The 72089-nt window shown below is 45.8% G+C and overlaps 1 protein-coding gene across 1 annotated transcript; it reads left to right on the top strand.

Moving 5' to 3' along the window:
* Positions 1–13614: 13614 nt before the first annotated feature.
* LOC142292120 (keratin, type II cytoskeletal cochleal-like) lies at positions 13615–19545 on the top strand. Its single transcript, XM_075337246.1, has 9 exons — positions 13615–14254; positions 14341–14549; positions 14677–14737; positions 15974–16069; positions 16473–16637; positions 16783–16908; positions 17073–17293; positions 18272–18303; positions 18381–19545. The coding sequence occupies exons 1-9, from the start codon at positions 13709–13711 to the stop codon at positions 18680–18682; spliced, it is 1758 nt and encodes a 585-aa protein (XP_075193361.1). The 5' UTR covers positions 13615–13708; the 3' UTR covers positions 18683–19545.
* The last annotated feature ends 52544 nt before the right edge of the window (positions 19546–72089 follow it).

Consider the following 72089-nt stretch of genomic DNA (forward strand, 5'->3'; position numbering starts at 1 on the left):
CAGTAATCCCCGTGTGGCCTCGATCTTATTCTACAATTACTTACAGGACCATTTACAGTGTTCTATGCTACAAAATGGTAATGTATGCGTAAAAACAGATGGCATATTGATGATCCATTTTATTCTTATTTCACCCATAGACTTGAATTGGCGAGTCTAGGCCATTTCACATGACCATATACAGTATGCTGCAATTTTTAACTTAGTCTTAGGCCAAAAACAACTGAGGAAAAAATTGCAGATCAGCACTGCCTCATTAATTAACCATTGCTGCAGGTGCAGTACGATATTGGATTGCACTTAGCATATTTATACGCAGATGTGAGTGAACCCTTAAAAGAGTTGTCCGGTCTAAAATGACAAGTTTGCCGTTATTCTACGTGACTGCAGGTTTGTGAATCTTCACATCACGTGCACTGTGCGCCGTGATGATTCTCAGTGCTGGGAAGGCGGTCATGTGGCAATGACTATGTGATATCTAGTTAGATGGGCAAGGCCTCACTCAATGCCAGTCAGATTCTGACTGAGAGTATACTATCGCATACGTGAGGCCATTTTGCTGCCGTTTCTCACCACAGGTTCCTAATGGTACATTCCCACAATCAGGACAATCTGCTTTCTAGACAGTGTCATCACTCCTGTGAAGACACATATGCTCTCAACAGTAGAGAGCAGCGTCTATGCCCACGATCAGGGTTCTGGGCACTGCAGACTTTCCCTGTGTTGACCCGCTGAGAACACTCGCTTCTCTGCAAGCGTAACTAAACATACTGCAGACATGCGGTGGTATGGAAAGCCACAACACAGGTGAGTTTAAGCTGCATAAAAAAGAAGCACAATGGGCATGGGCTTTCTATAAATCCCATCCACTGAGCTTCTACTGTACAAAGCATTATTTTGGACACAGTATAACTTCACTGCTAATTCTGACCATGGGAACCTGGCCTAACAGAGCCCAATGCATGCAGAGTGAGGATTCACAAGTTTGCAGTCACATAAATTGACTCAAGACTTCTCATTTTACATACCATTCTAAAAATGTCACCCCTAAAACAACTCAAAACCACATCCAAAAAGTTTATTAATCCTTCAGGGGCTTCACAGGAACTAAAGCATGTGGGAGGAAAAAATTGAAAATGTTACTTTTTCCCACAAAAATGTTACTTTAGCTCCAAATTTTGCATTTTCCTAAGGATATGAAGAGAATATGCACCACACAATTTTTTGAGCAATTTCACAAGAGTACGCCGATACCCCATGTGTGACGGAAATCTACTGTTTGCATGCATGGCAGGGCTTGGAAGGGAAGGAACACAAAAGTGCTTGGAATAGATAAGAGCCCCTGATGTGCCTAAACATTAGAAACCCATAAAAAGTGACACTATTTTGGAAACGAGACACATTAAGAAATTTATCTAGATGTTTGGTGAGCACCTTGAACCTACAGGTAATCAACAGAATTTTATAATGTTGAGCTGTGAAAATGAAAAATTACATTTTTTCCACAAACATGTTGCTTTCTCAAATCTTTCATTATCACAAAGTTAACAGGAGAAAATGCTCCATACAATTTTATGTGCAATTTTTCCTTACTACGACAATACCCAATATGTGGTGGAAAACTACTATTTCGGCGCAACGCAAGGGCTCCGAAGGGAAGGAGCGCAATTTCACTTTTTAAACACAAATTTGGCTGGACATCATGTCACGTTTGCAGAACTCCTGATGTGCCTAAACTGTGGAAACCCCCACAAGTGATCCCCATTATGGAATCTAGACCACTCAAAGAATGTATCTAGATGTTTGGTGAGCACCTGCTAGCCCAAGGTTCTTCACAAAGTTTTAGAAAGTTGAGCTGTGAAAATGAAAAAATAATTTTTTTACCACAAAAATGTTGTTTAAACCAAAATTTTTCATTTTCACAAGGGTAAAAGGAGAAACTGGACCATACAATTTGTTGTGCAATTTCTCACATATATGGTTGAAAACTACTTTTGAGGCACAGTACAAAGTGAAGAAGGGAAGGAGCGCCATATTGGTGGTTCAGATTTGGTTGGAATGGTTTGCGCGTGCCATGTTCTGGCGTCCCTGAGGCTCTGGTCGGCACAGGGTACTGCACCTCAATTAAGGTGCGGTATTCATCTCAGGTAAGGGGGGTTTATCACCAGTGTTCCACATTCACACACTACTTACAGCTTAGGAGCCTTCACACAGGGTGGGATGGCTCAGGGTAGGCAGGGGGGTGGCCATCACGATCATGGGACTTCCCTGGTCACTGAAGCCAGCCACCTGGGGGGCGGTTTCCACCTGGGGGTAGATATAGACGAAAAATACTCACATTCAAGACATATCCGTAAGGACCATAGTTCTTGCAAGACATCTCTGGAAAATTTGGACTTTACTAGGCCCAGGGCTTGGAGCGGGAGCTAAGCCAGGGTACCTAACAGCTGAGGGGGACACCCTAGAAATAGGACTCTCACTCCTTCTCCCTCAAAACACTGGTGGTGGCCCCTTACCAGATCTGGGATTGACCAGATCCCATCACGGCAGCGACCAGTGTGACCGGGCTGGCAGTGGAGGTTATGAGTAAACTACACCCTGAACCCACAGAGACTCTGTTGGCTCGTCCTTACCAGTGCCGCCGCCCAGCGCTTAGGCACCGGAGCCCATCACGGCAGTGACCAGTATTACTGGGCTGGCGACTGAAGCTGTGAGTAAACTACTGGGGGTAGATATAGGCGCAACACACACACACATTAAAAAGAGACCCGTCAGGACCATAGTTCTCGCAAGACATCTCTGGAAAACTTGGACTTTACTGGGCCCAGGGCTTGGAGTGTAAGCTCAGCCTGGGTACCTAACTGTGGAGTGGGACATCCTAGAAATAGGACTCTCACTCCTTCTCCCTCAAAACACCGGTTGTGGCCCCTTACTGGATCTGGGATTGACCGTAGCCCATCACGGCAGTGACCAGTGTGACCGGGCTGGCAGCTGCAGTAGTGAGTAAACTACACCCTGATCCGGCAGAGACGGTGTTGGCTTGTCCTTACCGGCGCCGGCGCCCAGCGCGTAGGCACCAATGGCCACTAAAACCCTGATTTTCTACCCGGGTCCCGCTCCGCCTGTGGGGAGCGACACCATCTGAGCTGCCATAGTACCTGCCCTGGCGAAGAACCCGGCAGTGGCGGCTAATCATTGGCCGCATAGCACAAGTGGCGTCATAACAAACTTTTCTCAATACTCCGCTTCCCCCACCATTTACTGCACGCCTCGGGGCAATGGAAGCGGGCAAGGCAACCCCGTGACAACGCCTTAAGCAACACAAAACGGCCCAATGACGGATAGGTTAACCACCTGCCCTACGGGGCGCTACAATGTCACATTGGCAGAACTCTTGAGGTGCCACAACAGCAGAAATCCCTAACAAGTAACCCCATTTTACAAACTGCACCCCTCAATGAACTTATATAAGGGACCAGTGATTAAATTGATGTTACAGGCATGTAACAAAATGTTAAACTATTGAGTGGTGAAGAATGTTGTTTTAACCTTATATTTTTAATTTTAACTAGGGGAATAGGTAAAAAAAAGCCTCATAATGTGTAACACAATTTCTTCTCATAATCGCAATACCCCACATTTCACAATACTGTACTTTTTGGTAACACAGCAGATTTTCCTAGAACAGCATAATACCCTCAGGTGACCATATTTTGGAAATTACAGTCCTCTGGGAATTCATCTAAGGGTCTAGTGAGTGACAATTTTGTACCTGGAAAACATCCATGAAGTCAAATGCAGTGACTGTTGCAGAATTAAAAATTGCAAATAAGCTCTTGTAATGCCCAACATTATATTGTAGTGCCTGTGCATTGTGCCCAGCTCATGCTTCTACAGACCCACACCCTGTAAATTAAGCGAATGTTGTAAATGTGGATGTTAACTGTGGTTTATACACATTGTGGTACTTAGAAGGATTTGGGAGTGCAGATTTTACTGGATTTCCTCTTTGGGGGACCCATAGCACTTTTCCAGAACCTTTGTGCTACTAGTGACGTGGAAGTCCATTATATTTCTGTTAACAGATGACAGATCTAAACAGGAACTCGTTTTTTTGTGGATTGAGTGGAATATTTGGTGGTAAATTGGGGCACAGAACATTTTGGATCAGGTCACATTTATCCTGTGCTCTATGCTCAGCACTTATGTCAGGGTTTCCATCTTCAGCTCCAAAATATGTGATTCAGGTGATACCCTCAATGGATTTATTCATTATAATGAGGCAGGAGAGTTACTCCAGACTCCATTCAGCCTCTGTTAAGTGGTGTTTTCAAAGGTGCACAAAAAGGCCTAAAATGATGGATAAAAATATGGACACCGCCAGGCCACAGGCCAGATGAGAGTTCAAACTGACTCTCTCTGTCTCACTACAGTGCATTTTTCATTGAGAAATTTGTTTAAATCATGTTTTTCAGAGATTTACATGTAGTACCAGATGTAAGCACTCAGCATAGAGCGCAGGATAAAGGCCCCTTTACACACTGAGACTTTCAGCGATCCCACCAGTGATCCCAACCTGATAGGGATCACTGGTAAGTTGCTAGGAGGTTGCTGGTGAGAGGTCACACAGTCAGACGCTCCAGTGATCCCACCAGCAACCTGACCTGGCAGGGATCGCTGGAGCATCGCTACACGGGTTGCTGGTGAGCTGTCACCAGCAACCAGTGACCAGCCCCCAGCCAGCAGCGACGCATTGAAGCGATGCTGCGCTTGGTAACTAAGGTAAATATCGGGTAACCAACCCGATATTTACCTTGGTTACCAGCGCACGCAGCTACACGTGCAGAGAGCAGGGAGCAGCGCACACTGCTTAGCGCTGGCTCACTGCTCTCCTAGCTACAGTACACATCGGGTTAATTACCCGATGTGTGCTGCAGCTACATGTGCACAGAGCAGTAGCTGCGCACACTGCTTAGCGCTGGTTCCCTGCTCTCCTAGCTACAGTACACATCGCGTTAATTACCCGATGTGTGCTGTAGCTACACGTGCAAGGAGCAGGAGCCGGCACTGACAGTGAGAGCGGCGGAGGCTGGTAACGAAGGTAAATATCGGGTAACCAAGGACAGGGCTTCTTGGTTACCCGATGTTTACCGTGGTTACCAGTGTCCGCAGAAGCCGGCTCCTGCTGCCCGCAAATTTAAGTCCCCTTTACACACTGAGACTTTCTAGCGATCATGCTGCACAGCGGGAAACAAAGGACCAAAGAATGGTCCTGAACGATTTGTAGCGATCACAACTTCACAGCAGGGGCCAGGTCGCTGATGTGTTTCACACACTGCAATGTCGCTGGGGAGGTCGCTATAACGTCACAAAACCGGTGACGTTACAGCGATGTCGTTTGCGATGTTGCAGTGTGTAAAGCCACCTTAAATGTGAGCCGAGCATGACTGCAATCTTTGGGAAACAGAATAAACAAATCAACAGCAGTTGAATAATTGGCTTTATTAATGTTTTTTATGTGGTTCACCTTGTGGGATAAGTGATAGTGCGGCTTTATTCCTCAGGTTAGTACAATTACAGAGATTCTAAATTTATATTTTTTATTAGGTTTAGCTACTATCACGCTAAAAAACACTTTTGTTTTACAAAATAAAAGTTTTTTGCATCACCATATTTTGAAGGCTATACTTTTTTTAGTTTTCTGCTGAAAGTCATGTGAGGGCTTGATTTTTGCGAGATGAGTTAGAGTTTTTATTGGTACCATTTTCTAATCAACGTTTTTGTGAGGGAGAATCAAAAAGAAACAGCAAATCAGGAATTGTTGATTGTTTTTTTAACGCCATTCACCATGTCGTAAAGTGATGACTGCTCTATTCTTCAGGTCAGTACGATTACAGTAATACCACATTTATAATATTTTTTATGTTTTGCAGCTTTCACACCATAAAAACAATTTTATAGGAAAAAATAGTTTTTGCATTGCTGTTTTCTGAGAGCTATAGCTATATATTTTGTTTTTTTTGGCTGATGACGCTGTATGGCGGCTGTTTTTTGCAGGACAAGATAACGTTTTCAGTGATACCATTTGTTTTTACATGCGCCTTTATGATTGCGTTTTGTTCAACTTTTTTGTCAGCTGTACGATGAAAAGATTTTGCTACTTTTTTCACTGAAGGGGTTAACGAGTGTTACAGTTTTATACATCAGGACTTCACATATCACATGTGTGTACTTTTTTTTTTAACAATAAATATACCTATTTAATAGTTTGTTTTTTGTTTTTCATTTTTTTGTTCTTTATTTTCAGATTTTTTTATATATAGTTTTACAATTTTCTTTTATCTCTTTTTTAGTAGTCCCTATATGTGACATTAATGTTTATTGCTTTTATTGCTGATATAACACTAGAACTACTGAGGTAGTCATTTTGACTACTTTGCACCATGTATTTCTATATAGGTGTCACAAGTCCAGTAGTTCTAGTGATAATGTATTTCAATGCACCAGCATTGCAATAAATTATATCTGTCAGTACTGCACTAACAGAAGCATTTTAGACCATGATCCTATTATGGTCTATAAGGTTTCCCATAACTGGGTGACCCGTAGGTTGTAATAACAACCTTGGGTCACCATAGCAACTATCAGGCCCTCACGATTATGTCACGGGGGCGCCAATTGTACGGGAAAAGGAGAACACTCTCATTCCCAACCCCCTATATGCTGCGATTGATATCACATTATTTATGGGGTTAAACAGCCAGGGACAGAGCGGGGACCATCCCTGGCTGTGAGATTCTGGGCTCGGCTGTCATGTCAGGCGGCGATCATGTGTGCCCAACTCCCGTGCACACGTCATCATCAGGAGTTATGGGTACATCCAAGGACGGGAAGTCCTACCAAATAGAACGTATCGATAGGTCCATTGTCATGAAGAGGTCCACAATTTCTGTTTACAATTTACTTTGCATTTATCCAATATAATGATTTTTACTTAATAATATTTTTTAAATGCTACTGTGGTAGCCATTTTTGTATCATTAAAACCATAAACACTATTTGGTAAATTGATGACTTGTAGGTATTCATTATTTAGATAGACTTGGAGTGAGAAAGGATCAGGTTTTTATATATTATATTTTAAGTATCTACAATGACTGATAAATAATGGTGTATAGGAGGAGGGCATGTCGCACATACAGATTTTCTCCTATTATAATTTGAGTAGGAGAGAAAATTGTTGTTGGAAATAATAAACTATGATTTATAAAACAGCTTGAAGAGGAAGTGGCTACATTCCACCCAGTCGTTAAAATATCATAACTCTTAGTATGCAATTTAAAAAAAAAATTGTTCTCTAATTCCCTTTTTGACCTCAAGGTGTTTAAAGAGAACCTGTCAAGATTGTGCTGACCAAACCATGGGCCACCTGAGTTGGACACTGGCTACATTACTGCAGCCATGTATATTATTACTCTGAATTGCTGCAGCGTTTTAGAGAAAACATATTCTGAAAAGCAAGCTAGGGACTGTATTTCACATAACGAGCCTGAGGCAGCTCCGCAACATCTTCTTCCAGCCCCACTCCCCATAACCATCAGGTTTCTCCGTATATGTGTTTATAGGTAGAGAACTCTCACATATGGGAATTGGGGTTGGGTGAAGCTGCTGGGTACTTCATTTCGGCTAGTCATCCAAGGTACATAGTCACAGGCCGGCTTTTTTTTTTAGTATTTTTTCTCTTAAACACCTAAGCATTTCAAAATAAAACATACATGGCTGCAATAATACAGCCAGTGTCGGATTCATGCTTTCCATTGTTTGGTCAGCATCATCTTATAATAGGCTCCTTTGAAAGGGATTGTCCAGTAATATTGTCATCAGTATAAGATTGTGTGGGTATCCTATCCGCCGTCTCTTTAAATAGCTGTTATGGCTCCTGGCAATCAGTGAGGCCGCTTTCACACTGCATTCCGATCTTTGTTCAGTGGTCAGTGGGTTTTGGACGTATAGTTGGAGTCACTGTGTGCTCTGTCATGCACCATTTTCGGGAGCAAACACTTACTGGAGGCAGACACCCAAATGCGTCTGAGTAACGGCCTCCAATAAGCATATACCTCTGAAAATGGTGCACGACAAAGCACACAATGACTCCATCTGCACCATTATAGTCAATGGCGACTTCGGCACATACTTTCAACTCCCATTTTGCGGGGGTTGAAATGGAAACCCTGGCAGGACCACTGAATGGAGATCGGAGTGTCGCGGGCGGAGGAGGGGACGCTGCGCTCTCCCACTGCTCGAGTCCGGCCGCTGGTGCTGCTGCTCGGTGGTGGCTCGAGCGGTGGGCCGGATCCCGGGGACTCGAGCGGCGCTCCTCGCCCGTGAGTGAAAAGGGGATTTGATTGTGGGGATTTATTGTCCGTGACGCCACCCACGGTTGTGGTGATAATGGTGACACCACCACTGCTCTGGACGGGGATCCCGGGAGCGGTGACAGGGAGCAGCTTGGTTATTTCTCCCCTCCGTGGGTAGGGGGTTGGTTGTCCCGGGGCCCGGTGATGGGGTAGGGATGGATGGCAGGCAGGTTACGGGGCCTGGAGAGGTGCAGGGTCGCGGGGGCAGCGCTGTGCCGCACGGCACGGTGGTACTCACTCAGCCCAATGATGAAGACACAGTTCTCGGTAAAACACATGGCTGGATGGACGGGTCCCACAGATGGCTGCGGTGTTGTTGCTCCCGGCAGGTTGGTGGCAACTGCCTTTCCCTGCACCTACAATGTTTGTACGGTTCCAATGGGTTCCCACCGGTAACCCGCTCCCCGGCTTGGATATGGGCCGGAGGAGCCCCTTTTTGCCCGCAGGCGCTGGCCCTGAGAAACGGTTGCCTTGGCGGTGGCGGTGTCTCTCTCACTCGGTTGGACTGTTGCCTTCTGTCGGGACTTGACTGTTTGGAAACCCAGGAGGTCCCCTTCACTAACGGATTCGACAAATTCATGGCGACTCCTAGCCTTGCCGGGGTCCGAAAAGCCCCTGTCAGATGGTGCTGGCTTCTCTTTGTGTACCGGTCCGGTACCGCCGGGCCACCGCCCGTCCACGGTCCTTACGGTAACTCGGATAGGCCACTCCTGCAGACGGTCACCACCGCCTGCCAACCTTGCTGATCTGACCGGGCCACACACCCGGACCAACTTCAGGCTGCTCAACTACTACTTCCTTCTGCTCACTTTCACTACCAAACTCAATCTGCCTGTTTTTCCCGCCTCCAGGACTGTGAACTCCTCGGTGGGCGGGACCAACCGCCTGGCCCACCCCCTGGTGTGGACATCAGCCTCTGGAGGAAGGCAACAAGGGTTTTATGTACTGGCTTTGGTGTGCCTGCTGGGAGTGTGGGGTGTGTGGGTGTTGTGCTCTGTGGCCCCTGGCTTGTCCAGGGTGCCACAGGAGCGCAGTGTGAAAGTGGCCTACGTTACATGAGTGTAGTTCTAAAAAGCACAGGTTGAGCTAATCATGTGATCAGAGGTATCCAATTAGTTGTTTTTCTGTGGACATGGTTATTAAAGTTAAGGTTTGTGAAAAACGCATTAAGGCATTGTGTGGTATCCCATTACAGTGACCATATAGTGGTATATACCAGTTATAAATAATTACCCACAGACTGTGTAGGTGTTACGGTACAATTAAATCCTCTAATTGATATGATGACTTCTACGGATGACTGAAGAGTTTTCTGCCAAAACAGCTTTATCAAATTGCTTTGGCAGCCATTTCCAGCTACTATAGTAAGACAAATAAAGTGAGAATCCAGTACAGGCTACTAAATCAGTCTGACCGGTGACCTAAGCACCATTTACTTGGGCCTGTTCCACCTTTATTCACTTCATTGCACTGTGAGACTGTGAGGGTTAGTTCTGTTATTATCCTGGTGTGTGTGACGTTTGCTACACATGCTGGGACCTGGGCTACCATTATTCGCGGTTGCCTCTCCTTGCAAACATGGAAGCGGTTTCTGAAATGTTACAGGTAAATATGTTGCTTTAATATTGTTCTATTTTTAATGAATTTTTGAGGCCGCATGGCACAATGGAAATATTAAATATAGAGTAGGACCCCCTATTGAGATTTGCCGTGACGTGGCCGGGGTGGCTCAAAAGGTTGATCAATTTTTTGCTAAAAATGTAATTTTTGCATTGTAGTAAAGTTGGAATTATTTGTGAATTTACACTTTTAATTTTTCGCACGCCATTTTTCAAGCAGTGCTGGCTCCCCCCCTTCTGAGGCCACTAAATCAGTCTGACCTCTGATCAAACCCCATAATAAATTCAGACAGCAGTTCAGGCCAAAAAATAAAGCCTGCATTCCACCAAAACCAGTGGGTAAAGGATCATAAGATATCAGCGGGCTTGTTGACGGGGCAGGAACAAGGAATATAGAAAAAGGCAGAAGCCCTTGAGTGAAGAATAGAATAGAGCCCTTCTCTTTCGTGGGTGCATAAGCTTTGTAGGAGGATCTGGAAAGAGTCATGGAAGGTGGCAGATAACTGGTAGGAAGCTAGGGGTGAGACACTAAGTGACATGGTGGTCAGAGGGGAAACATGGGGTAGGCATCCTACTGGAGACTCTCTCCTGCAGGTTCTTAACACTGCTATGCCAGGCTGGTACTCCAGTCTGGATAACAGTGGCATCAAACACTCAAGATTTCTGCCTATGCAGCTCACTAAAAGAAAAGCTCTGCCTCCTCCAAGGACGCAGACACAACATTGTATTACTAAAGAAAAGGGAGAAAATGTCCTGATTGCTGGAGGTCTGACTGAGCATCTTCACTCTATTCTTTCTCAATGGCTTAACCAAGGATAGCAAAGCCCAGCATTCTGCTAAATAACATATTTCTCAAATATTTATTATTAGGGAAAGTAGACAATAAATCCTCACCAATTTAGTTATAAAATCATTGAATGTTTAAGAGAAAGAGGCTAAAGTCAAGTGTTCCTCTATCTTACTACCTTGACACCTGTATGAGACTTTCAGCCTATAGGAGATACCACTGTGTGCAGGTAAACTTGTGTGCAGCATGTAAATACAGGGGATATCTGTACATATGTCATTCTTTTTACTGGATACAAGGTGTAAAGCAAGGATAAATCCTAGCACTACAGGTCTTGATTAGGTGCACCTAGATACCTGTGACTAGAATCAGGCCATGTGCTCAGTTGTCTATCTGCTGTGGGGGAAAGACTGAGCAGGGTGGACTGTGTTTGAGCTGTAGAGAGACACACCAGAATCTCTCTGAGAGAAGACTGCACAGGTTGCTATGGACAGACATTTTGTGTGACCAAAATGGGATTAACTCGGCTGTGTCTGAGTACACAGTGAAGGTGAGCACATTGAGCCTGAAGGAGGACCTGTATTTCAGTGAGACCCTGCTATTACTTTGCCTTCATTGAAAAGAAACCCTTTAGAACTTGAAGCAGCAATATCTTTGCATAAGAGTAAACCTTTAAAAGTAGATATTTCCTACTCTGGTAACCCTTTGGAAGCAGTTTTGTCCTCCTCTTGCAGATTAGCATCTGGATCCATTTGCTTTTATTTTAGTGTATAATAAACAAAAACATCTTATTACATGGCTCGGCTGATAATAGCAATATTCTGTATGAAGTAAACTTCAGGCTCATGAAGATAGGAGGTAAAGGAAATGTTCCCTTTATGCGCGTTATGCTGATTTAAAGCACTTAGTCATGCATTGGTGAAGTATTTTACCACACTTGTCCTATATGAAAGAAAGTAACTACAGTACTTACAACTTAGGGACATATGCCATTCTTCCACCTGATCCTTAAAACCTAACAAAGTAATTGTGTAGTGATAACTAAATCCAGCTACATTTTGGTTTGTTAGCTCAAATTAGATTAAAGGGAACCTGTCACCAGATTTGGTGACTATAAACTGCGGTCAACACCAGTGATCCCTTATATATAGCATTCACGAGTACTGTATATAAGAGCCCAGGTCGCTCTGTATAAAGTAAAATACACCTTTATAATACTCAAATAGTAGTTTCTTTCCGCTCACCTATTCTGAGCCTATATTACTGGCTGTGAATCCACTTGACATTGGGCGGTGCAGGGAAAACAAGACGCTGGGCAATCCAGGATACTCATATGCAAAAGGAGATCCAGCACTCGTCCTGATAAAATCAATTCCTTTATTTAAAAAAATCATTAAAAACATGGCCCATAAAATAGATTAAGGTACTGGCACCAATACACACCGCTTACGCATTTCAGACCGTGAGGTCCTTACTCATAGCATCGATGCTATGAGTAAGGACCTGACGGTCTGAAACGCGTAAGCGGTGTGTATTGGTGCCAGTACCTTGTTCTATTTTATGGGCCATGTTTTTAATGATTTTTGAAATAAAGGAATTGATTTTATCAGGACAAGTGCTGGATCTCCTTTTGTATACCTTTATAATACTCACCTAGGAGGCGTTCCGGTCCGATAGGTGTCGCTGCTCTCTGGTCCGGTGCCTCCTCTCTGCTGAGATTGCCAACCTCTTTCTACCCAACCCAGTATGGATGATGTGTCATGCGTCTTCCACACAGGCCAGCATTGCGGTCCTGCGCTGGCACACTTTGATCTGCCCTACTTAGAGCAGATGAAAGTATTGTAGTGCACATGCGCCGAGAGTCTTCAACCTTTCCTCGCGCCTGCGCATTACAGTACTTAGATCTACCCTAAGTAGGGCATATCAAAGTGCGCCAGCGCAGAACCACAAAGTCATACAGTGTGGATGACACCCATACTTGGCTGGGTAGAAGGAGGATGGCAATTGCCGCAGAGGGGAGGCACAGGACCGGAATGCAGTGACACCCATCGGACCGGTCTGCCCCCCAGGTGAGTATAATAAAAGTGTTTTTTTATGTTATACAGAGCGGCCTGAGCTCTTATATACAGTATTATAGAATGCTGTATATAAGGGCGTACTGGTGGTCGCTGCAGCTTATAGGGGCTAAATCTGGTGACAGGTTCCAGTAAAGGTTCCCTTAAGGTAAGAGCTAAAGTTTCCTGAATTCTACTAGACCAATATTACAGAAATGCTCTGTCTCAACATATTTAAACTTCAATTTTGATTACACAGATCCGTGTGCAATCAAGCTATATCCTAAAATGTAGGTTGGCTATATTTATTTTCCTTTTTCTCACAGCCTTTCATGAGGTCTCTTTGTCATATAGTCATGTAATTATTAAATATGTATTTCAGTAATATGTACTTAAACAGCAGTACACTTGTAAGTTGCAAATAATTTATTATAACACCTTACCCTCTGATTATTTTATCTTTTTTCAAAGAAATGCTGGAAGGATGCCAGTTCGGACTGATTCATTAGTACTGATTCTGCAGTTTCAACAGTATAAAATTATTATAGTTTTATGGGGCAGACGTCGCCAGATATAAATAATTACATTTTTGTCTAAGGTGTGTGAGAGAGTCTTTATTTTCAGGAAATGTGAATAGGATAGGACATTGCCAGCCCATAGAAGCCAATAAAAGGGTCTCTCTGTTTTATTGTTGACCAAACCCAAATTGTCATCTATATATAAGGTCTTACCACCAATAGCTGCCAACAGAGCTGGTTCTATCAGAAGCTGTTCTCAACTCCACTCCTCAGCCATCTCATCATTTTTACATACCCTGAATAACAAGCCAAAATGCCTACCCAAACCTGCCGTACTTCCTTTAAATCTGGAGCTAAAAACTTCAGCTCTTCTTCTTCCTATACACCAAGGAATGTTAGTGGATTCAGTGCAACCTCTTACCGAAGAGGACCAAGCTTTGGTAGCAGAAGCCTTTACAATTCAGGCTCAGGTGGCAGCAGAATCTCAGTTGGAAGTGTTCAGCCAATAAGGAGTTCATATGTATATGGTGGACGTGGATCTGGCTTTGGAGGTGGTAGCTCAAGCTTAAGCTGTAGAGTTGGTGGTGGATATGGTGCTGGCTCTGGATTTGGTGCTGGTGGTGGATATGGTGCTGGTGCTGGATTTGGTGTTGGTGGGGGATTTGGTGGTTATGGTGTTGGAATTGGTGGTGGATATGGTGGTGGGCATAGTTCAGTTGGCATCACACCCGTTACCATTAACCAAAGTCTCCTCACACCACTAAATTTGGAGATTGATCCAAACATACAAAAAGTGAGGAAAGATGAAAAGGACCAGATTAAAACCCTCAATAACAGATTTGCCTCCTTCATCGACAAGGTATGAATTTATAATATATTTTACGATTACAAACAACTAAATCATAAGCACATTCTGTAATGATTGTTTTTTAAATTAATTTACAGGTCCGCTTCCTAGAGCAACAAAATAAAATGCTGGACACTAAATGGACACTTTTACAAGAACAAAAAACTGTAAAAAGTTATCTAGAACCCCACTTTGAGACCTTCATAAACAATTTAAGAAGGCATCTTGAAGGCCTTAATGGGGATAGAATTAGACTGGAAGCTGAGCTTAAAAACATGCAAGATGTGGTGGAGGATTTTAAATCAAAGTAAGTAAAAATTGCAAAAAAAAAGTCAATAATTTAAAAGAACAATTATTAATAAAAATGACTGTTTCTATTTGTAATGAGGATATTTTTGTCATTGCAAACATTGTACCTTTCAATTTTTCTTCAGATACGAAGATGAGATCAATAAGCGCACAACTGCTGAGAATGAATTTGTAGTTCTTAAAAAAGTGAGTACATAGGTTAGAAGTTGTCACATTGCATGTGGATTATGATAATGATCGACATTTTGTATTGGGATGTCGCTATCTTTGTATATTCCTTTCTAATTCTGGAATATTATATACCGTAAGTAATTATGTTTTCACTTTCATTGTCTAATGTTATTTCTGTGTATTGAACTAAAATAATTTTGGACTTTTCTTATAAATTTGTGGTTTTCAGGTTTGTGGTTTATTTTAGTAATTACTTAGGGATGACTTGTGTTTAGGTCTGCAAAATTTTTCCAAATCACCAAGTACAATGTTAAACTTACAAATACCATTTGCTTTGGAAATGTAAAACAGTGACTTTGGGATGGGTTGGCAGGCCGTGCGAATTAGGCAATGGGTGATTCCGCCAGCCAGCTAATTCTCCTCGCCTACATTAAGGGCAACAAATTACATCTGTGTCTAGTTATTATGCTGATCTATTTTACTTCATGTAGGAAATGCTGATCCATTGTTTTATGAGTCATTTATGTAATAAAAATAGGAAGACTATAAAATGTTGTTCAGGTACTGGCAAGAACTTAACTATTATGTTGATGTTGAATCATTTATTACAAGTTATTTTGATATTTACTGTACATTGCACGACAGAATGTACCAGAGACTACTGATTTTTTTACAGTTAGATTCTAATTGCCCGAAGAACCTTTTACTATAGACTGTAAAGTATTTCATAAGTAATCATCTTTTCAGCCTATGTATCTTTTTTTCTGCTAATATGTGTGCCCTATTTAACACTGATTTGTAAAGTCTGTGACTTTAATTTCACAATTTTGTATTACGGAAGTTTTATTACGTCCTTTAAGAAAATTAAATTTAAGGTATTATTTACATACAATCTGAAGATACTCTTCATGATATAATTTCTTTTAAAAAAGGCACAAGTCAGAATCAAGTCTTTAGAATCATTTTCCACACTATATGTATTGACTGGTCAGTTAGTTCTAACTAACCAGTGGGAATATTATTTTCCAATTAAATAATTAGTGAATACATACATGTAAATGAAAATGTTCTTTCAGGTTGACTTTCAATGAATCCTCTAGATGGATGACTTTTGCTTTGTTTGTATATGTGGCCTTCAGCAACTTTGGTAACATGTGGCTATACAAATGTTTCTATAGTTCTCATAATTTGACATAAAGTCTCCTGAACTTTGTCACTTTAACATTTTAAAATGCAACCTTTCTAATTTAGGATGTGGACGGAGCCTTCTTGAATAAGACGGAACTGGAAGCCAAAGTGTCAGCACTGATAGATGAAATCAACTTCGTACGAGAAATGAACCAGATGGTAAATTTATTGCATATATTAGCACTATAGTTAATAACACCACCCCATAAAATATCTAGTCAACTTTCCAACCAAAACAGTTCAGTAGGCAATTTTTGCCCACTTATTATATTCTATAAAATTTCTTTTATTTACTTCCTATTGATCTTATCCACCTGGATATCTCCATAACATGAGCGAAATTGTTGAGCTCTTAAAGTGACTTTGGTTGTTTAATTTTCTGCCATGTAAAGCAGCAATAGAACTGAAAGAATTCATCTATGATCTTGACCTTCATCTATGTTGGTCTGATGCGACAAATACCAAAGATGGCCCCACAATAATGAAAATAAGTTCAAACAATAAATTAATATTGCTATTTTAGGTACTTACCTTCAAGTAATAGTTGATTATTTTATTTTAGGAAATCGAACAACTTCATGCCCAGATCTCAGACACATCAGTTATTGTGTCCATGGATAACAGCAGAGATTTGGATATGGACAGTATCATTGCAGAAGTCAAAGCTCAATATGAGGATATAGCCAACAAGAGCAGGGCAGAAGCTGAGTCATGGTATCAAACTAAGGTAAACTTCTTAAGCTTCACAATACATTCTAGCTACAGTTATGGACAATTCCATTTATATGGTTCAAAACTCATAATGAATGATTTGCTATGATTCTATGGGTCTTACATTAATTGACTGGCGTTCTTTGTGTTCTTCTTTTCAGTATGAGGAGCTGTGTGTCTCTGCTAATAAGCATGGCGATGATTTAAGAAACACCAAAAATGAAATTGCTGAGCTAAACAGAATGATAAACAGACTTAGGGGAGAAATCGAACATGCAAAAGCACAGGTACCATTATTATATATATATATAACCAAATGTCAGTCAATTTCTCAACCATGAACCATGAACGTACACAGCCTGCATCTGTAAAATACAAATATATATTCTTGCTGAATAAATTAAATTCAAAGTATTATCATTTCTAAACTATTTTCTATCATACTCTAAAGCGTGCCAAGTTAGAAGCAGCTATAACCGAAGCTGAAGAACGTGGTGAAGCTGCTGTCCGAGATGCCAAGAATAAACTCACAGACTTGGAGGATGCTCTCCAGAAGGCCAAGCAGGACATGGCTCGCCAACTGCGTGAATACCAGGAGCTGATGAACGTCAAGCTGGCTCTGGATATTGAGATTGCCACCTACAGGAAACTGCTGGAAGGGGAGGAGAGCAGGTGAGTAGTAAAGCAACTGATTATTTTTGTAAAAGCAAATTAGCACTAGAAATGAACATATCATTTTGATTCTCTGAACTTAAGCTATGGAATATGAAGTAGTCAACATGTGGGCAAACATTTCTGGTTTTACTGTTACAAACCTCTCCCGGCTTCAAAACAGCTGCTCTTTAGAATCAACTAATAATATTGAACTGCTCAGTAAATAGAGATTGCATAAATCAGTAAAATAGTATCAGTTTAATTGCATGAAAATCCATAAAATAGTGAAAGGACGCTTTTGCTTTAATTTAATCTAAGTTAAAATGTAATTCTAGTATCTAAATGAATTTAACATGATTCCATTTAAATAAGCTGAGAACAGTACAAAGTAGAGACATAGCCCGTAATGCCAGTGATGTGTCACTTTCTTGGCTACTTGCTGTAATTTTGGGAAAATCTGTTTTATCAGCAGGAGATTATCATTGATGACTAGTAAACCTACTATCATGTAGTCTTTCATATTCATGAGTTCTACATAACCCTGTCCCACTACTGATTAGCCTATGCACAGTGTACACAGAAAGCTGAAAATCAGTGGTATGGGCAAAATAGTTTGGATGGTTTGACACTGTTTTAGAATTTTATTGGGGTATGCATTAATTTCATTATATCTTAAATCTTGATGAAGCAACTATTTAGTATGAGACGATATTGCATGACCATTGTTTCTGTTCTAATAAAATCAATAGTCATTTACAGCAGGCGGGAATTATTACCTCTTAATGGAAATATATTTCCCAATTATGTGAAGTGTAATGTAGAAATCTCTATTCTCCAGATTTCCAAAATTATGCCCACACATATTTTTACTCTCTAACTTGTAGGGGTCTAAAGTTTTAGAAAATCTCATAGGGATTGGCTCTTTCAGATATATTTATACTCTGATATTCTTCAATTTTTTTTTTTACTCAATTCTCTATTTTTTTTCTTCTTCAGATTGTCCGGTGATGGTGGCTGTGTCAGCATCTGTAAGTATCACACCAGATATCGCAATCATCATTACTAATTTTTGGAAAAACAGTAACTAATATTTTATTCTTCACAGCCGTGGTAAGCGCCAGCACTGGTGGAGTCCTTTCTTCTGGTGGAGGAAGTTATGAATCTGGAAGTGGAATCCAGCACGGAGGATCAGGATTCAGCGCCAGCAGTGGAAGAAATATCGGCAGCAGATTTAGTAGTGGAAGCGGCTTGGGATCTAGTTCTGGATATGGCTCAGGGGGATTACATAGTGTTTCTGTTGACCATGGCACTGGTGGTCTGCTCAGCCCTGGGGGTTACTCTACCGGTGGAAGCAGCTCCAGTGTTAGTATTGTCAGAAAAACAACATCAACCACAAGAAAAGCCTAAAGCTTGTAAGGTTTAATGTGCAACTTCCTAAATTTGTGCTTCCCTGTACTTCCTTACACTTAGCCATCCATGCCTTTAAAGTAGATAATACTTATCTTTCCCTTTAGGTTTTTGACATCTCACCATATGCAATGCACAAAAAAATGTGGTATTATAAGTCATGTGTTTAAGTTTTAAAAGATTAAAACATTTGATGCAATGCTATACGAGATAGCTGAAATACTGAACTCCCTAATGAGATCTGATCATCAACTCCAACCATATGTATCAATAAAAGGTCTCAGACATCATGTATATTTTTTACTTTTACCTTTTTATATTTAACCATCTTAAGCACCCGGGCTCAGACGCAAGTTCAACAACTGCACCCATATTGCTACATATTTTGGTGTATCAAGATTCTACATAAGGAGTTGTGCCTTCAGCATTTCTAACACATCATTGTCTTATATATACCACATTTCACCTGCATTTCTTAGCACTGTCCTCTTCAGCATGGTCTGCAGTTTGTCTATGCAAAACTATAGTAACTCCATCTTTCATGAACAGCCCATTATTGGAAGCAAAGAATTCATTTGTGCTTTGTACTGTGTTACTTAATTTCCCATGTGATGTTCATGTAATAGATTTGCATTAATTGTTAATTTGATTTGGTTTAGTGGAGAAATTAAATAGATGAAAGAACATCTTCTATATAGATCAGCAAAATGTCATTTGGTTCCACTATATGTATAGTCATTCTGTCACTGGACACAAGTTCTTAAAATGTCATAAAGTTGTATGTGTGCAAAGGTTTGCCGTACAATATTGAAATGTGTTTGAAACTTCCTAAAATAAACCATTTTCTGCTTTTTTGACTCAAACTTTTGTCCTCTTTTCTTATTGAAATGGATCAAGTCATTTTTAAATGCAAGCATAAGTGTTCAACTCCTTCAGTATGCAAACTCTTTAGAAAACTTGTCCACTAATAAGTAAAAAATTATATTTTTTTGATTGACACAATCTACAATTGCTTTTCATAATTTTGACAAATTAAATTTTCTATTAACCCTTCTATGAATGTAAAAGTTTCCGTTCCCAAAACTTGCTTTTGCAACTAAAAATACAATATGGGCAAAATCTGAGATCCTACCACCTTACCCTTGCTCCTCTCTAGTGGTCCCTTTAGTTTTAGGAATTTCCATGTGACTTACACCTTAATCCATAAAATAATATTCTCGTCGCAATCCCCAAAAATACATCATCACGCTTGCTTTGATCAACTAACATATGTTATTTCAGTTTAGCCAGTTGGTCACATGTGAGGTTTCACATGAATATGAATGCATGGAATGGCCTCAAAATTTGAGCCCATTCCATTAATGTAAAACATATTGCGCTAGCATGCTGCTGCCTTCTAGTGCATTAAGAATGAAGAAAAAAAAAAATGTGTAATTCGAATGCAGCAGGACAAATGCCAGCTGAGTCTGGCACTGCCATATCTCTGTTTCTCCCTATCAGTTCATTCTCTGTATTATTTGCAGAATACTACACATTATCTTCAGTGCTGCAGTTACATAATACATTACTGTCTGGACTGTGCAGAGTGATTGTCCAATGCTGAACTTGGAGCTCATACATCCTATCATTATCATGAATCACCCTAAAGTGTCTGCTGCGTTACCTGCATCTGTTTTTGTGGCGCCCCTGACCTGGTCAGGCACCATAGAGTATTGCACCCATGCTGGGGCAGTGCTTCCAGGTAATCTCCAAAGGCCAGGAGGAGGTGTGCACACACAAACACACAGTGACCAGGTCTCCCACACCGTTAGAAGGGACCCTTGGGTAGCCAGAAGGGGTTAACTTTCAATTCCCATCAAGGGGTGTGCTCAGAGGCTGGTTGCTAGGAAGCAGGGCAGACATGAAGAGAAGGAGGAGCAAAGAGTCAGGAGCAGAGTGTTGAGGAGTGTGGAAGGGAGCAGAGGGGCTCTCATGCTAGCAAGGCCCTGTGGAGTGCAGTAGCTGAAAACGCGGGAGAACGGGTACCTGTGGGTCAGCCTGAAAGACACCCAGAGAGAGAGGTGGCTGAGTAAGGGGATCCCTGGTATTCCAGCCCGCAAGGGGAGACAGGTCCCCAGAGAAGACAGCTAATCATCCAGAGCTGCTCAACGTTCAGGTGGGGGTACTTCATGCCCTCACCACTACAACACAGTGCCCGAGCCAAGCAGCAATCAGCAGGCCCATAAGGGGACAGGGCCAGAAGCCATCCCACCAAGGTCACGCTTCCAGCAGACGGGCCAGAGAGGGGAGCGGGGTTGGAAAAAGCTTCCCTGGAGGAATCCTACCATCCTTCAAGCAAGGGATCCTCTCAAACAAAGGAGTGCAAGGAGGTCGAGTGGACAGCTACCCTCAGAACGGCCTTCTGGAATTCCTGGTTCCACCTGGTTATCGCAGTGTCGCCTGGGCATCTCACAGTGACCACCAAACAGTGAGTAAACACGTTAAAAGACTTTTGGTCTGTGTTTGAGTCATTCTGCGACCTGTGGTTCCACACACTTACACAGGGCCCTGGGGCTTGCCTCACTCTCGGGAGGCCACTACAACTAACTGCACCCACAATCAGCCCCAGGTACCCCTTACTCTGCAGTGGCGGTCCCCACTGACCGTAATACCGAAAGTGGCGTCACGAAAATCAAAGGAGAAGGTTCCCTACCTGTGACCAGACCGTCCCGTGGAGTCCCTGAAGGTAACGCACCAGACCGCTGCAGAAGCCCTGGGCTCCACACTTTCATACAAGCTCTGTTTTTCCCTCTTAATTAGCTGTGCTATGCCATGTGATGTGGTCGCTGCAAGGCATTATTGGGAAGTCTGTGCGCCCATGCCTGAGGTCATGTGAGTCTTCTGTGGCTGATGTAATCTTCAGCAATATGTAAAATGGTTGTGGTTATTTACGGTGGCAATTTGTACAACTCAAATCATAAATTGTTTAAATTAGTTGAGTTTGATTTCAGCAAATTTTATAAAATTTAACAAAATTTAATTTCCATTGAATCTATTTGCTCATTTCTAGTGACCAACTCCATAAAATTAGACATTTTGTCAGTTTGCTGGTCTGGAGCATTTAGGCATATGTTATCACAATGCTAAAGAATAAAGACATCAGCAATGATTGTAGAGAAGCAATTCTTGCTGCCCATCAGTCTGGGAAAGGTTATGAAAAGGTAATTTCAAAACAATTTTGTAATCCATCACTCTATAGGGAAAAAAAATATTTACAAATAGAAAATCTTAACCCCTTCATGAGCTGTGATGCATCGGTATGTCCTATTAGTCGGGGACTTCCCGACCTTGGACGTACTGGTAGATTCTGGCAATCACAGAGGCACAAAAGCTGTGCCCAGCACATTCGCTTCTAGGCACTCGGCTTTCCCAGCAACCGAATCCTTGCTCTCACAGCCAAAGATGGTCCCCGCTCTGTCCCTGACTGTTTAACTCTCTAAAGGTAGCAATTGATATCAATTGTGGCACGTAAGGGATAGGGCAAGGGATTGCAATTCCTCTCTCCTCAGATTGGTGCTCCCGCAATGTACTCGATACTTTGAATGCCTTAAGGCAGGGGTCGGGAACCTATGGCTCGCGAGCCAGATATGGCTCTTTTGATGGCCGTATCTGGCTCGCAGACAGGGCTCCTACCTGTCTATGGGAAGGATCAGGGCCGGCGCCAGCACCCGGCTACTCAGGGGGGCCCGGTGGCCGCGCTGTCACCGCCCCCCGCCGAGGATCGAGCTTTCAATTGCATCGGCATCGCAGGTGCCGATACAATTGAGAGCAATGATGAGAGAGTGAGCGGCGCGCTCCCTCTCTTATCATTCTCCCCGCTGTGACTGTCGGCGTTCTTCTGACAGCTCTGCAGCGAGCGCGGTGACGTCATCACTGCGCGCCTGCTGAGAGGTCAGCGAGCGACAGCAATGGACGATGCGCCGAGGAGACCGGATCAGCGGGGGAACGAGAAGTGAGCCGCCCCTCTACTGACACTGGGCTCCCCTGACTCACAGGCCGGCCACTACACAGCGGCACTAGTACACATAGGGGCCCGGCTGCCGCTCTGCGTCTATGTGTAGTGCTGCTGTGTAGTGGCCGAACTGTGAGTCAGGGGAGCCCAGTGTCAGTAGAGGGGCCCCTGACCTGGAGAGGCCACCAGCCGTGTCTGAGCTGCAGGAGTGCTAGTCCTGACCTGCACAGCAGACGGAATCTCCATCCTGCAGGACCTGCGATGATGTCACGCCCATGTGACTGTGTGGGAGGAGACACAGGAGGCCGGGCAGAAAGCAAGATACTGAATCCTGAAGGAGATAATGGACACATGATGACTGGTAATAAGAAAAGAGGGGACATGAGGGTGAGGGGGGCTGCAGGGTGAGGGGCATATGAGGGCTGCAGACTGTGACAGAAGCATGTGAAGGGGTGCAGAATGTTTGAGAGGGGTAAGTTGGGGTACAGGCAGGGTGAGATATGTGAGCAGGGTGTGTGAGATATGGGGGTGTATTGTGTGTGATATGGGGGTGCAGGCTGTATGGGAAGCAGGGTATGTGACATATGGGGGTGTAGTGTGTGAGATCTGGGGGGTGCAGGCTGTATGGGAAGCAGTGTGTGTGTGTGTGGGATATGGGGGGTGCAGGCCGTATGGGGAGCAGTGTGTGTGTGTGTGATATGGGGGGTGCAGGCTGTATGGGAAGCAGTGTGTGTGTGTGTGGGATATGGGGGGTGCAGGCCGTATGGGGAGCAGTGTGTGTGTGTGTGTGATATGGGGGGTGCAGGCTGTATGGGAAGCAGGGTGTGAGAGATATGGGGGTGTAGGCTGTATGGGAAGCAGGGTGTGTGAGATATGGGGGTGTAGTGTGTGTGATATGGGGGTGCAGGCTGTATGGGGAGCAGGGTATGCGACATATGGGGGTGTAGTGTGTGGGATATGGGGGGGTGCAGGCTGTATGGGGAGCAGTGTGTGTGTGTGATATGGGGGGTGCAGGCTGTATGGGGAGCAGTGTGTGTGTGTGATATGGGGGGGTGCAGGCTGTATGGGAAGCAGGGTATGTGACATATGGGGGTGTAGTGTGTGAGATCTGGGGGGTGCAGGCTGTATGGGAAGCAGTGTGTGTGTGTGGGATATGGGGGGTGCAGGCTGTATGGGGAGCAGTGTGTGTGTGTGTGATATGGGGGGTGCAGGCTGTATGGGAAGCAGGGTGTCTGGGCCACTGACAGATACAATTGCTCCAGCGGTCACTTAGTACACAAAGGAGTGTTCCTCTCTGCTGCACTAAGCCACCACTGGACCTAAACAATAATTCGCTGTAAAATAATAAAATAGATAATTGACATAACTGACAATGCGTTGTGTGACATGTCCAATATTCCAGCTTCTTTCTGCTGCGAATGCCTCAAAGCTGGCATTCTCTCAACATCAGGTGGGAAGAATGCCAGCTTCCAGTCATGCGCAGGAAAAAGAAGAAGCCAGACTGCTGGACTGATGTCATGCATCGCAAGTTCACAATGTAAGTTATTTATTTGATTTTTTTACTGCTATTTACCATTGTTTCAGTCCAGTTGTGGCTTTATACAGCAGGGAGGAGCATTCCTTGCTGTACTAAGTGAACATTGGAGCGATTGATCTGTCAATGGCCCTTTAAACATATTGTACGGCTCTCGCGGAATTATATTTCAAAATATGTGGCGTTTACGGCTCTCTTAGCCAAAAAGGTTCCTGACCCCTGCCTTAAGGCCTCGTTACACGAGACGATTTATCGTGCGATCGCATATGCGATCGCACCCGCCCCCATTGTTTGTGCGACATGGGCAATTTGTTGCCCGTGTCGCACAAAGTCGGTAACCCCCGTCACACGTACTTACCTCCCGAACGACCTTGCTGTGGGCGGCGAACATCCTCTTCCTGAAGGGGGAGAGAAGTTCGGCACAGCGACGTCACACAGCGGCCGCCCAACAGAAGTGCAGTGGCGGAGATGAGCGGGACGTAACATCCCGCCCACCTCCTTCCTTCCGCATTGCCGGCGGCCGCAGTTAAGCTGAAGTTCGTCGATCCCGAGGTGTCACACGGAGCGACATGTGCTGCCTCGGGAACGATGAACAACCGGCGCGCTGAAATTGAACGAGTTTTTGAAAATGAGCGACGTGTCAACGAGCAATGATAAGGTGAGTATTTTTGCTCGTTAACAGTCGCTCGTAGCTGTCACACGCTATGATATATCAAGCGATGCCGGATGTGTGTCACGGAATCCGTGACCCCGACGACATATCGTTAGATATATCGTAGCGTGTAACGGGGTCTTTATTAAAACTTGTAGCACTAAAGGTACCAGCATAGACATTCCAGGTTTACATCCCAGAGAAAAACACCTCTGGGATACATAGCAGCCATTTACAATGATGTCGGTCACCATCTTACATATCTTAGCAACATTCATTTCCCGAGAGTCTTTTCTGTAGACTTTGGGCATCAACCCTTGAGATAGTCTTTCACCAGACCCTTTTTAGTCAACCAATCTCTTAGATATGTCTGTTTGTGAAACCTCTATCTCCATGATCACTTGCAACGGTTATTGTGGTAGTGAGACTCACTTATAGTCAAATCTACTGTCTGGTCTGACCCTGAGTTACCTAGTATGCTACAGGGGCCGTCACTCCGTCCATCCTTTCTTTTGGATTTCTTTTCAGGGGTTTGGCCCCTTCTACCATAGAGCCTGCACCCTCTGACATCCCAGACAACAAAGTTACCAGGTAGAACACAATTTTCTTTCTCTGGGCCCCAGCCCAAAAGCAATCGCTACCTCATACCAACTTGATAAACTTGTTCCGCAAACCTGTGTCCTTCCAGGTTCAAATGCTTCAATTCTTCAATGTATCCCAGGCGATATTCCAGGAGAACCCGTACATTTTTAACACAATCTTTTGTTCCCACAACAATAAACAGAAACATACCAACTTCACAGGGTATCTTGGCTTCAGTATGATAATCAATTCTCACTCTCGTCCCACCAGACATATTCACAATCTCCTGAATAATTTTTCCACTTTTTCCAATAACTTTCCCAAAAAGATTTCAGGGCACCTGGATGAAATCTTCCAGAAAATTTCAAGCTTTCTTGACTACTTCTTCACTCTTTCCAAACATTTGAAATGTTTCACTGTCTGCTTCCGATATGACAGCTGTAAAACCCAGAATCTGCCTGGCTTGCTAAACATAATTTCTCAGTGTTCATAATGCAAGCCCAATTAACCATTTCTTCTCTACAACTGTGGTGCCCTGGACAAGCCAGGACGTCACAGGTACTGCAACAATACACCCCACACCCCGGCTAGGCACATCTAGGTCAAACAAAAATCCTTGTTGCCTCCCTCCAGGGGCTGATGTCCACACCAGGGGGTGGAGCCAGACGGTTGGCCCCACCCACCGAGGAGTTCACAGTCCTGGAGGCGGGAAAGAAGGTCAGATAGTGACGAGTAGTTTGAGGAGTAGAGGAGTGAAGTGGTAGCAGAGGAGACTGACCGTGTCCAGGTGCGTGGCCCGGGCACATACAGCAAGGTTGGCAGACGGTGGTGACCGTCTGCAGGAGGGGCTGATTGACGTGAACCGTAATGATCGGGGACGGGCGGTGGCCCGCCAGTACCGGATCGGGGAACGAAGAGAAGCCAGCACCATTCGGCAGGGCCTACGGACCCCGACCAGGCTAGGAGTCGCCGAAAAACCGGTCAAATCCGTTAAGGAAGGGAACATCCGGGGTTTCCCAGCAGTCAAGACCCGATTGAAGGCGACAGCTCAAACAGTGAAAGGAAATACAGTCACCGCCAAGGCTACAGGCCGTATGGGGAGCAGTGTGTGTGTGTGTGATATGGGGGGTGCAGGCTGTATGGGAAGCAGTGTGTGTGTGTGTGGGATATGGGGGGTGCAGGCCGTATGGGGAGCAGTGTGAGTGTGTGTGATATGGGGGGTGCAGGCTGTATGGGAAGCAGGGTGTGAGAGATATGGGGGTGTAGGCTGTATGGGAAGCAGGGTGTGTGAGATATGGGGGTGTAGTGTGTGTGATATGGGGGTGCAGGCTGTATGGGGAGCAGGGTATGCGACATATGGGGGTGTAGTGTGTGGGATATGGGGGGTGCAGGCTGTATGGGGAGCAGTGTGTGTGTGTGATATGGGGGGTGCAGGCTGTATGGTGAGCAGTGTGTGTGTGTGATATGGGGGGGTGCAGGCTGTATGGGAAGCAGGGTATGTGACATATGGGGGTGTAGTGTGTGAAATCTGGGGGGTGCAGGCTGTATGGGAAGCAGTGTGTGTGTGTGGGATATGGGGGGTGCAGGCTGTATGGGGAGCAGTGTGTGTGTGTGTGATATGGGGGGTGCAGGCTGTATGGGAAGCAGGGTGTCTGGGCCACTGACAGATACAATTGCTCCAGCGGTCACTTAGTACACAAAGGAGTGTTCCTCTCTGCTGCACTAAGCCACCGCTGGACCTAAACAATAATTCGCTGTAAAATAATAAAATAGATAATTGACATAACTGACAATGCGTTGTGTGACATGTCCAATATTCCAGCTTCTTCCTTCTGCGAATTCCTCAAAGCTGGCATTCTCTCAACATCAGGTGGGAAGAATGCCAGCTTCCAGTCATGCGCAGGAAAAAGAAGAAGCCAGACTGCTGGACTGATGTCATGCATCGCAAGTTCACAATGTAAGTTATTTATTTGATTTTTTTACTGCTAATTACCATTGTTTCAGTCCAGTTGTGGCTTTATACAGCAGGGAGGAGCATTCCTTGCTGTACTAAGTGAACATTGGAGCGATTGATCTGTCAATGGCCCTTTAAACATATTGTACGGCTCTCGCGGAATTATATTTCAAAATATGTGGCGTTTACGGCTCTCTTAGCCAAAAAGGTTCCTGACCCCTGCCTTAAGGCCTCGTTACATGAGACGATTTATCGTGCGATCGCATATGCGATCGCACCCGCCCCCATTGTTTGTGCGACATGGGCAATTTGTTGCCCGTGTCGCACAAAGTCGGTAACCCCCGTCACACGTACTTACCTCCCGAACGACCTTGCTGTGGGCGGCGAACATCCTCTTCCTGAAGGGGGAGAGAAGTTCGGCACAGCGACGTCACACAGCGGCCGCCCAACAGAAGTGCAGTGGCGGAGATGAGCGGGACGTAACATCCCGCCCACCTCCTTCCTTCCGCATTGCCGGCGGCCGCAGTTAAGCTGAAGTTCGTCGATCCCGAGGTGTCACACGGAGCGACATGTGCTGCCTCGGGAACGATGAACAACCGGCGCGCTGAAATTGAACGAGTTTTTGAAAATGAGCGACGTGTCAACGAGCAATGATAAGGTGAGTATTTTTGTTCGTTAACAGTCGCTCGTAGCTGTCACACGCTATGATATATCAAACGATGCCGGATGTGTGTCACGGAATCCGTGACCCCGACGACATATCGTTAGATATATCGTAGCGTGTAACGGGGTCTTTATTAAAACTTGTAGCACTAAAGGTACCAGCATAGACATTCCAGGTTTACATCCCAGAGAAAAACACCTCTGGGATACATAGCAGCCATTTACAATGATGTCGGTCACCATCTTACATATCTTAGCAACATTCATTTCCCGAGAGTCTTTTCTGTAGACTTTGGGCATCAACCCTTGAGATAGTCTTTCACCAGACCCTTTTTAGTCAACCAATCTCTTAGATATGTCTGTTTGTGAAACCTCTATCTCCATGATCACTTGCAACGGTTATTGTGGTAGTGAGACTCACTTATAGTCAAATCTACTGTCTGGTCTGACCCTGAGTTACCTAGTATGCTACAGGGGCCGTCACTCCGTCCATCCTTTCTTTTGGATTTCTTTTCAGGGGTTTGGCCCCTTCTACCATAGAGCCTGCACCCTCTGACATCCCAGACAACAAAGTTACCAGGTAGAACACAATTTTCTTTCTCTGGGCCCCAGCCCAAAAGCAATCGCTACCTCATACCAACTTGATAAACTTGTTCCGCAAACCTGTGTCCTTCCAGGTTCAAATGCTTCAATTCTTCAATGTATCCCAGGCGATATTCCAGGAGAACCCGTACATTTTTAACACAATCTTTTGTTCCCACAACAATAAACAGAAACATACCAACTTCACAGGGTATCTTGGCTTCAGTATGATAATCAATTCTCACTCTCGTCCCACCAGACATATTCACAATCTCCTGAATAATTTTTCCACTTTTTCCAATAACTTTCCCAAAAAGATTTCAGGGCACCTGGATGAAATCTTCCAGAAAATGTCAAGCTTTCTTGACTACTTCTTCACTCTTTCCAAACATTTGAAATGTTTCACTGTCTGCTTCCGATATGACAGCTGTAAAACCCAGAATCTGCCTGGCTTGCTAAACATAATTTCTCAGTGTTCATAATGCAAGCCCAATTAACCATTTCTTCTCTACAACTGTGGTGCCCTGGACAAGCCAGGACGTCACAGGTACTGCAACAATACACCCCACACCCCGGCTAGGCACATCTAGGTCAAACAAAAATCCTTGTTGCCTCCCTCCAGGGGCTGATGTCCACACCAGGGGGTGGAGCCAGACGGTTGGCCCCACCCACCGAGGAGTTCACAGTCCTGGAGGCGGGAAAGAAGGTCAGATAGTGACGAGTAGTTTGAGGAGTAGAGGAGTGAAGTGGTAGCAGAGGAGACTGACCGTGTCCAGGTGCGTGGCCCGGGCACATACAGCAAGGTTGGCAGACGGTGGTGACCGTCTGCAGGAGGGACTGATTGACGTGAACCGTAATGATTGGGGACGGGCGGTGGCCCGCCAGTACCGGATCGGGGAACGAAGAGAAGCCAGCACCATTCGGCAGGGCCTACGGACCCCGACCAGGCTAGGAGTCGCCGTAAAACCGGTCAAATCCATTAGCGAAGGGAACCTCCGGGGTTTCCCAGCAGTCAAGACCCGATTGAAGGCGACAGCTCAAACAGTGAAGGGAAATACAGTCACCGCCAAGGCTACAGTTCCCAGGGCCAGAGCCTGCGGGCAGAAGGGGCTCCCTCAGCATCCATCCAAGCTGGGGAGCGGGTTACCGGTGGGAAGCCACCAGAACCGAGAGCATAACACAGGTGCAGGGAAAGGCAGTCACCGCCAACCTACCGGGAGAAGAACCACTGCAGCCATCTGTGGGACCCGCCCATCCAGCCGTTTGTTTTACCGGAGACTTTGTATTCATCATTGGCTGAGTGAGTACCACTGTGCCGTGCGGCACCGCGCTGCCCCCGTAACCCTGCACCTCACCAGGCCCCGTAACCCGCCTGCCATCCCTCCCTCACCGGGCCCCGGGACAACCAACCTCCCTACCCACGGAGGGGAAAAACAACATCCAAGCTGCTCCCTGTCATCGCTCCCGGGATCCCCGTCCAGAGCAGCGGTGGTGTCACAACCTCACCACAACCGTGGGTGGCGTCACGAACAATAAATATCCCCAAACCATTCCTCTTTTCACTCACGGGCGAGGAGTCCCCGGGATCCGGCCCACCGCTCGAGCCACCGACCGAGCAAGCAGCAGCAGCAGCCGGACCCGAGCAGTGGGTGAGAGCAGCGTTCCCTCCCCGCCCGTGACAACTTGGCGTCACGAACAGGATCTTACCATTCTACCGCTTGGTAGAAGTGCGCCTTGTGTCCCGCCGGAGGTGTCCGGCCGAAAATTTTCAGAAGCCGCCATCTTGGGCGCGAAAAGTTCCCCGCTCGAGCGTCTTCCCGAGCAGTGGAGGCGCGAAAGCCGAAGCTCCGCCCCTGAAAAGGAGGTGCCGGAGAGAAACCAAGGGGACGTGGATGGAGAGATAGCGGCGTCCTCGAATTGGAGCAAGGGAGTACCCGCCACCGAGGCGTCTAAGCTCTGGGGGAACCGAGGAGGAGTAGCTTTTGAAGACTGCGGCCCGGGTGAGCTCCCCGCCGGGACCGCTGCGTGGCTGGAGTGGGAGCTGGGCCGGTTCTGCTTGAAGGTGAGGGCGCAGAGCCTGCAGCAGCTGCTGGTTTGGAAGGTAGAGATGCGCAGAATGGTTGCCGTAGTGGGGGCCCGTGAGCAAGGGGCCACTGCAGCCGTGCTGCGTCGCGATCAGTCCACCCAAACTCCAGAACCAGCCCTGATTGCGTGGGAGCCGGGGGACAGCACCCCAGCCGGAGGTCCAGAGAGAATGCTGCTGATGGAGGAGGTGGTCCCGAGTACGCTGCCCCCGCCACCGTTCCAAACGGCCGTCAGTGGTTCTGGACTGAACTGCCTATGGAAGGAGAACCCAATGTACCGCTCAGTCCCCGAGTGGGCCGACCCCCTGCAGTGGTAGCCGCCTCAAGGTCAGCGGAGCCCCGCTGCAAGTTGTCCCCGTTGGGACCACCAGTAAAGTTAAAAGAAGTTTGAATGATAAGATTGATTAACCGAAGTTTATCTGATTGGAACCGTGATTGAACCGGCCGTTGCCGGCAACTAGTCCCCGTAGGGACTTTCTGCAACCATTGCATAAGGAACTTCTTACGGACAAGCCCGAGAACTGGCAGGGCAACCACAAACTAGTGGGATCTAAATAATTGTTGGCTAATCCGTTACCGCCTCCGGAAAGGCTGATTTGGGAGGATGGGCCTGGAGGAAAGGGATTGCCCAGGCCCGCCACTACCGTAACCGGTGGCGATCATCTGGGGGTTCAGGGGTCCCCATGGATGCGGGTCCCCTGAAAGAGACAGTACCCGCTCGGGCAGCTTGGTTCTGGACTGGGGTCAAGGGGTGCTGCCCACTTCTTAGGGGCAGCATGAGGGCCAGGTTGTTTGGGTGGGAGAAGAGCAGAAGCCGTACCATTGTAAAATGTTTGTGATTTTTACATGTTTTTACCGTTTTCTATCTTTTACAGTTAACAAAAATAAAACTGATGATGGACGGGCAGCCCGCGGACGGTCTGCATTTTACTAAGGGGGAATGTGGCGCCCTAGACAAGCCAGGACGTCACAGGTACTGCAACAACACACCCCACACCCCAGCTAGGCACATCTAGGTCAAACAAAAATCCTTGTTGCCTCCCTCCAGGGGCTGATGTCCACACCAGGGGGTGGAGCCAGGCGGTTGGCCCCACCCACCGAGGAGTTCACAGTCCTTGAGGTGGGAAAGAAGGTCAGATAGTGACGAGTAGTTTGAGGAGTGGAGGAGTGAAGTGGTAGATGAGGAGACTGACCGTGTCCGGGTGCGTGGCCCTGGCACATACAGCAAGGTTGGCAGACGGTGGTGACTGTCTGCAGGAGGGGCTGATTGACGTGAACCGTAAGGACCGGGGACGGGCGGTGGCCCGCCGGTACCGGATCGGGGAACGAAGAGAAGCCAGCACCATTCGGCAGGGCCTACGGACCCCGACCAGGCTAGGAGTCGCCGAAAAACCGGTCAAATCCGTTAAGGAAGGGAACATCCGGGGTTTCCCAGCAGTCAAGACCCGATTGAAGGCGACAGCTCAAACAGTGAAAGGAAATACAGTCACCGCCAAGGCTACAGTTCCCAGGGCCAGAGCCTGCGGGCAGAAGGGGCTCCCTCAGCATCCATCCAAGCTGGGGAGCGGGTTACCGGTGGGAAGCCACCAGAACTGAGAACATAACACAGATGCAGGGAAAGGCAGTCACTGCCAACCTACCGGGAGAAGAACCACCGCAGCCGTCTGTGGGACCCGTCCATCCAGCCGTTTGTTTTACCGGAGACTTTGTATTCATCATTGGCTGAGTGAGTACCACTGTGCCGTGCGGCACCGCGCTGCCCCCGCGACCCTGCACCTCACCAGGCCCCGCAACCCGCCTGCCATCCCTCCCTCACCGGGCCCCGGGACAACCAACCCCCTACCCACGGAGGGGAAAAACAACATCCAAGCTGCTCCCTGTCATCGCTCCCGGGATCCCCGTCCAGAGCAGCGGTGGTGTCACAACCTCACCACAACCGTGGGTGGCGTCACGGACAATAAATCCCCAAAACCATTCCCCTTTTCACTCACGGGCGAGGAGCACTGCTCAAGTCCCCGGGATCCGGCCCACCGCTCGAGCCACCGACCGAGCGAGCAGCAGCAGCAGCCGGACCCGAGCAGCGTGGTGAGCGCAGCGTCCCCTCCCCGCCCGCGACACAACCACTTCTTGAAATGCTGTGGTCAGCTACTTCATGACCTCTAAACATCTGGGGGGGGGTTTCTTCTTTAAAATGATCATCCATTTTGTACGAACACATCATAGACGCATGTAATTTAGGATAGACTCGACTAGCCCATGGGGTGAAGTATACTTTACAAGCTCCTACGGCCTTCTTGAATTTTTCATGAACTGTCTCATTGGTACAGACTTCTCTCAAGTCTTTGGGCACTATACACTTAAATATCAGACAGATTTCTTTATCTTCATCGTCATCGAACCAGTCCTTGGGTCTTTCACATCCATTTCCTCCTCTTTTCTTAACAAAGGTTCCCCCAATTGAGTTACATTTTCCTCAGGTTTAGCCACAGTCTCAGAGCCTTTGAGTTTCTCATTTTTCTGAGCCAAGTCAATCTCTATGTCTTTAGACTTGTCCATAGCAGGTTCAGTCAAGCTTTCAGCTCCTTATGAAAACTCTGACCCAGACTTCACTTCTTCAGTGGCTTTCTCCACTTCTGCATCTTTAGGTGTCTCTTGGGTCTCCACCGCATTACCTTCAACTTCCTCTTGGGTCTCTGCTGTGTCACCTTCAATTTCCTCTGAGTTCTCCACAACTTCAGAGGTTTTCTTGCACTCCATACCCTTAACCTCAGGTTTCTGGAGTCTTCAACAGTTTGGGCACTGTTTTGATCATCAACCACCTCATCACTGAGTGGATCACTGGTCAGTTCACCATGACCTTTGTGGAGTTTTCCTCCACTAACACTCTCCAGGATTCCTTCTCCTATAGCACTCTCCAAAATTTCATCTCCTCTAGTGCTCTACAACATTTCCTTTTCTATAGTACTCTTGCCCAATAGATTATCAGCAGTCCACTCAGAAATCATAGAGAGTACCAACATAGCTTCCTGAGTTGGCTCCTTTTCCATGCTTTCCTCCTGCTGATTTCCATCATCATATTGTTCTCCCATTTCACTGCTGCTTGCAGCACACTATTGTCGGCCTCCAAACCAGCTATTGTGACTGGCAATGTGCCTTCTTCAACAAGGTACTCAACCTTCTCTGCACATTCAGATGGTGCAGCTTATTCCACCTCAGTATGTCTCTGGCATCGGGAGGAGGATTTACCCTTCTAACTCTTCTCTTCCTCATTGTGCTCTCTTGTCCCTTATTAGAGTTACAGTCTTCACTGGAGTCATCGTCACTCCCTCTGGCATCCTGGACCAACATGTCCCCACTTAACCAGGTGTCAGCTCCCTTTTCTGGAGCTACACTTCTGGACACTTAGGACTGTCAAATTTAGAAGGCACTAACTCTGTCTCATTACATAACAATGTACCACAAGGATCCCCTTTGGATCTCTTGGTGTTGGGGTTTCCTTAGTACCATTCCAACTTTTACATAAGTTCCCAGACACTTCCCCCCACTCCCACAAGTCCCCAAATACTCCACAGTTTCAGCCTATTATAATAGGATGCAGTAAATCTGGGACTACAACCATGTCATGGTATGGCATACCCTTGGCTGTTTTAAGGAAGATGCCGCCAATCAGATATTTTTTAATATCCCCATGACCGCCACTGACTTTAATCGTCTTTACCATAATTACTTCGACATCAAGTGTGGCCCTTACCAGGGTCTCCAAGCTTGCTGAGTCTAATAGCCCAGTTATCCATTCTTCATTCACGTCCATGGAACATTCTCGAGGTTCCTAGCTGGAATGGAAATCTATACCTCAGGCTATTACACCTTTTTTGGTATCCACCTCTTTATGGGTATCCATCTCCTTTTGGGCAACTACCCCCTTTTTGGCAACCACTTCCTTTTGGGACACCACCCTGTATTGGGTGTCCGCCCCCTCTTTGGCCACCCCCTTTTAGATATCTGCTCAATTTTAGGCACCCCAGTCCAGAGGGAGTACATTCCATGGCATCTCAAGGAAATTCTCACTTACCAAACTACACAGTTCCTTGGTGCACCAGGTGTCTCCCAGGGCACCCTGTGTCTGCAGTGGGCCCACAAAAAGTTGCAAATCCTGGCCCATTACTGCCTCCTTAAGATGCTCCAACAGCTCCTGCTATTGCTGCCGCAGCTCCTGCTGCTGTCAATGGTCCTCCTGGCACCTCTGGCTGCCGGTTTCTTGAAGTTGCTGCTGCCCATCAACCTGCACAAGGTATTTTAACAGCAGGTCATCCAAATGTGCTGCTCCACTCATGGCCGCTCAGCTCCCACATCGCTGTACAGCTCCACCCCGAACTTTGTGGCCCTATCAATCCAAAGCAAACCACCTGGATCTTTATGAACCCACCAATCCACAGCAAACTGCCTCTTAGATCCTGACAAGTGCTTCTGTGACGCCCCTTGACTATTCATGTCGTCACAGGGTACTGCACGCTCTTTCTCTTTAGTGCGGTATTCAAATCCCTTATGGCTCTGGGTCCCCATCTTACAGCGCTGCCTCCAACAGCAAATCAAATACTAGATACACCCTGCACCACACCCACCAGACACACCAGTGGGTGGCTTAAGCGGAATAGGTTCACCCACCTAGGGGTCAGGGAAGGGGAGGTGAGGAGTGAAGAGAGTGCAAAGTGGAGTAGTAAAGTGGAGGAGGCTGGGAGTAGTGGCTCCCAGGAGAAGCTGACTAAGTTGCAGATGGTGGTCTGGAGACCTAGAGGAGTCAGACCCCCGGTCGCAGGTGATTGAGGCTAGGTGCCTGTACCTGTCAAAGAGGACGGTCAACAGCCTGGCCCTATCACTGGTCCGGGACCGAAGGCACGGCGGACCCTAGGTCGGGGAGAAGCTTCAGGCAACCCGGCAATTAACCTGCGGAGAGCAGAGCCTTTATGGATTGTTCCCACTAGCTCCAGAATCAGGGCACTAGCGCAACAAGGGGGATAGGGCGTTCTATACAAGCAGCCACTTAAATCCCAAGTGTGAGTTCTGAGAGCAGGCTCCCACACTTAGCCACAGTGGGGAGCGGGGCCCAGCAAGTTCCAGACTACTGGGCCACTACGGTGAATTTAAACTTTGTGCCAGGAGGCAGGTCACGGATCACCAGGCAGCACTGCAGGGGACGGGACCCGGACAAGCTCCCCTTTGAGAGGCAGCGGCACTCAGAGACTTGGTTTATCCTGTTGTCAGCGTCTGCTTATTGGCTGAGTGAGTACCTGAGTGATTTCCCCTTCATGACACCCAGTAGCACCATCCAGAGTCTCGGGGCCTTCCCCTACCCGTGGAGGGTAACGACACCTTGCTGCCCCACTCCATCACCCCGGGTACTCCCAACAGCAGCGGCGGTACTCCTAGTTACCGCACACCACGGATGGCGTCACGAACTATAGCTCCCCTGTAAATATCCCCCGTTTACTTTAGAGAGTGGCCCCTAAGCCCCCAGGTACGAAGACCCTTGAGCCACGAACGGACACTATCCCAGATCCAAGCGGTTCGATCCGCTGATGCGGTGGCACACTTCGTGCACAACTCTATGGTTTACCTGAACCAGTTTGCAGATCTTTGTCAGAGTCATCATAGATGAGGCCAAGAGCCAAGAAAAATGTCTTGACAGAGAAAAATTGTGGAGAGTCCTCAGGCAAAGAAAATGCCCAAGCCTGAGGATCCCCATGGATCAAGGACAATACAATACTCACTACTTAAAATCTCACCTCCAGAGGAAACAGGACGGGGGCAAAAGTACAATTTGCATGAAGAAAAAATATTTAAAACTTACTTTAGTTACCATCCAGCAATTTTACCTTTGGTTTAGATGTCGTGTTATGATAGACAAAATCCACTGTAGCAGCAGAAAGTGCATGCTGCTGCTTGATATTCACAACTTCCAGGGCCAAGGCCCCTTTTTGTGTGGCCAAAACGTTTACGGGATCCATGATGACACCTCAGCACTAGGGATGGGCGAACCCCCCAATGTTCATGTTCGGGAGACTTGCCCAAATGTTCTGTAAAGTTCGCGTTCGGGTTCTGATATAATGCAAACTTGCATCCGAATACCGAACTTGGACTTTACAGTTATGTGATGGGGAAGGGGAATCTGTAAAATAAAGTATATAGTTAATAATAAACATTGTCATTATACTTACAATTCTCCTTCCGATCATCGCTGTGCCCTCCCAGTAACCAGCACTGATGATAGGACCTTCCGTGACGCCATAGCATGTGACCAGTCACGTGTGTATTATCTCATTGGCTACAGACTGGTCACATGGCTATGACATCATGCTAGGTCCTGTCAGTGCATCTCGCCAGTATGCGGTGCTTGCCTAAGCATCCGTACTCAGTATACTCGGCGAGTGCCGTGTACCGGCGAGATGCTCAGGCACATGGTCGGTCCCCATCCCTGCATGTCGGCGCTCTTTGCAGAGTCAGCCCACATGCAGGGACTGGCTGCCACAGCCAGTGAATAGCAGCGCCGAGAATCAGGTGATCGGAGATCACCGTTGCTATAGTAACCCGCCTGTCAGGTTACAATTGCAACGGTGGCAGCGGTGACGTCACCGCTTACCAACCTGCAGCCTCTGCTCACTCATTGAGTGATTAGACTGCACGGGGAGCAGCAGCGTTCTTCCTCCCATGCAGTGCTGTCTGATGTAGCAGAGCTGCATGGGTTGAAGGAGAAAGAAGACAGAAGACCAGGATCGTGGAGGGGTGAGAGGGAGTAATAAACATGGAGTCTCTAAGTGTGTCTGTGTATTTATTTCTAATAAAATATTTTTTCTCTGTGTGGTGTCTTTTTTTAACCCTTTATTGAAGATTATTAATGGCTGGGTCAAACTTGCCTGACATTAAGAATCTCTGGCTTAATACTAGTTAGTAAAACAAAGCTCGTATTAACCCAGTATTACCCAGCGTGCCACCCATCACAAGGGTCACTGGAAAAGTTGGATACAGTCCAGAAGATGGCGCTTCTATGAAAGCACCATTTTCTGGGGCGACTGCAGACTGCAATTCTCAGCGGGGGGCCCATAAAGCTTGGGCCAACCTGCGCAGAGGATTCCAATCCCCAGCTGCCTAGTTGTACCTGGCTGGACACAAAAATAGGGTGAAGCCCATGTCGTTTTCTTTTTAATTATTACATGAAATTCATAAAATAATTAAATAAACGGCTTCCCTATATTTTTGTTCCCAGCCTAGTACAAATAGGCACCTGGGAGTTGGGGGCAGCATGCTGTACCTGGCTAGCATCCAAAAATATGGCAAAGCCCACGTAGTTTTTTTTTTTTAGTTTTTTGGCAAAAAAAATGCTTCCCTGGATTTTTCATTGCCAGTGAAGGTAACACCAAGCAGTGGGGGTTAGCAACCAGTAGCTGCTTGGATTACCCTTAGCTAGCAAGACAAAAAATGCAGCGGGAGCCCACGCATTTTTTTTTAATTATTTATTTAAATAACTAAAAAAAAAAATGGGCTTCCCTGTATTTTGATTGCCTGATATCACAGTACTGTAAAAATAAATAAATCATTAAAAAAATGATGCAGTGCTCCGCGGTATTTTTGATTCTCAGCGCAGAAAAAGCGGATGGCTACGGGCTGCCACCCCCATCTGCCTGGCGTTACCTTGGCTGGCAATCAAAATACAGGGAAGCCCATTAATTTTTTTTATTTAAAAAAATAATTAAAAAAAAAAATGCGTGGGCTCCCGCTGTATTTTGATCGCCAGTCAGGTACAGCCAGGCAGCTGGGGGCTGGGATTCTATGCAGCCGGCAGCCTCCACTGAAAATGGTGCCTTGTTTCTTAGCACCATTTCTAGGCGCTTTACCCGGCTCGTCCAGCGGCCGTGATGGTCTGGTCTGAGGGTGATCGGTCTCTCTCCCCTCCGTCCTTTCATGCCTATTCTACTTTGAAAATTAAACACAAGATTTCTGCTTTCAAATGGTGAGTGCCCTCTGTTCTTTTTTGCTATATGCCTTTCCAGTTTATCCTGTGAGGTACACCCCTTGTGGCAGTTTCACACTAGCGAACGTTGGTCTCGTGTATCGTGACAGGTGAAAATATGCACTAATTGCCAGCTTGAAGCTGTGTGTTTTTCCTTCTTTTCTGAATGATTTGTATTCTCAGATGGTACTAAGCCCGAAATTCATGGTGTCACGCCAAATTAGACATGGCCACCATGAATTTTCTAGGAAACAGTAAAAAAAAAACACAACACATAGAAATTTTTTTTATTAGAAATAAAACAAAAAAACATTTAGAGACTCCACCTTTATTATAAAAAATTCTTAGTCCGACGTAATCCACAGGGACAGCAAAGTCAGCTTCATCACTGTGCACACACACAGTGTATACACAGTGAAAAGCAAAGAGCAAAGTCAACTCTGTTTCATCACTGTGCACAGACAGTGTCTATACACAGTGAGAAGCACAGAGAGCCATGTCAGGTCTGCTACATCGCTCTGGACAGAGTGATGAAACAGGCACTGACAGTGAGGAGATGACTCTTGCAGTCTCGCATTGCATCACCCCACTCTGCCGACAGGAGCGCTTCAGCTGTGGAAATACATATAGCTGACCCGCTGCCGTCGGGAGATTGTGCGCTGTGATGCAATGACACTCGCATCACAGCGCATCAGGACCTGTGATGACATCATACTCATGTGACCAGTCTGTAGCCAATGAGGTAATACAACATTCACATGTGACTGGTCACATGGTCACATGGGTATGACGTCACTGTCATGGCAGGTCCTTTTAGCCAGAGGTAACAGCAATGATTGGACGGACGCAGAAGCAGAAGCACTGGGAGGCAGAGCCTGCAGGACGTGTCGTGGGACCTGTAAGTATGATCATAATGGTTTTTTAATAACGTGCTTTTTTTTAACAGCCCCTGGACCCGAACTGGAACACGAAGGTCCCAAAAAGCTCATGTTCAGGGTCGTGTGCACAAACACCATGTGTTTGGTACGGACCCCGAACTTTACAGTTCGGGTTCGCCCATCCCTACTCAGAACACTAATGGGGAGAGCTGGCTATAATGTTATGCACATAAGTAATCCAACATGGGTAAAAGAGGAAATAAAACCTATCCCATTACAGCCGCACCTGCATCCTACTGGTTCCTGTACAGACGAATATCCTTAGCTACACAGTCCCTAATGGCTCTTGCACAGTCTGGAATAACCCTAGCAGCAATACTAGAAACTCACAACTTGTACTTATCTTCCTAAAAAGTCATCGAGTTGTTCCTCTAAAGGTACCTTCACACTTAGCGATGCAGCAGCGATCCGACCAGCGATCTGACCTGGTCAGGATCGCTGCTGCATCGCTACATGGTCGCTGGTGAGCTGTCAAACAGGCAGATCTCACCAGCGACCAGTGAACAGCCCCCAGCCAGCAGCGACGTGCAAGCGACGCTGCGCTTGCACGGAGCCGCCGTCTGGAAGCTGCGGAGACTGGTAACTAAGGTAAACATCGGGTATGGTTACCCGATGTTTACATTAGTTACCAGTGTGAGCAGGGAGCAGGGAGCCGCGCACACTGAGCGCTGGCTCCTTGCTCTCCTAGCTACAGTACACATCGGGTTAATTAACCCGATGTGTAATGCAGCTGCATGTGCAGAGAGCAGGGAGCCGCGCACACTGCTTAGCGCTGGCTCCTTGCTCTCCTAGCTGCTGTACACATCGGGTTAATTAACCCGATGTGTACAGCAGCTACATGTGCAGAGAGCCGGAGCCGGCAGCACAGGCAGCGTGAGAGCTGCAGAGGCTGGTAACTAAGGTAAATATCGGGTAACCACCTTGGTTACCCGATGTTTATCTTGGATACAGCTTACCTCAGCTGTCAGACGCCGGCTCCTGCTCCCTGCTCGCTTCATTTGTCGCTCTCTTGCTGTCACACACAGCGATCTGTGTGTCACAGCAGGAGAGCGGCTTTGAAGAAAACGAACCAGGGCTGTGTGTAACGAGCAGCGATCTCGCAGCAGGGGCCAGATCGCTGCTCAGTGTCACACACAGCGAGATCGCTAATGAGGTCACTGCTGCGTCACAAAAACCGTGACTCAGCAGCGATCTCGGCAGTGAGCTCGCTGTGTGTGAAGCACCCCTTACCTCCTGAGGAACTATAGGGGAGGTTACTACACTCTATAAATCAAGATAGGATAAGCGTGCAGGGAATGAAAGTGAGGAAATATAAAGCACATGCACAAGTGAAGGTGAACTAGCAAGCTAGGGGGGCCTTCTATAGCATAAAATTAAACAAGATAAAGGTGTAAGTTAGCTAATTGAGATAGCACAAAGCAAATGTGACGCCCCTGGACTAGTCACGTCATCACAGGGTACTGCACTCTCTTTATTCTTAGTGCAGGACTCAACCCCTCTTGGTTCTGGGTTCCTAACTTACAGTACTGCTTCCATCAGCACCCAAAAATTCCAATAACACCTCACACCACACCCTGTCAGACACACCAGTGGGCTGCTGAGCTGGAATATTGCTATCCACCTAGGGGTCAAGCAGACTGGTGGGAGGGGTTAGAGTAGTTGGCTCCAAGGAAGCAAGGAGAGAGGAGCTGAGAGTCATCTCCAGGAGAGTAAAGTGAGAGTAAGGGATGTAGAGGCTCTCCAAGGGAGAGGAAACTGGGAGTTGGAGCATCCAGGGTAGCTGATCAAAAGGTTGGGTTGTAGACGGTGGTCTGAGCCCGGAGGAGTCAGAGACCCGGTCGCGGGATATTGGGACTGGGTGCCTAGACTTAGTCTTGGAGGACAGTGAGCAGCTCGAGTTCAATAGCCGGTCCAGGACCGAAAGCACGGTGGGGTACTGGACCCTAGGTCGGGGAGTAGCTTCAAGCAACCCGGTAATTAACCTGCGGAGGATAGTGACTTTATGGACTGTCCCCATGAAGGTCAGAGATCAGGAGCACTGGCGCAACGAGGGGGATAGGGCTTTCCAACCCAAGCAGCCCACTGAAATCCCAAGCGTGAGCCCTTGAGAGCAAAGCTCCTCTACCAAATTGGAGGGAGCGGGGCCCGGACAGCTTTATGCCTACAGGCCAACTGGGTGAAAAAATATATATATATATATATATATACATATATATGAGAATCGGGTTTTAGACGCGCTAAGAAACCACTGTTGCCAGGATGTAGTTTATATTAAAATCTCTTTCTTTATTACAGAGATTTTAATATAAACTACATCCTGGCAACAGTGGTTTCTTAGCGCGGCTAAAACCCGATTCTCATATATATGTATATATATATTTTTTCACTAAGTCTTCACGGGGCTGCTGCTGGAACCACACGGACACTCATATGCTTTACAAGGGGTTGTGACTGGCACAACCGCTCCAGGTGAGTGTATCTTTCTACATTCTTACACGGTTAATACCGGGTAAAACCCTATTTGCGCCTTTGTTTCCCCCCTTTTCAGCAGCTACAGGCCAACTGAACACTTCTAAATTTGTGCACGGAGGCAGGCTCCAGGCCATCAGGCAGTACTGTAAGGGACGGATACCCGGACGGGCTCCCCTCAAGAGGGCAGCGGCACCCAGAGACTTGGTTTACCTTGTTGTCAGAGTCTGCTTTTCATCATCAACGCTGTCTGAGTGAGTACATGGTCATCCCCTGCTATCACCTAGCCCTGCGCTCCCCTGCACACCACCATCCAGAGGGAACGTCATCTCGCTGCCCCCACTCCATTTCCCCCGGGTACTCCCATCGGCAGCGGCGGTACTCCCCTTACTGCACACCATGAGTGGTGTCACAAACTATTATCCCCTGTAAATAGCCCCCTTTTCATTTGAGAGTGGCCGCGAGCCCCCTGGTCCGGAGACCCTCGAGCCATAGCAGCAGTAACCCCCGAATCTGAGTGGTTCGACCACTGCAGGTGTGCCGCCCTGCGCCAGCAACTGACGCTGCTCGAGTCCGGGCCTACAGGGGAAGGTGGCTCGAGGTCCTCCGGACCCGGGGGCCTCGCGGGCATGCCGAAAAATAAATTGGGGGTGTAGATGTACGGGCTAGGCCGTAATGAGTTTGTGAGACCACCCATGGTGTGTGGTGAGGTGGGACACCACGACTGCTGTTTTGGGACACCTGGGGGTGATGTTGTGCAGCAAGATGTTAACCCCTCCGTGGGTAGGAATGGTGGCCCCGGGACCCATTGGGGTTTGGTGCAAGGGAATGACGGCTGCAGAGGGTGCTGGTGTACTCACTATTAAGAAAACACACGAGTCTCTGGTAAACCAAGGTGATGGTGGTCGGTGCCCACAGCCGGCTGCGTTCTGGTTCCCCACTCGGCTGGTGGTCTCTATCTTCCTCCTGCACTGCTGTGAAAGGTTGACTGCCTGAGTCTGGAACTCCAGGTGTCCGCTCCCGGCTGGCTGTGGCCTAAGTAGCCGTACCCGCAGACGCTGGCCTGTGGGATCTCTGGGCCTTGGCGGTGACCGCTTATCCCAAATCGGTGGGCTGTTGTCTTCTAAGAGGGACTTTGGGTGGAACAGGACCTATAATCCTGGCCTCAATCGGTTAATTAACCAGTCCGGTTGGTTCCGGCTTCTGGCTTCAGGGTCCGAGTAGCCCCCTTTGTGCTACAGTTTCCGGGTCGGTTCCCCGTGTTGGTACCGTGTAGCTACAACCCTGTCCCGTCCATCTCGGTTCCACCAAGCCGTCTTCCCATCTTCTGCCGACGGAGACCACCATCTGCCTCCTAGCCAGTGGCACCAGGGCTCCAACCCTGGCGCCGTTCAATTTGGGTTTCTCGCCTCTGCTGGAGCTGCACACCGCTCCAGCCCACACTCTTCTCCAACTTGAACTACAAGCTCTTTTCTGCTTGTTTTCCCGCCCTGGGCTGTCTAGACCCCTTGGTGGGAGTGCCTAACCGCCTGGCCACGCCCACTGGTATCATAGTATCATAGTATCATAGTTTTTAAGGTTGAAGGGAGACTCTAAGTCCATCTAGTTCAACCCGTAGCCTAACATGTTGATCCAGAGGAAGGCAAAAAAAACCCCAATGTGGCAAACAAGTTCCAATGGGGAAAAATTTCCTTCCTGACTCCACATCCGGCAATCAGACTAGTTCCCTGGATCAATACCCTGTCATAAAATCTAATATACATAACTGGTAATATTACATTTTTCAAGAAAGGCATCCAGGCTCTGCTTAAATGTTAGTAGTGAATCACTCATTACAACATCATGCGGCAGAGAGTTCCATAGTCTCACTGCTCGTACAGTAAAGAATCCTCGTCTGTGATTATGATTAAACCTTCTTTCCTCAAGACGTAGCGGATGCCCCCGTGTTCCAGTCGCAGGCCTAGGTGTAAAAAGATCTTTGGAAAGGTCTCTGTACTGTCCCCTCATATATTTATACATTGTGATTAGATCCCCCCTAAGCCTTCGTTTTTCCAAACTAAATAACCCCAAGTATAATAACCTGTCTTGGTATTGCAGCCCACCCATTCCTCTAATAATCTTGGTCGCTCTTCTCTGCACCCTCTCCAGTTCAGCTATGTCCTTCTTATATATCGGTGACCAGAATTGTACACAGTATTCTAAGTGCGGTCGCACTAGTGACTTGTACAGAGGTAGAACTATATTTTTTTCATGAACACTTATACCTCTTTTAATACATCCCATTATTTTATTAGCCCTGGCAGCAGCTGCCTGACACTGTCCACTAAAGTGAAGTTTACCATCCACCCATACACCCAAGTCTTTTTCTGTGTCTGTTTTACCCAGTGTTCTACAATTAAGTACATAATCATAAATGTTATTTCCTCTACCCAAGTGCATGACCTTACATTTATCTACATTAAACTTCAATTGCCACTTCTCAGCCCAATCCTCCAATTTACATAAATCTCCCTGTAATATAAAATTATCCTCCTCTGTATTGATTACCCTGCAGAGTTTAGTATCATCTGCAAATATTGAAATTCTACTCCGCATGCCCCCAACAAGGTCATTTATAAATATGTTGAAAAGAAGCGGGCCCAATACTGACCCCTGTGGTACCCCACTATGAACTGAGACCCAGTCCGAGTACGTACCATTAATAACCACCCTTTGTTTCCTATCACTGAGCCAGTTTTTAACCCAGTTACACATATTTTCCCCTATCCCCATTATTCTCATTTTATGTACCAACCTTTTGTGTGGCACCGTATCAAAAGCTTTTGAAAAGTCCATATACACAACATCCACTGCATTTCCCTGGTCCAGACTTGAACTTACCTCTTCATAGAAGCTGATCAAATTTGTTTGACAGGATCGATCCCTCATAAACCCATGTTGATACTCTGTCATAAGGTTATTTTTCTTGAGATACTCCAGTATAGCATCTCTCAAGAAACCCTCAAGGATTTCACCAACCGTAGAGGTTAAACTTACCGGCCTATAATTTCCCGGCTCAGTTTTTGTCCCCTTTTTGAATATTGGCACCACATTTGCTATGCGCCAGTCCTGCGGTACCGACCCTGTTATTAAGGAATCTGAGAAGATTAAAAATAATGGTCTATCTATCACAGAACTCAATTCCTGTAGTACTCTGGGGTGTATGCCATCCGGGCCCGGAGATTTGTCAACCTTAGTGATTTCGAGGCGGCGGCGTACTTCCTGCTGGGTTAAGCAGGTAATATTCAAGGGTGAATTTATGGTATCACTGGTCATGTCATCTGCCATGGCATTTTCTTCTATAAAAACCGTAGAAAAAAAGTCATTCAGCAGGTTGGCTTTACCCTCATCCCCTTCCACCATTTCACCAAGACTATTTTTAAGGGGGCCAACACTATCGCTTTTCAGTTTTTTACTGTTTATGTAGTTAAAGAATATTTTAGGATTATTTTTACTTTCTCTCGCAATGAGTCTCTCTGTCTCAAACTTAGCTAACTTAATTTGCTTTTTACATATTTTATTTAATTTTCTATAATTATATAATGCCTCATCACTACCTACCCTCTTTAATTCTTTTAAGGCTGTTTTTCTTTTATTGCTTCCCTTACAGCTCTATTTAGCCATAGGGGTTTCCTCCTATTTCTAGCATGTTTGGTCCCATAGGGTATATTTTCTGCACAAGCCCTATTCAGGATGCTCATAAACGTCTCCCATTTGCTTTGTGTACTTTTATTACTTAGTACATCATCCCAGTTTATTGCACTAAGATCATCTCTCGACCGTTTAAAATTTGCTTTCCTGAAGTTTAGTGTCTTTGTAGCCCCTCTACTAGACATCTTACTAAAGAATACATGAAAACTTATTATTTTGTGATCACTATTCCCCAAGTAACCCCCAACTTGTATATTTGATATGCGGTCTGGCCTATTGGTTAGTACAAGGTCTAGTAGTGCTCCCCCTCTTGTGGGGTCCTGTACCATTTGTGAAAGGTAATTATCTTTCATTGTTATCAAAAATCTATTTCCTTTGCTGGAACTGCAAGTTTCTGTTCCCCAATTTATATCAGGATAGTTAAAGTCCCCCATAATAATTACCTCTCCGAGACTCGCTGCTTTATCAATTTGCTTTATGAGGAGATTCTCTACCTCTTCCATAATATTCGGCGTCTTATAACACACTCCTATCAGTATTTTATTATTCATTCTCCCCCCCCCTTATCTCCACCCATAGGGACTCTACATTCTCAGTACCCTCACATATGTTGTCACGCAGGATGGGTTTTAAGGATGATTTTACATATAGACACACACCTCCCCCTCGCTTATTTGTAAGGTCATTCCTGAATAGGCTATAACCCTGTAAATTAACAGCCCAGTCATAGCTCTCATCCAGCCATGTCTCTGATATCCCCACTATATCATAATTTTCTTCCAACAATATTAATTCTAATTCCTCCACCTTATTTGTGAGGCTTGACCATGACCATGATACAATGACCGCTGGGTCCTCCCCAGCCCCTCCCAGTAATCTGTCAACCCGATCAGCGATGTGCCGAACTCGAGCGCCAGGAAGACAACACACTGTTCGGCGATCCCTGTCCTTGTGACAGATTGCCCTATCTGTCCCCCTAATAATTGAGTCCCCCACTACCAGTACCTGTCTTGCCTGCCCTGCACTCCTATTCCCCCCCTTACTGGAGCAGACACTCCTCTGGCGTTCAGAGGTCATGCCTTGCTGCAGCAATGCTACCCCTGTAATGACATCCCCCTCATCTGCCAAGTTTGCAAACCTATTGGGGTGTGTCAGTTCAGGACTAGCCTTCCTAGCACTTTTCCCTTTACCCCCCTTTCTAACTGTCACCCAGCTACCTACCTCACCGTCCTGCCGCTCCCTACTACGATCCTCCCCCACATCTGACCCAGCAAGCTGCTGCTCAGTGAGCAGCAGACTCCTTTCCATATTGCTAATGCATCTCAGAGTTGCCAGCTGCTCATTTAGATCCAGTATCTGGGCTTCCAAATGTGCAACTTGCTCACATCTCGAATAACAGTATGCACCCTCGAACGGCTTTTCAAGGACTGCATACATGAGACAAGATGTACACTGGATCGCATTAGCAATAGTGGAGCACATTTTCTAATGGGGATAGCACTAAACAAATGTTAAGTAATTAAACAACTAAATACAAACAATTCTACTCACACTTACTTTTGCTCACACTTTGCTCACTCACGCTCACAATGAAGAAGACAGGCTAAAATTCGCGCGCCGCTAGGCGTGCGATTTTCAGAAGTCTTCCTTCCGGCTGTAATGGCCAAAACCCGGTTCTCCTTGAGCTCGCGGTGACTCTTCACTTATCCCAGAAGGCACTGGGAATATGCAAATTATCCTCGCAAGACTCCTTCCCTGGCTTTCAGAAGTCTTCCTTCTGGCTGTAACGGCCAAAACCCGGTTCTCCTTGAGCTCGCGGTGACTCTTCACTTATCCCAGAAGGCACTGGGAATATGCAAATTATCCTCGCAAGACTCCTTCCCTGGCTTTCAGAAGTCTTCCTTCCGGCTGTAACGGCCAAAACCCGGTTCTCCTTGAGCTCGCGGTGACTCTTCACTTATCCCAGAAGGCACTGGGAATATGCAAATTATCCTTGCAAGACTCCTTCCCAGGCTTCCCTGGTGTGTCTGTCTGCCTCCAGGGGGGGTGACCAGGGTTTTTATGTTTGGCTGTGTGTTACCTATAGGGACAGGTGTTGTGCAGGGGCCTACCTGTGACTACCTGGTTTAACCAGGGCGTCACACAGGGGCGGCACACAAACACCACACTAGTCTCTGTCTAAGGGCTCACTCTCATGATCATATAACACAGCCAAGTGCTAGCTGATGATTTATTGGATAGCACTCGGACCAGTGTTATACTATTGGGCAGTGCAGATCTATAATTTTTTTCAGCATGGGAAAACAATCGCAGCGCGTTGTGACTGCCTTCACAAATTGGATCACTTGCACCCATACAAGTCTATCAGTGCATGTGAAACATCAGACTGCACTTGCATGACACCCAAGTGCAGTCTAATATATGTTGAGACAGACAATGTGCTCTGTTTCTCGCATGCAAGAGAATTGGATCACAGTAAAATGAGAGTTAAATGACGCTCGCAGCAGAGTTTGAGCCGAGTTTCATTAGCATATCACATCTGATGCTCTCACATGAGAGACTCATCGGCAATTATATGCCAGTGTGACCCCAGCCTAAAACCTGCTTTACACGAGTCGATCTATCGTGCGATAGCACGAGCGATTGTACCAGCCCACGTCGTTTTTGCGTCACGGGCAAATCGCTGCCCGTGGCGCACAAACTCGTTGTGGGCGACGAACGTCCACTTCCTGAATAGAAGCAGAGGGGCAGAGATGAGCGGGATGTAAAAATCCCTCCCACCTCCTTCCTTCTGCATAGCCGGCGGGTGCCGCGGGACGCAGGTAAGCTGTGTTCATTGTTCCCGTGGTGTCACACGGAGCAACGTGTGATGCCACGGAAATGATGAACAACCATTTTAATTAAACAATTTTATGAAACCTAGCGACAAGTACACGGCACAAGATTTGTGAGCGATACTGCGTCGCTAGGAGGTGTCACATGAGACGACATCGTGTACGATGCCGGATGTGCGTCATTAAAATCGTGACCCCGACGATGCATCGCATGATAGCTCGTCCCGTGTAAAGCACCCTTAACAGGCACAATCCCTAGCAATGGAGCTGGAACTCCTTAGCAGAATCCTCATAGGAATATAATAGCATTGAAGGCTAGTATCAGTAAAGTAGGGATGTGATGGGACAGAGAAAATCAATAAGTGAAAACACCTGAAACTGCAAGCCGAAGGGGGAGAAACAAAGGTAAATGACTATCAGCATTTTGACAGGAACTGACCTGGAAGTGGTTCAGCAGTGAAGGAAACTGATCATGCAGCAGAAGGTAACTGGATTGAGTCCCGAACCCGAGACATGACACTTGTGTCTACACTCCCATCTTCAATAGTTTACAAGACAACAGCATCATCTTCTCATCCTAATGAGTAATCTAATCAATTTTCTATTGTTGGTCCAGTTTTTGTCATCATTACTGCTCAACAAATATTCAGACTTAAGGCTGCTTTACAAGCAGTGACATCGCTAGCGATGTTGCTGGTGAAAACACCCGCCCCCGGCGGTTGTGCGTCACGGGCAAATCGCTGCCCGTGTGCACAACATCACTAAGACCCGTCACACGTACTTACCTGCCTAACGACGTCGCTGTGGCCGGTGAACCGCCACCTTTCTAAGGGGGCGGTTCGTGTGGCATCACAGTGACGTCACATGGCAGCTGTCCAATAGAAGCGAAGGGGCGGAGAGCAGCTGAAAGAAAGTGACACCCACCTCGTTGACAGAGGACACAGGTACGATGTTGTTCGTCGTTCCTGGGGTGTCACACATAGCGTGTGTGCACCGCCCCGGGGCTCGGCCACAGCCGAGCCGCTCGGATCCGGGCTCGTCGGTGGTGGCTCGAGCGCCTCCAGACCCAGGGGTCACGTTGCTCTGAAGGGAGGCTGGTGCTACGTGAGGGGGTTTCGGTGGGAAGGTTCACGGCCGGAGCCGTGGTTTTTGAGTTTAAGTTTGTGACGCCACCCACGGGTCGTGGTGAGTGTGGACACCACCGCTGCCGTTGACTAGGCTCCCGGGGACGGTGTTGCGCAGCCAGGTGTTGACCCCTCCGTGGGTAGGGGGTTGGCGGTCCCGGGGCCCGGTTGTTGGCGTTAGGATGTGGGGGTGCGGGCGTGTTGGCGTAATGCGGGGCAGTGCGTGGCCCGAGGGCACTGTTGTACTCACTATGACAGATACACCAGAGTCTCTGGTAAAACAAAAAGATGGTGATTGGTGCCCGCAGCCGGCTGCGTCTGGTCCCCCACCCAGGGACCCTGCCTTTCTCCTGCACCTCGTTTGTAGATTTTGACTGCCTGCGCTTCAGCGACAGGAGCCCTCTCCCCAGCTTTGTGTGTGTCGGGAGAGCCCGTTTGCCCGTGGGATGCCTCTGCCTGAGCGGTGGCTTTCTATCCCCTTCGTTGGGATGTTGTCTTCAGTCGGGACTTGGGTGGGAAAGAACCTAAGGTCCAAACCCCAAACAGTGAATTTGACTCAGTCCAGTAGCTTCTGGGCCTCGTTCTGGGTCTGAGTACCCCTCCTGGTGCTCCGATTTCGAGTTGGTTCCCCGGTTCGGTACCGGCGGGCCACTACCCTGTCCCGGTACCTTACGGTTCCACCAGCCGTCTTCCCGGCTCCTGCAGGCGGCAACCATCGTCTGCCTCCTGGCCACAGGGTATCCAGGCTACGACCCAGATCCCCGACAGACGTTTTCTCTTGCTAACACCTCCTAGACTTCTCTCCTCTCCTCCCTAACTTCATCTGCTTGCCTTTCCCGCCTCAGGCTATCCGAACTCCTTGGTGGGCGTGCCCAACTGCCTGGCTCCGCCCCCTTGTGTGAACGTCAAAGCCTGAGAGGGGTGACTCAGGGTTTTTAGGTTGGCGGCTGTTACCTTTATAGGGGACTGGTGTTTGTGCAAGGGCCTGTCTGTGACTATCTGGCTAGTCCAGGGCGTCACATGTGCTGCCTCAGTAACGACGAACAACCTGCGTCCTGCAACAGCAATGATATTAGGGATTAGAACGACGTGTCAATGATCAACGATTAGGTGAGTATTTTTCATCGTTAGCTGCCGCTTGTGAGTTTGACACAGTAACGAGGCCAGATGTGTGTCACGAACTCTGTGACCCCAACGACATCTTGCTAGCAATGTCGTTGCGTGTAAAGCCCCCTTAAGCCACTTCTAGTCTTGAATTTTCCCTGCAGGGAAAATATAGCATTGCTTAGTGCCAATGTAACGCAGAAATACATTCGGTCAGGGTGACTCATGGTTTTAATACATAAAGTCCTTTATAAGTCACTATTTTCTGAAAGTGCATAAAGTATAGTAAAGCGTTAAACTGCGAGACTGCACATTGTAACATGATGAGTCATCCAGGATCTGTTAGTGCTGTGGGTGTGTGTGAAATGCCAGCCTGCAGAGAAAAGCCTCACAGCGGTTGGGGCCTAGCTTACTAGGTAATATACACTACTCACAAAAAACTAGGGATAGTTGGCCTTCGGGGCAAATTTCAGGTTGATCCTAAAATGTACTGTAACCTTTTCAGATTAATTTTACCTCTAACCTTTTGAATGCACTTGTCCAATAGGGATGAGTGGACCCGTGGATGTTTGGGTTCGCCGGGTTCTGCCAGACTTTAGTTAAAAGTTTGGATCAGTACCCAAATTTTACCCTGAACCATGAACCATGAATGATATAAGTCAATGGGGATCCAAACTTTTAGGCTGTAAAATGGTCATAGTACTGGTTAGGGGGAAGCAAAAGGAAGCAAAATGGGGGTAAAAGCAGGACAATTGTCAAGCAAACAAATGTAGATAGGGAATAAATAAATAATTAAAAGAAAATGTCGTGATGTCCCTGTATTTTCGATGATCACCCAATGTAAATCAGAAAACTGCGGGCTGCAGCCCTCAGCTGTATTTTCTACCTTGGCTGGTTGTCATAAATAGAGGGGATCCCGCAACTTTTTTTAAAATGATTTATTTATAAATACATAATTTTTAAAAATTAGCATGAGGTCCAACCTAATTTTGATAACCAGATAAGGTAAAGTAGACACCTGAGGGCTTCAGCCTACAGCTTTCTGTTTTACCTTGTCGAATTATCAAAAATAGGAGGACCCCATGTCGTTTTTTGGTTTTTTTTTTTTAAATATTTATTTATTCCCTATCCACATTTGTTTGCAGTGCAAAATACCCTATACCCTATACACAAAAATAGACACAAAAATACCAAAAAGCACAAATCTGGTCAATATACAGTCCCTGACAGACGTTCTGTCTCTTAGCCATGTTATGTAAATAAAAGCTTATAACCTGACTTTAAATTCATCCATTGGTTTCATAAATTACTTTTTTGAAAGCTTAAACCCTCCCAAATTTGGTTTAGGTTATGAAAATAAAGTTGCTGCAAAGCCGAAAGATTGATGATTTAATGAGCACAGAAAGGTCAGATTTTGGCAAAACAAAGGTTTTGTCGCCCACAGAAAGTAATGTGAAATTCAAACAAATAACTAACTTTTAATACAAAGATATGTTGCCTAACATTGGTGAATGAAGTTGTGGTGCTATTAGAACTACATTTAATATTTTTCGTGATTTCCATGAGCTTGAAGGACTGCATCCATGCGGTTCAACAATGATTCATACAATTTATTGATGAAGTCATCAGGAATAGCAAAGAATGCAGTCTTACATGCCTCCCAGAGTTCATCTAGATTCTTTGGTTTTGTCTTCCAAGCTTCTTCTTTCATCCTACCCCGAACATACTCAATGATGTTCATGTCTGGTGACTGGGCTGGCCATTCCTTGAGCACCTTGATTTTCTTTGCCAGGAGGAACTTTGTTGTAGAGATGGATGTATGAGATGGAGCACCATCCTGCTGCAGAATTTGACCCCTTTTATGATTGGGAATGTAAGAGGTAGCTAATACTTCTTGATATTTTAAGCTATTGATATTGCCTTCCACCATGCAAATGTTTCGCACACCCCCATACTGAATGTAACCCCAAACTATGATCTTTCCACCACCAAATGTAACTGTTTTCTGAATCCATTCGGGATCCAGTAGGTCTCCTGCAGTATTTGCAGCGGCTGTTGTATAATTCAACTGAAGATTAATCAGAGAAATCCACCTTCTGGCACTTTTCCAGCATCCATCTGTTTAGCAGGATGTGGGACTTGGCAAATGCCACACGGTTTTTTAATTGGCTTTCGTTAAGTGCTGGCTTCTGGGCACTGATTTGAACAAGTAGGCCATTTCGAGACAGAATCCTACAAACTGTTCTAGTTGACACAGGGACCTGTGGTGACCAGGACTTTTGGAGCTCTGCTGCAGTGGAAGAGGGGCTGGCTTTGGATTATCTAACCAACAAATGTTCCTCCTGAGCAGTTGTCTTGCAGGGTCTACCGGACCTGAGCTTGTCAAAAACATCTCCAGTCACTTCAAATTTTTTTTTAATTCTTTGTACTTGACGCTGAGACACATTAAAGGTGCCAGCCACCTCTGCAGTGGATCTGGTCTTCAACCTCTTGATAATCAAGGCTTTGGTCGCAGGATGGATTTTTTGCATGTTGTCAGAGGTCAAGTTGCAGTTCAAGTGAAAGTCTGGGGTGCTGGGCTTCTTTTTATACACACCCACTAATTACCCGATCATTTAGTAAGTATAGGTGAGGATGTAAACTAGGATTGGGTGCATTATATGATAAGGCGACAAAACCTTTGTCTTGCCAAAATCTGACCTTTCTGTGTTCATTAAATGATCAATATTTCAGCTTTTCAGCAACTTTATTTTCATAACCTAAACCAAATTTGGGAGGGTTTCAGCTTTCAAGAGTCATTTATGAAACTAATGGATGAATTTAAAGTCAGGTTATAAGCTTTTATTTACATAACATGGATAAGTGACAGAACTTCTGTCAGGGACTGTAGACCTAATCAGGTTAACAATAAATCCTTAATAGGAGAAGAATGTGGTATTATACTTTTCAATGGAGGTTTAGCACCCTAGGGTTCAAGTGGTGCCCCCATTCCATGGTGGCTGTCCCTATATCATATCCCTGAATTCCCTGTTCCAACAACAACAAGATGGAATAAGCTAGGGATATAAACACCAGATATCTTCCATCTTAGGACCAATATATAGTTAAAACAAGGAAAATAAAAATTCACTTATCTTAAGATGTCCCCGAATGAGGTTAAAGTGAATATTTATTCATAAGCAAGTGTCAAATAAAATGCTCCATTCCTCAATGCGTTTCCCCCCACTCATGCATTGGGGTTCATCAAGAGACTGGAGTGGGGTATAATCGCCTTCAATATTGTCTCCTTCCTGTAAAAATATGGCCTTTTTTTCACAGCAAGGAGACAAGATTGAAAGTGATTGTGCCCCACTCCAGTCTCTTGAAGAACCCCAATGCATGAGTGGGGGTAACGCATTGAGCAATGGAGCAATGTCTTTGACACTGTTTGCATGATTGTGCCTGTCTGCGTCATCTGACATAGTGTAGAAATCGGAAGAGAAGGGGGGAAAGTGCGATGGCTGTGTGTTATTTTCTGCAGTCGAGTCATGGCAGGAAGAAGTGATAGCGGTCAGTGACAAATGAAGAGGAAACGTAAAGATAAATAATTTTATCTAGAGACGTCACTGGTAAGTCAGTGCGTTACATGTACACACACTATACACTATATACAGCTCTCCTGTGTATAATGTCATCAGTGATCACTATGTTACCTGTACACTATTTACAGAATTCCTGTGTATAATGTCCCTGGTGATCACTGTAATACCTATACACTATATACAAAGCTCCTGTGTATAATGTCTCTGGTGATCACTGTATTACCTATACACTATATACAGAGCTCCTGTGTATAATGTCTCTGGTGATCACTGTATTACCTATACACTATATACAGAGCTCCTGTGTATAATGTCCCTGGTGATCACTGTATTACCTATACACTGACACTACATACAGAGCTCCTGTGTATAACGGCACTGATGGTAATATTAGTGTTATTAGTATTGTGTTTTTTATTCATGATCATTATTGTAGTATTATTCGTTCACTATGTGGTGATAATATGTGGTCTGGTCATGATTTCGTGGTTTTTGACCCTTGTATTTGGTTGTATTCAGTCACTATGTGGTGGTAATATGGGAGTTCCACTTGTCAGTTCTCAGACCATACACCGCACATTGCATCAATTATTCTGCATTGCTGTCATCCAAGAAGGAGGCCTCTTTTAAAAATGATTCACAAGAAAGCCCTCAAACAGTTGCTGAAGAAAGCAGACTTAAGGACGCTTTACACGCAATGACATCGCTAACGAGATGTCGTTGGGGTCATGGAATTCGTGACGCACATCCGACCTCATTGGCGACGTCGTTGCGTGTGACACGCACGAGTGACCGCTAACGATCAAAAATACTCACCTTATCGTTGATCGTTGACGCGTTGTTCCTTTCCAAAATATCGTTGCTGCTGCAGGTACGATGGTGTTCGTCATTCCTGCGGCAGCACACATCACTATGTGTGACACCGCAGGAACGAGGAACTTCATCGTACCTGTGGCCGCACGCAATGAGGAAGGAAGGAGGTGAGCGGGATATTTCACCCGCTCATCTCCGCCCCTCCGCTTCTATTGGACGGCTGCCGTGTGACATCGCTGTGACGCCGCATGAACCGCCCCCTTAAAAAGGAGGCGGTTCGCCGGCCACAGCGACTTCGCAGGGAAGGTAAGTCCGTGTGACGGTTGTTAACGATGTTGTGTGCCATGGGCAGCGATTTGCCCATGATGCACAACCGACGGGGACGGGTACGCATGCTAGCGATATCAGTAATGATATCGCAGCGTGTAAAGCGGCCTTAAGGACATTACTGGAACAATGCCCTATGGTCTGATGAAACCAAGATAAACTTATTTGGTTCAAATGGTGTCAAGTATGACAGGCAGCAACCAGGTAACGAGCACAAAGACAAATTTGAATTGGCTATAGTCAAGCATGGTGGTGTCATGGTTTGTAGCTACAAGAGTCCTACCGACTGTCGGGAGTTACAGTTCATTGAGAGAACTATGAATTCCAACATGTACTGTGACTTATTGAAGCAGAGCAGGATCCCCTCCCATTGAAAACTGGTCCACAGAGCAGTATTCCAATATGATAATGCCCTCAAACACACCTCCAAGATGACCACTGCTTGGTAAAGAAAGGGAGGGTGAAGGTGATGGACTGGCATCCTCAAATATAAGGCGGAGGATCGCAAGGTCTCTAACATCCACATTATTGTTTCATAAATCATAATACAAAATTTTAGACACCTAATGCGCTGCCATGTGGTAAATTTAAATTTAGAGGTACATAAAGGTGCAATATGGGCCACACTTCCCAACATTTACAGTTACTTCCCAAAAAGACACCAACGAAACACAGGAGCTTCTTCAAAGGAATTTTTTTTTCCAAAATGAAGGTGTAATATTTATTGATGATATGGACAACTTCTGGAAATTCTTATTTGCAGATGAATATGACTCTTCCAATGTGATTTGCAGTTGTCCCACTTGCAGCATTGCCTGTAATATTCCTTTTGCAATCATCGCATAATATACTGAGGACTACTCCAGTCTATAGATGCTACAGTGGACACACACAGCATGACATAGACATAGGGCCGCCATCAGGGCATGACAACCATCACTCCTATATGGGGCACGGTGAGCAGAAGTGCAGAGGGGAGTCTAGCTACTGACAGCTCGGGCCCCTCCTCTTACATCCCTCTGCTCATCGGGCCCCAGGGGCAGAGGGTGGGGCCGTTCATATTACCAATTCAGGGCCGGCCGGGCCATGTAGGAGGCCAATCAGATTAAGAAGGTATGCTGACGTCATGTTGAACGCACACACAGCCCTCCCTGGTCTTGACTCACCAATCACCATCTATATCAGGGTTTTCAAACAGGTGGCCCCTGAGGCTTCTTCTTGCTGCCCGCATGCCTGTAGCCCCTTTGTTGTTCAGCCGGTGCAGGGGGTTTCTTTTGTTAAATGACTGATTTGCAGTCGCTGTGGAGAGACAAGCTCTCAACACAGCTACAGCAATGGAAGCTGCTGGCCAATCAGAAGCCAGCTGCTGATGCGTATTACGTCAGTTGCTGCCGTTATATTGGCCGGCGGCTGTCATCGGAGTAGTTGTGTAGAGAGCTTATCTCTGTGCAGCGACTGCAATCATTGATCTGAAATAAAGTACTGCCTGCAGTTGCCCCCTGCACTGGCCATGACCATCAAGGTGGCTGCGGGCCGCAATACGCAGGAAAGAAGACACCGATGGAACGGAGGATAGGTCAGAAAAATTGTTTGTGTGTGTGTGTGTGTGTGTATGTGTGTATGACCCACTTCTCTTGCTTCCTGACAGCTCTGTAGGTTTCCACACACCTTCTCTGGGCCTATTCTGGTTACTACCCTTAGAAACTGGCCTTGTAACTCTCTAAGATTCCTGTTAGTTCAATGCTATTTTCTGTCAATCAGCTGCCGTCATTTGTACAGTAGGTACAATCAGCTCTCGGGGATTACAACTGACAGTAATTCTCTCATATCAGTGTTTTACATTCCTCCCCTGCCCGAGGCAATGGTGGGGTCACCGGATCCTTTCACTGAGCGGCACAACTGTGGTTCTCTATATGCTTCCCCTGAATTACTACCACGATCTTAATTGCTGTAGGCCTCAACTAAAAGCCATTCTCACACTCTGACATGTGCCGCCCATTCGCCTGACACTGAACCCACTTCTGTCATGTCAGTGTCACATGTCATACCACTGAGGAAGAGTGATGATACGGCACTGTTGTACATGCATATACTTATATGAATAGAAGTGAGTGATGATACGGCACTGTTGTACATACATATACTTATATGAATAGAAGAGAGTGATGATACGGCACTGTTGTACATACGTATATGAGTAATAGAGAGTTTTAACAAGGCACTGTTGTACATATGTATATTTATATGAGTAAAAGAGAGTAATGACTAGAGATGAGCGATGTTCGAAGCGAACTGTTCGCCAATTTCAAATTCGAGTTGTTTTGGGGCGGTGTTCGAATCGTTCGATGAACTCGAACGATTGCTTCACGTTCGACCGTTCGAGTTACCGTTCGATAATGGTTCGATCACCAAAAGCGTGGCTTTTCACAGTAAGGCTATGTGCGCACGTTGAGAATTTGCATGCGTCCTGCATCCCCAGCACAATCCCTCTCTCTTTCCTACTCACCGATCAGCTGCACGGGTGTCACAAAGCTCCGGCAGCTTTTCCTCTTTTGAAAATGGCTGCCGCTCATTATTCAATCTGGTATTCCCTGCTTCTCCCGCCCACCGGCGCCCATGATTGGTTGCAGTCAGACACGCCCCCACGCTGAGTGACAGCTGTCTCACTGCAACCAATCACAGCCGTCGGTGGGCCGGTCAAGATCGTGCAGTAAAATAAATAAATAATTTAAAAAAAATAACCTGCAGTCCCCTGCAATTTTTATACCAGCCAAGATAAAGCCACACGGTTGGAGGCTGGTATTGTCAGGATGGGGAGCCCCACATTATGGGGAGCCCACCACCCTAACAATATCAGCCAGCAGCCGCCCGGAATTGCCGCATCCATTAGATGCGACAGTCCCGGGACTGTACCTGGCTCATCCCAAATTGCCCTGGTTCGGTGGCAATCGGGGTGATAAGGAGTTAAGTCCTAAAGTTAATCATGGCAGGCGTCTCCCCAAAATACCTTCCATGATTAACCTGTAAGTAAAAGTAAATAAACACATACACCCGAAAAAATCCTTTATTTGGAATAAAAGACAAAAAAACCCCCTCATTTACCACTTTATTAATTCCCAAACACCCATCCAGGTCCGAGGTAATCCACACGACGCTTTCAGCTCTGCTACATGAAGCTGACAGGGAGTGCCGTAGAACACGACAGCTCTGTGTCAGCTCCACGCAGCAACTGAAGTGAGCTGCACTGTCTTCTCTCTCTTCTCTCTCTCTTCTCTCTCTTCTCTCTTTTCTCTCTCTCTTCTCTCTCTCTTCTCTTTCTCTCTCTTCTCTCTCTTCTCTCTCTCTTCTCTCTCTCTTCTCTTTCTCTCTCTTCTCTCCCTTCTTTCTCTTCTTTCTCTTCTCTCTCTCTTCTCTCTCTCTCTGTTCTCTCTCTCTCTCTTCTCTCTATCTCTCTCTTTCTTCTCTCTATCTCTCTCTTTCTTCTCTCTCTTTTCTCTCTCTCTTCTCTCTCTCTCTCTCTCTCACCTGACACATCATCTGATCGCTTTGCCTTCCAGCAAACCGATCAGATGATATTGGATCCGGATTGGACGACGCGGGACCCTTGACCCAGGATTACTGCACAGGGGGGTTCTTTATTTCAATAACGATGCAGTCACTAATTGTGTTTTATTTCTAATGCAAATATTTTTCTGTGTGTTGTGTTTTTTTTTATTTAATTAATTTATCTGTACTAGAAATTCATGGTGGTCATGTCTAATATTGGCATGACACCATGAATTTCGGGCTAAGGGCCAGTTGATACAGCTAGCCCTAACCCCATTATCACCCGTCACCAGGGCAGCTGGAAAAGTTGGATACAGCGCCAGAAGATGGCGCTTCTATGAAAGTGCTATTTTCTGGGGTGGCTGCGGAGTGCAATTTGCAGCGGGAGTCACCAGAAAGCTTGGGCACCCTGCGCTACGGATTCCAATCCCCAGCTGCCTAGTTATACCTGGTTGGACACAAAAATTGGGCGAAGCACACATCATTTTTTTTTTAATTATTTCATGAAATTCATAAAATATATATAAAAAAAGGGCTTCCTTATATTTTTGGTTCCCAGCCGAGTACAAATAGGCAGCTGGGGGTTGGGGGCAGTCCATAGCTGCCTGCTGTACCTGGCTAGCATATAATATATAGCGAAGCCCACGTCATTTTTCTGGTGGGCAAAAAACTCCTGCATACAGTCCTGGATGGAGTATGCTGAGCCTTGTAGTTCTGCAGCTGCTGTCTGCCCTCCTGCATACACTAGTGAATGAAGCATGCTGAGCCTTGTAGTTCTGCTCCCCCTGTCTCTCCCTCCAGCATACAGTCCTGGATGGAGCATGCTGAGCCTTGTAGTTCTGCAGCTGCTGTCTGCTCTCCTGCATACACTAGTGGATGAAGTATGCTCAGCCTTGCAGTTCTGCTCCTGGTCTAGTGCCTTCTTTCTCCTTCAACCTATGCAGCTCTGCTACATCAGACAGCACTGCATGGGGAGGAAGAACGCTGCTTCTCCCGTGCAGTCTAATCACTCAATGACGTCACCGCTGCCACCGTTGCAATAGTAACCTGACAGGCGGGTTACTATAGCAACGGTGATCTCCGATCACCTGATTCCCGGCGCCGCTATTCCCCGGCTGTGGCATCCAGTCCCTGCATGTGGGCTGACTCTGTAAAGAGCGCCGACATGCAGGAACAGGGAGCCAAGCATGTGCCCGAGCATATCGCCGGTACTTGCCGAGTATACTGAGTATGGAGATGCTCGGGCGAGCACCGCATACTGGCGACATGCACTGACAGGACTTAGCATGACATCATAGCCATGTCACTAGTCTGTAGCCAATGAGATAATACACACATGACTGGTCACATGTCTATGACATCAAGGAAAGGTCCTATCATCAGTGCTCGTTACCGGGAGGATGCAGTGATGATCGGAAGGAGAAGCGGCGGGCGACAGAGTGCAGGACGTGTCGCGGGACCTGTAAGTATAATGGCAATGTTTATTATTAACTATGTGTATGTGTATAATGTGTTTGTATGTGTTTGTGTTTGCCCGCCATTTTTTTCAATGGGGTTCGAAGGTGTTCGTCGAACGTTCGACGAACACACCCACCATTCGACTAACTGAACCATACTCCAACACTAGGGGGGTGGCTCATCTCTAGTAATGACACAGCACTGTTGTACATACAGTATGTATACTCATATTTATAAAGAGTGATGATACGGCACTGTTGTACATTCGTATAATTAGATGAATAAAAGAGAGTGATGACAAGTCACTGTTGTTTATACATATATTTATATGAATAAATGAGAGTGATGACATGGCACTGTTAAAGAGTGATTGAACGGCACTGTTGTACATATGTATATGTGACGCCCCTGCGGTATCCAGGTGTCACAAAAGGAGGTAACAACAAGGTAACAGCTCGGGTCTTACATGACTGTGCTAGTCGTTACACACACACACACACACACACACACACCAGGACATATACACTCACAACCAGGGTAGGAGACCCCCTTAGAGCCAGCCCAGGGCTGGGCACTGTTAGATAACAGGCAGCCAACTGGGAAGGGAGGGACCAGACCTGGGGGAGGAGAGTGACCCGGGAAATGTTAGTGAGCAGTCTGCAGTGGACAGTGAAAGAGGAAGGAGTGAGGAGAGATGTGTGCAATAGCAAATATGCAAGGTGTCAAGACAGACCACAGACTCTTGAGACACACGGAAATTAGAAAAGACTCTGCAAAGACCTGAGTAGTAAGAACAGCAACTCAGAAGTGGAAAGTAGCTGGAGATTACGAGAGCAAGCTCCAAGGACAGAGGAATCCTGTGGGGTTGACATCCAGGGCTCACAGTTCTTTGCATGCACGGGTTGCAGATCCCAAAACAGCCCAGGACTTCAAGCCATCTGTTAACTCTGCCAGGCGGGTGGGTTTTCAGGATTCATCTGCCACCACTAATGTCTGAGGCATCAGCAGCAAAGAGGGGACTGGGACATATTCCCTTAAATAGTCCAAACTGCCTGCGGCAGGACTCAGACACCAGGAGGACCTCCAAGTGCTCCTCGCCAGGATGGCTGGAGGGATGGATGATAGAGGGATGGATGATACAGGGATTGATGGATGATAGAGGGATGGATGGATGACAGAGGGATGGATGGATGATAGAGGGATAGATAGATACATGATAGATAGATAGATAGATAGATAATACATCTCTTTGTAGGTGAAGGAAAGAGTCAGATTCATTTGTTCCCAAAAAACTACTATAAAGAAATGAGGAAAAAAAATACAAATACAATTTTATTTTCACCACCTTAGATTCAAACCAGCAACTTTCAAACATGTGTCCAGCAGCCCTGCTAGCTGATCTAAGCTGTTGAGCCACTAGGAATGATGATGTCAGAGGGAGGATTTTATATAAATAAACCTACAATGCAGCCTTTGATTACACAGCAGATTACACTAGGCGGGCTTTGCATGCTGCGACATCGGTAACAATGTGTTACCGACGCTGCAGAGATAGTCCCCGCCCCCGTCGCAGGTATGATATCTTGTGATTGCTGCCGTAGCGAACATTATCGCTACGGCAGCTTCACATGCACTCACCTGCCCTGCGACGTCTTTCTGGCCGGCGAACCGCCTCCTTAATAAGGGGACGGGTCGTGCGGCGTCATAGTGACGTCACATGGCAGACAGCCAATAGAAGCGAAGGGACGGAGATGAGCGGGACGTAAACATCCCGCCCACCTCCATCCTTCCACATAGCCGGCCGGGACGCAGTTAGGAGATGTTCCTCGCTCCAGCGGCTTCACACACAGCGATGTATACTGCCTGCTGGAACGAGGAACAACATCGTACCGTCGCAGCAGCGGAAATGTCGGACCCTACACCGATCATACGATAACGACGCTTTTGCGCTCGTTAATTGTATGTAAAAGGCTTTACACACTACGATGTCGACAGCGACACCGGATGTGCGTCACTTTCGATTTGACCGCACCGACATCGCACCTGCGATATCGTAGTGTGCAAAGCCCGCCATAGAGCCCCATTGTACAGAGCAGCATCTCTATGTTCTGTGTTCTAGAGAGAGAGGAAAAGAGTTATTTTTTTCTTCTAATAAAATTACTAAAAATAATAAAAAAAATAGGATAATGTAATTTTATTACACTTTTTTTTATAAAATAATAAACATCACATATCAGCAAATATCATGGACATAACTGGTTCCCTGTAATTGTAACGACCCGAACAACACAGCAATCAGATTATTGAAGGGGATCGGTAAATGGCATAAAAAAAAGGCGCAATTTATTATTTTTCTTTATTAAAACCCATAAAAAATGTAATAAAAATGTATCGCTGAGGCTGTGTTCACACGTAGTGTAAATGCTGCGTTTTTTATGTAGGGTCCGCACCATGAGCGAAATGACAATCTCTGATTATTGTGTGTCTGTGGTATTTTTTATGCATTGTCCCCATATTTGATACATGTTTGTTGCAGAATCCTGAAGCTTATGAAGAAAAAAAACAAAACAAAACCGCACAGTTCAGCAGCGTCTTTAGACGCAAAAGGGGCAGAGATTTCATGACATCTCATCCACTTTGCTTGGACAATTAGTCCATGTTCACATGTATTGTATATGCTGCATTTTTTCCTGCTATTTTTTTGCACATATATTCTACTGTGTTTAATTGTCCACGCAAAGTGGATGAAATAATTCCATGCAATAATATCGCTGGACTCTGCAGTTTTGTTTTGTTTTTTCTCTGGAGGTTTCTATGTGAAGTTTATCCATCAATCTTGCTATATTAGGGCTTGTTGTTTGCGGGACAACTTGTAGTTTTAAATGGATCCATAAGTTTTACCATATAGTGTACTGGACAACGACAAAAAAATTCCAAGTGCGGAAAAACTGCAAAAAAAGTGTGATCGCACAATAGTTTTTGGGATATTTTATTCACCGTGTTCCATATATGGTAAAACTGATGTGTGGGTGTCATGTCTCAGGTCGGTGTGAGTTTGTAGACACCAAACATGTATAGGTTTACTTTTATTGAAGGGATTAAAAAAAATTCACAAGCTTGTCCAAAAAAAGTGGCGCACGTTTTGCGCCATTTTCCGAAACCCATAGCGTTCTTGTTTTTCAGGATCTATGGCTCAGTGACAGCTTATTTTTTCCGTCTCGAGCTGACGTTATTACCTGTACCATTTTTGCGCAGATGCTAAGTTTTGATCGCATGTTATTGCATTTTGCGCAAAATTTGCAGTGACCAAAAAACGTAATTTTGGCGTTTGGAATTTTTTGGCTGCTTCACCATTTACCATTCAGATTAATTGATTTTATATCTTGATAGAACGGGCATTTCTGAACGCGGCGATACCAAATATGTGTATATTTTTTTTTTTTTTAACCGTTTAATTTTCAATGGGGTAAAAGGGGGGTGATTTGATCTTTTAGGTTTTATAATTTTTTTTTTAATTTTTTAAAACTTTTTTTTTTACTTTTTTTTTTAATTTTACTAGTCCCCCTAGGGGGCTATAGCGATCAGCAATCCGATTGCTCTGCCCTATCTGCAGATCACAGCTACAGAGCTAAGATCTGCAGATATGCTGCTTTACTTTTAATGCCGGCTGTATTCTGGCATTGAGAGTAAATGACTCAAGTTAGCTACAGGCATCATCACATGACCCTGTGCTACCATGGCAACCACCGGAAGCCACGTGATCATGTCACGTGACTTCTGATGGGGGCGGGGTAAGTCAGGATAATGGCGGCGCGCATATACATCTCGCTGCCAGATTTTGGCAGCGAGATGTAAGGGGTTAGTTGTCGCGGGTGGAAGCGATTCCACCCACGACTAGCAGGCACACATGTCAGCTGTTGAAAACAGCTGATATGTGCGCTGATCGCCGCGGCCTGCCCACGGCAGCAGGCGGGGATTAACTGCACACAATCCATGACGTACCCAGTACATCATAGGTCGTTAAGGAGTTAAAACGCAGATTCACAACTGAACCAAAAATACATTAAATAATGGAGTAAAGGCATAAAAAATGCAGAAGAAATGAAAAAAACAGAGAAGATAGTTATTGTGTAGTATGGTGCAGACAGCGGCAGAAACAAAAAGAAACAGAATTTATGCACCACGTGACCACGGCCTTATATGCACAAGCAACATGTCATATAGTGACACATAAAAATATAAGAAAATTCTGGCTGCTATGACAACGAACGAACAGTCCGGTGCATCTGCTGAATGACCCTTACTGCCAAATGGGTGTGACTAGGGGTGTGGCTAGAGGTGTGGCCAAAATTTGCCGCGACGTGCCCTTTGTCCCTCTTTCCTTTCTTCAAAAGTTGGGAGGTATGTTGTGGAGCATTGTATATTATGTGGCACAGTATTATGGAGCACGGTATATTATGGGGCACAGTATTGTGGAGCATGGTATATTATGGGGCACAGAATTGTGGAGCATGGTACATTATGGGGCACAGTATTGTGGAGCACGGTGTTATACAGCACTGTGCCAGCCATCCTTGGTGCCACTTTAGACATATTTAGATCACGTTGCAGTCCTCAACAAAATGGCTCCTTACTGTGATCCTAAATTTAATCCTCCCTTATCCTTTTGGAAACACCCAGATTGTGAGGGGAGCTGTGACGTCACACACAGGAGAGCAGATTCTGCCCACTTTTACTGCAGCTGTAATCCAGGCTAGTTGTACACTTGGTTTTCAGAAGCTGCTCCCCCTAGTGTATAAAAGTGGAACATATCAAACTTTTTAATTTTTTTTTTCATATTTTGCTCTATTAAAAAGAAATGATAATATTTAAACAAGACATTAAAACATTATTTTTTTTCAGTTATTAAAAAAAAAATTTGATGGCACCATCCCTTTAAGATTACAAGAGGGTAAATTATCAAATTCGGGACTGGAGAAAAACAGGTTTAACACCGCGCTTGAAGACCACGGACATCAATGTTGAACACACAATTCTTTTATTTTATTTCATTCCTACGCGTTTCGGAGACCACAACTGCCTCCTTCTTCAAGGGAAAGAATTTTACAGAGACCAAGGAGGAGCCCTTAAAAAGGATATACAGAAAAAAAGGGGGAGAAAAAAAAAGGGAAGAAAGGAAGAGGGATCCCTGGCTATGACGTCAGTTCACCGTGTGCTGCAGAGCAATGACTCATTGCCACGTGGAGTAAAGCCGCATTACATGGCCCTTACAAGAATTGAATAAAATACATATTAATACATTTAGCCTAAACAGAACATTCATAATCAAAAATCATAGCAATAAGAGATACAGAAAAAATGAATTTAAAGTGAAAAAGTGAAAAGGAAAAAGGGGGGGAAAAATGTAACTATTAATGATCTTTGACACGAACCCGGGGCAGAGAGGCCGTGAGATTGACCGGCCATCTCACTGACATTGTGCTAACAGAGAGGTTAAATGATGCCTCATGATTAGCTACAAAAACCATTAAAAACCAAGTGCAAATAACATGCAAATCCATCTGTCATTTTACCCTTTATTAGATCTAATAAAGGGTAAAATGACAGATGGATTTGCACTCAATTTCATTACAACCTTCAGTAAGGATAATTTAATCATAAGGGACACTCTATCTAAGCATTGGTCGATCCTGCAAAAAGATCCCATTCTTAGCTCCATTTTGCCCTCAGCTCCTGGTATCACCTTCAAACGAGCACCGACTATCAAAACTATAGTTGCCCCCAGTAGACTCAGAACAGTAACACCTAACCAAAATAAGAATACTCCTACCATAGGGGGAGCTTTTAGATGTGGGTCAAAAAAATGTTTGTGTTGCAAAAACATATGCCACGGGAGGACCACTTTCAGTACTCCTGGTTTCTCTGAGAATTTCCCAATAAGAGATCATCTGACATGACAGTCCGATTATGTGGTGTATCTGGTGGACTGTAAATGTGGGAAGCAGTATGTAGGTCGGACCAGTCAGGAACTCCATAATAGAGTCAACTCCCATCACCATAATATCAAGATTGGCTTCCTAAAGCATGGGTTGTCTAAACACTGCACTATTGCACACAATAAAAATCCAGATTTTAAAATCACGCCCATTGAGCAGGTTCCCCCTAATGCCAACAATAGGGCAGAAACACTCAGTAGAAAGGAAACCTACTGGATACACAGATTGAATACTCTCAAACCCTTTGGCCTCAATGAGATTACTGATTTATTTTATTAATTTATGGGAATATGTTTTTGTGATATTTTATGATATTTAGAATCATAATGATTGCCTTTTATGTTTTATTCGTTCATATATCCTTTATATATTCAATATATGAAATTTTTATATATATATATACATATTTTTATATCATCTTTTTATATCATTTTTTCTCTGATGGATTGTTTTTATATTTTTATATTCATTCAAATATTTAATATATTCATGTCATAAATGTTGTTTTAATTACCAGTTCAGATATTTTATAAACCCCCCCCCCCCCTCCACCCTCCCCCCCTTTTTTCATGTTACTAAAGATATACTGTTAACATATGTTTTGTCATTAATCCCCGTGCACATCGCACATATGTCCTGATTTTTATCCATTCTTTATTAATTCATTTCCTTGCTTAAATTACTACGTGTTTCAAATAATGCATTATTGTTTTTAAACTACCCTTTTCCCTTTCCTTGCTTTTTAGTGTTAAAGATTAGTTTTTTTCGGTAAACCAATTATGAGAGAGATTTGGATGCTTTGTCAGATTAAAATGAACTATCCTTTGTTCTTCCCAGCACTGTCGGGCTTGATCCCGCTTCACACTTCCCTGAGCATTTCATTTGTGATTTGTTGTCTTTCCTTCTCCACGGCATGACTACATGGATTTTTGTGTTAAAATCCTTAACTGTCACTGGCTGCACGCACGCGCACTATAGCTAGTTCCCACGCTTCTGAACTTTCTTAACCTTGGGATGTGAGGAACTTGCTACTTTCTATGTGAAGCGCGCCTGCTCTTTGCAATTTTTTCCCACGATCTGAACTCCTTTCACCTCTTCTCATTAAGAGAATCTGCCTCCATTCTTATACATGCGCACTACACCGTTCCTCTGTTGTTCCTCCTGGTTTATCACAACGGATCCTTTTTATTAGTCGCTCCAATTCAAGTGCACTTCACTCATATAATTAATTAAAAAGTTTGAGTTTTGATATTTAATAATAATAAAAATGATGTCACTATTGGTCCTACTTGCAAATATAATATATGCCCCGTTCTATTTGCCGATTTTTGCCTAGTGCATGTTATTTGCACTTGGTTTTTAATGGTTTTTGTAGCTAATCATGAGGCATCATTTAACCTCTCTGTTAGCACAATGTCAGTGAGATGGCCGGTCAATCTCACGGCCTCTCTGCCCCGGGTTCGTGTCAAAGATCATTAATAGTTACATTTTTCCCCCCCTTTTTCCTTTCCACTTTTTCACTTTAAATTCATTTTTTCTGGATCTCTTATTGCTATGATTTTTGATTATGAATGTTCTGTTTGGGCTAAATGTATTAATATGTATTTTATTCAATTCTTGTAAGGGCCATGTAATGCGGCTTTACTCCACGTGGCAATGAGTCATTGCTCTGCAGCACACGGTGAACTGACGTCATAGCCAGGGATCCCTCTTCCTTTCTTCCCTTTTTTTTTCTCCCCCTTTTTTTCTGTATATCCTTTTTAAGGGCTCCTCCTTGGTCTCTGTAAAATTCTTTTCCCTGAAGAAGGAGGCAGTTGTGGTCTCCGAAACGCGTAGGAATGAAATAAAATAAAAGAATTGTGTGTTCAACACTGATGTCCGTGGTCTTCAAGCGCGGTGTTAAACCTGTTTTTCTCCAGTCCCGAATTTGATGTCTTGCTTGCACAACAGGGCTGCTGCTGGACCACCTTAGCACTCGCTTATGCCACTAAAGGGGTTGTGACTGGCACAACCCGACCAGGTGAGTGCACCATTTCCTTATACCCTTTACCCAGTAAATCGGGTAATACCCTATTGCGCCTTTTCTCTCCTAATTATAGTTTACTCAAGAGGGTAAATTGCAATGTTTGATTTTTCCTTTTTTGTCTCTGAAATATCTATTGTCTGAATCTGCGACGAGCCTGCCTAGTTATTTATAGCTTTCCTTGCTTTTATTACATAAGCCCAATGAAGCTAAATATGGAGACAGGGAGAATTGAAATATTGCATTGCATTAGATAATCTGTGTTAAAGTTTGTCACATATGTGGGGTATTTCTACAGAAAGTGCCATTAGCAATTCATGGTACTTTACTATTTCAATAAATTTCAGCTGAAACTTTCACAGAAGGGTCTTATTATATTTTCTAACATGTATGATAGGAATTCAAACAGCATAGTATCTATTAAACTTGTAGTATATAGATTTTTTTTCCCCCGCGTTTTGCACCGAGGTCCTATCTTTGTAGTTTGCACACAAACTTATTATTGCTCAAAAAAAACCCTCCCAGTTGTATAAATATATTCAGATACTTCTATGGGGACTCATTGTAGTGTACTCTGATTTTATACAGTGTAAACTCACTAGTAATCAGTGGCATAGCTAGAGTCTGATGGGCACCGTTGCTAAATTTGGACCTGGGACCTCCTGCATGTTTATCAGAAGGTTGGGTACTTGTAGTACTCAAGATACTATAAAGACATACTGTCAAAACCCCATGTAGTAATGTCCCCCGTCTTGTAATTATGTTCTTGATCCTGGCCCCTTCCTGAAATAAAGCACTCCATTCTGGGCTCCTTCCTGTAATAATTTTCCCATAAGGGGGCCCTTTTATTATGAATTTCCCCCTTCCTTTTTTAAGGATTTATCCTGTGCTCAGCATAGAGCACAACATAAATGTGAACTGATCCAAAATGTTCTGTGCCCCAAATTGCCACCAAGTAGCATTAAACTCAACCCACAAAAACTCCAGTCTGTACTCAGGTCCATCATTTGTTAACTGAAATATAGGGGGCTTCCATGTTACTGGCAGCACACAGGTTCTGGAAAATGCTATGACTCCCCCAAAAAGAAATCCAGCAAAATCTGCACACCCAAATCCAAATGCCTCCCTCTTTTATGAGCAGCACAATGTGCCTAAACCACAGTTAAAGTCCACTTGTTTGGCAGTGTTGCAGTGAGGAGACCCCCCCTTAATTTTTGAGGTGCAGATTACCAGAAGCACGAGCTGGGCACAATGTATGGTCATTCTGAAACATTCTGTCACATGGAGCATTTCCCAAACTTTGCCAACTGTAATGGCGGCATTGGACTCTGTTCAGATTGTAAATTCTGACATTCTGCCCTATGGTTTCTCTGGTGTCTGGGATCAACATAGGCAGGCTCGGGCATCAACCTTCTCTGTGCTGATTCATAAGCAGGCTAGCAAGTTAATCTCTGCTGGTCTGCTTATTCCTTTAATCACATGTTCTGGTAGGACCTATCACATCTGCTCCCCTCCTATTTACTGTATGTTGGTTTATTTTATGTTGGTTTGTGAGGTGTGATGTCTCAGATTTGCTGGTGAGAGTAGTGGTTATTGCTTGGTGCAATTGTGGAGATTACCCCTGTCGTTTTGTAGCTTCCTTACTGCTCTTGTTTTTCTCCTTAAACTCTTATTGTCTTTACCTTGTGTGTGTGTGTGTGTGTGTGTGTGTGTGTGTGTGTGTGTGTGTGTGTGTGTGTGTGTGTGTGTGTGAGACAGCGTTTTGGGTTTTCCCTTGTCTTTCTTTATCTGTGGTTTCAACACACTCCCGTCTCATCCCTCCCTGGGGCTAGGGAAAGAAGGAGGAATCAGATCAGGACTGGTCAGGAACCAGGGACAGGAAGGAGACTCAGGCATCTCCACCATCAGTAGTGTCCCTGAGATTAGGAATAGCATAGGGTCCCCTTGCTTGAGAGACAGCTTAGGAGACCCGGTTTACTGCTATCCTAAAGTCATTTTTCCTCACTGCCCAATAGTATAACATTTTGTGACACACGTGTAGTGTCAATATGCGCACTGCACCCCCGGGTGAATTCATTGAGGGGTGCAATTTGTAAAATGGGGTTACTTGTCTGAAATTTCTGCTGTTCTGGCACCTCAGGGGTTCTGCTAATGTGACATAGCACCCGCAAACCATTCCAACTACATCTCAACTCAAATATGGCGCTCCTTCCCTTCTTCATGTCTGTATACTTTTTTACTTCCTCCCCAGCCCAGGAGATGTGGTAAGATCAGGCCATGGCCATTTTTTTTTTACCTATCCCACTAAATCCGCAGTCTTTTCGAGGGGGGGGGGGGGTATTGATTTGTATGTATCCGCGTCTTTAAAGCGGATACAAATACACTGCAGGCAACGGGCACAGGGAGCTGATTGAACCCGGAACTGCCGACAGCTGCATTTCCGGGGTCACAACACGCGCGCTCCAATCAGCTTCTTGCCAAGAGCTGGGGCATCCAAACCTGTGCAGAGCTCACAGCAGGCACCAGTGTGACGTCTGGAGGATAATCACCGGGTCCGGAGCAGATAATAAGCTGTCTATATGTGAAGGGGGGCTTTACTGCTAACTGTATGTGATGGGGGGGAGGGGCGCACTGCATGCTCAGAAATGCCTGTGCTATCTGTATGTGATGGGGGGAGGAGTGCACTGCATACTCAGAAATGCCTGTGCTAACTATATGTGATGGGGGAGGGGTGCACTGCATCATGCAGTGCACCCCTCCCCCCATCACATACAGTTAGCACAGGCATTTCTGAGTATGCAGTGCGCCCCTCCCCCATCACATACAATTAGCAGTTAGCACAGGCATTTCTGAGTATGCATGCAGTCTGCATGCATACTCAGAAATGCCTGTGCTAACTGCTAATTGTATGTGATGGGGGGAGGGGCGCACTGCATACTCAGAAATGCCTGTGCTAACTGTATGTGATGGGTGGAGGGGAGAGCCTAGAATGTATGGGCTCCTTACAGGTTAGTTGATGATCGTTGCGATGTTTCTTTTTGTCCACTATAATCATGCAAGGGGAGGCTGCTGGGAGAGAGGCTGAGGCTGGGGGAGGCTGGGAAGAGAGAGAGGCTGGGAAGAGAAAGAGGCTGAGGCTGGGGGAGGCTGGGAAGAGAGAAAGGCTGGGAAGAGAAAGAGGCTGAGGCTGGGGGGAGGCTGGGAAGAGAGAGAGAGGCTGAGGCTGGGAAGAGAGAGAGGCTTAGGCTGGGGGGAGGCTGGGAAGAGAGAGAGGCTGAGGCTGGGGGGAGGCTGGGAAGAGAGGCTGAGGCTGGGGGGAGAGAGGCTGAGGCTGGGGGAGAGGGAGGCTGGGGGGAGAGAGGCTGAGGCTGGGGGGGAGGCTGGGGGGAGAGAGAGGCTAAGGCTGGGGGGAGAGAGAGGCTGGGGGAGAGAGGCTGAGGCTGGGGGGAGAGAGAGG

The sequence above is a fragment of the Anomaloglossus baeobatrachus genome, chromosome 2 (genome assembly GCF_048569485.1).
Source record: "Anomaloglossus baeobatrachus isolate aAnoBae1 chromosome 2, aAnoBae1.hap1, whole genome shotgun sequence".
Taxonomy (NCBI): Eukaryota; Metazoa; Chordata; class Amphibia; order Anura; family Aromobatidae; genus Anomaloglossus; species Anomaloglossus baeobatrachus.

Bases quoted from the DNA above. Each gene is read 5' to 3' on its own strand.
- LOC142292120 (XM_075337246.1), top strand. From the start codon at position 13,709: ATGCCTACCCAAACCTGCCGTACTTCCTTTAAATCTGGAGCTAAAAAC. The intron at 16,070-16,472 runs GTAAATTTATTG...ATTTTATTTTAG, and splicing joins TACGAGAAATGAACCAGATG to GAAATCGAACAACTTCATGC. The intron at 16,638-16,782 runs GTAAACTTCTTA...TCTTCTTTTCAG, and splicing joins AGTCATGGTATCAAACTAAG to TATGAGGAGCTGTGTGTCTC.